This window comes from Leopardus geoffroyi, chromosome E1 (assembly GCF_018350155.1).
Source record: "Leopardus geoffroyi isolate Oge1 chromosome E1, O.geoffroyi_Oge1_pat1.0, whole genome shotgun sequence".
Taxonomy (NCBI): Eukaryota; Metazoa; Chordata; class Mammalia; order Carnivora; family Felidae; genus Leopardus; species Leopardus geoffroyi.
Window position 1 is genome coordinate 30918978 of NC_059330.1, and position 72089 is coordinate 30991066.

The 72089-nt window shown below is 43.1% G+C and overlaps 1 protein-coding gene across 4 annotated transcripts; it reads left to right on the top strand.

Moving 5' to 3' along the window:
- The first annotated feature begins 24087 nt into the window (after positions 1-24087).
- MMD (monocyte to macrophage differentiation associated) lies at positions 24088-50063 on the top strand. 4 transcript variants are annotated; one of them, XM_045488319.1, is made up of 9 exons: positions 24088-24475; positions 29127-29349; positions 30747-30905; positions 31857-31938; positions 35247-35407; positions 38399-38473; positions 40235-40336; positions 42166-42235; positions 48181-50063. In XM_045488319.1, the coding sequence occupies exons 2-9, from the start codon at positions 29195-29197 to the stop codon at positions 48379-48381; spliced, it is 1005 nt and encodes a 334-aa protein (XP_045344275.1). In that variant the 5' UTR covers positions 24088-24475; positions 29127-29194; the 3' UTR covers positions 48382-50063. The 4 variants fall into 4 exon arrangements, with proteins under 4 accessions (XP_045344275.1, XP_045344276.1, XP_045344277.1 ...); XM_045488320.1 differs by lacking the exon at positions 48181-50063 and adding an exon at positions 41361-41461; XM_045488321.1 differs by lacking the exon at positions 30747-30905.
- The last annotated feature ends 22026 nt before the right edge of the window (positions 50064-72089 follow it).

Sequence of the window (72089 nt, forward strand, 5' to 3'; positions counted from 1 at the left end):
CTCCCTCTGTTGCCATTTGCCACCTCCTCTTCTGCCTCAAAACTCCCTCTGCTTCTTTCTTTCTTTTTTTTTCTTCTCTGCTTCTTTCTTATAAAGATCATTGCGATTGCATTTGGAGCCGATCTGGAAAATCTAGGCTTAGCTCCTACTCTCAAGAGCCCTAACTTAATCATATCTTTTGCAATACATAGCAATATTCAATCTTTTACCACATAAAGTAAATATTCATAGTTTCTGGGGGTTAGGACATGGACATATTTGAGGTGGAGCATCATTAAGCCTGCAACAGCTATCAACTACCACCCCACCCAAAATACGCCCTCATGCTATTTTCAGATATTTGTTCTTTATCTCCAGAATCCCCATGCCAGCATGACTTTTTTCTTTCATTTCTCCTTCATGGAGCCCAGTAAAAGACTTTGCATAGGTGCGTAGTTTTTTTCTGAGGAGTATTGCTCCCAAATAGAAACTTCTGGAAACAGTGCAGTAAGAGTCTCCTGGGCGCTTCCCTTACAACTCAAAGATTGGAAAATCAGGTAGATATCAGCTGACTTGTAAAGCAGCAAAAAAAATGTTAAGGGTTTTAGTTCCTACTCTGTACCAATCTGTTTTATGACCCTGGCTAGGCAAGTCTCTCCAGCTGTCTGGGCATTGACTTTCTACAGACAGGGGCGTAGCACAATTGACTTCTAGAAACTCTTACTTCTAGGGGAGAAAAAGAAAATTGTGTTCCTCTAATCATCTCAGGTTCATTGGCCGGGGCCCTGCATATTAGAGTGGGAAAGACAGATTAAGAAGAGAAAACCATACAGAAGTTTTATTAGCACACGTGTATCACACATACACAGGGGAGTATTTGGTGATAAGTACCGTAAAGGGGTGCTTAGAATTTTGGCTTATATAGCAGTTAACAAAAGAACAATAAATTTGTAGTGAAGAGACAAGACTGAGGTTCAGAAGGAAAAGAACTTTGAGTTTTTATGGTGGTAAATTGTGGAAAGGTAAATATGTGGGAGACACTAAGGGGGAATAAGAGCTAGTTAGGAAAGTTTCTTATGTGGATTCCTCTGGTGCCACCTGGGAGCTGATAAGAGTCTCCAGAGTTGTCTCCAGTGGTTAAGAATCATCCTGTCCTTCCTAGTAGAGAAGGGAAGGCAGAAAGTTTTCCCTGTGTTTGGTTTTTCTTAATTTCCTCTAGCTCAAAATAAACCTTATGTCAGAGTGGCATATATTATTTTATTTCATTCTTTTTTTTAAATATAATTTATTGTCAAATTGGTTTCCATACAACAGCCAGCGCTCATCCCAACAAGTGCCCTCCTCAATGCCCATCACCCACTTTCCCCTCTCCCCCACCCCCCATCAACTCTCAGTTTGTTCTCAGTATTTAAGAGTTTCTTATAATTTGCCTCCTTCCTCTCTGTAACCACTGTCCCCCCCCTTCCCCGCCCATGGTCTTCTGTTAAGTTTCTCAAGATCCACATATGAGTGAAAACATATGGTATCTGTCTTTCTCTGACTGACTTATTTCACTCAGCATATCCAGTTCCATCCACGTTGCTGCAAATGGCCAGATTTCATTCTTTCTCATTGCTAAGTAGTATTCCTCAAAAAATTAAAAATAGAGCTACCCTATGACCCAGCAATAACACTGCTAGGAATCTACCCAAGGGATACAGGAGTGCTGATGCTCAGGGGCACATGTACCCCCATGTTTATAGCAGCACTTTCCACAATATCCAAATCATGGAAAGAGCCTAAATGTCCATCAACCGATGAATGGATAAAGAAGATGTGGTTTATATATACAGAGTGGCATATTTTGGAGTTGCATGCTCTGAATACCCTTCAAATTCAACATTAAATACATTCTTTCTCAGGATCCTTTGAAGCACATATTTCTTCTAAGTTACAAAGGAAAAGCATAGCCCTTTGCCCCCTCCCACTACAATTTGGAGGAACACATCTGCCCTAGATAGAAGTATTGAAGTGAGATAAAAATCTTCATTTTCCAGTCCTGATAGCCCAGATCTGAACACTTGAGGCTTTTGCAATAAGGAGGGTCAAGTTTCAAAGATTACTATCTCTGCAGCAAACTCCATTGCTGTTTTGGAAAAAGTTAACAAATCCTTCAGCTAACAAATGTTCTTAGGTTTAGCAACATATAGGGGTTGGATGACTGTTTCGGACTCCCACCCTCACCCTGTCCCCCTCCATCCTCCTCCCCACATCCCAGCAGATCCTAAAGAAACCCTCCTCCCGGTAAATCATTTAAATATCCAAGCTATCAATTGGAGACATTGTAACAGAGGACCAGAAAAGGCGCAAAGAAAGAAAAAAAAAACGACCCTGTCCTCTTCATCACACCCCTTTGCTTAAGTTCTAAAGGAAATATATGAACTTTAGTAACCAGGGGAAAGGAAGAATGTAATACTAACTGAGCACCTATTGTGTACCAGGCCTTTTCCTGGCTATCTTACCCTCACACCTACCCTGTGGAATTAGACCTGATCATCCTGTTTAAAAGATATAGACACAACAACAAGAAAGGGGGAAACAACCTAGGTGCCCATTGTCAGATGAATGGATAAACCAAATGTGGTATACACGCACACTGAAATATTACTGAAACTTAAAAAGGAATAAATTCCGATCCATGCTACAACATGGATGAAACATTTGGACAGGATCCTTAAGACATTATACTAAGTGAATGGAGTCAGACACAGAGGGATATTATATCATTCCACTCACATGAGGTACCTAGAATAGGCCGATTCATGGAGACAGGAGATAGAATAGAGAATATCAGGGGCTGGGAGGAAGGGAGAATAGGAGTTATTATTTAATGGGTCGAAACTTTCTGTTTGGGATGACAAACAAGTTCTGGAAATAAACAGTGGTATCGTGGCACACTGAATGCCACCAAACTATTCACTCAAAAATGGTTAAAATGGTAAAATTTATGCTATGTATATTTCACTACAATTTTAAAAAAGAACACGGAAACCATAGTTAACTGTCCCCAACCACACAGTTTGAGGCCAAGGTTTGAAACTCTGTCTGACATGTAATAAATTATCATGTGGAGAAAAAAATTCAGTAGATAATGGTAGGACTGATCTTCAGACAAAGCAGAAACTGCAACTGAATTACCAGTAGCCTTTCATGTCTCTTCCAAGCTAATTTCCTGACCTGTGGTTGTTTTTTTGGATGACAGCTGGGTGAGTGGAAAGAATGTTAACACATCACTCTTTGAATATTATCTAACCACATCCTCATTAAGTCTTCGCTGGGGGATGGCCTCCTCGTTGTGTCAGCTCCTAGTTCTACCTCTGTTTGAACTTTGTGAATAATTAAAGAATGAAAAGAAAAACAAATATGGCCCTGAAAGCCTTCAAATAATCGTCTCAAGGAGAGTAAATATGGTGATTCCCTTTAGCCACTGTTAGAGCATTTTGAGAAGTCACTAGACTGTAACTCTTAAGTTCATCTTTGTCTCCCAACCCAAGTATTTGACACAATATCTGGCCCAGAGAAATATGTTGAATTTTTTTTAATTAACTGAATGAAATTTTGAAATTTCAACCCCAAACCTGCCAGGAGACATTCCATAGGACCAGCCTAGATACTGGGTAATCCAAAGTCTCTAATGGGAATCAGTGATCTAAATAAATTCTTTGGTAGCGGTGGTGGTTGTATCCCTTCTACCACCATAGCAAACAGAGATTAAGTCTCCTTTCTAGTACATATCCTAGGCATGTTTATCAAAGGATAGCTGGAGAAGGTTTAAGTACTGTATCCTTTCCTGGTAACATTAATAGCTAATGTTGACAGCCTGACATGATGTGCCTACCTAAATAATGCAATATGGAATACCCAACATAACCTATGAAGACTTTTATTTTTGCCTAAAATATTTATCCTGGATCTAACGAAGTCTTTAGACTTAGTCTCCAATTTATGGGAAATATACAAGGCAGGGGAACAAGTTAAACAACACCACAAACAATTAAATAATGACAGAATGTAAGACATTCCTCAAGACAACTGGCCTTACTTTAAAACATTGGTGCCATAGAAAGTAAGATGGGGAAGGGGCTGCTGTTCTAGATTATGGGAGAGTAAAGAGATATAAAATCAAAATGCACGACATGAGCTCTCAATGGATTCTGGCTTAAAAAAAAAAAAAGCTATAAAATGGGCAATTAAAAACATCTGATTATGAACTGAAAATTAGTATCAGAGAATTACTGTTTATTTTCTTATGCGTGATTCTTCTTTTTAAGGCATGCATGCTGAAGTGACAGCTTGGAGCCTGGAGCCTGTTTCAGATTCAGTGTCTCCCTCTCTGCCCCTCTCCCACTCACACGTGCATATATGCTCTCTCTCTCTCAAAAATAAACATTAAATTTTTTCTTTAAATAAACATCAAAATTAGGGGAAAAAATAGGCAATGCTTATTAAGTGACTATTTTCCTCATCACTAAAATGAGAAGAATATTAGTACCTGTCTCATAGCGTTGTTATGGAGATTAAATGAGCTGTTAATATAAAGCTTTAGAACATTGCCTGAGGAAAACATTCAATTATACAGCACAGATCTCTCAAGGAAAGAACATGGGGCTGTTTCAAGGCCATTTCCCGACAGGGCTGCAGTGAAGTGTTTCAGTTACAATAAATGCCAAAAAAAAAAAAAAAAAAAAAAAAAAAAAAAAAAAAAAAGATAAGAGACAAGCTTGGAACAAAAACCCCCACCAGGAATTCCAGATTATTTAGTGCTTTCCTTTCCTGACCCAGGACACTCATGTCCTCCTTTTCTCATTACTTAAATATTCATTAATGCAGCTACCGATATTGCTTAAAGCACCATCTTTTAGGAAGTTGTGAAATAAAATGACCTCAACCCTGCCAGAATACTGTTTAGTTTCTAATGTAGGGGTCAGCTTGCTCAGGTCTGATAGCAGGAAACAGAAGCAGTCAAGTGAAGGCACAGCACCCTGGGCCGTTTTTCCCACCTCTCTGTGGAACAGCTGTGGGATCTGGGGACATAATTGTACCTCTCTGGGCCCTTCCCTTGTGAAATGGAGAGTGTGGCCACAGAAAGGATAAGGCCCTTTCCAAATGAGACTTGCTGTAACCAGAGCTTAGAAAAATCAGTTTCGCAACCAATCTGATTTTGTTCAATTGTGGAATTTTTTTTAAAGAAAGTTTCTCACGCTGGGTAAATTACTTCCCTTCTAAAGTTTTATGGTTCTATTTTAAAAGTGTCCTCTGTAGCCACTCCCTGACCTGTTTTCCATCCCATCAGTCCGTTTATCTGATAATGCCTTGCGAGCTGAGGCAGGAGATTCAAGGTTCAAACAGTGGGGTGTGGGGGGCATTTTAAATTGCCAAGTCTGTCCCTCTGGCCCAAAATGGTCTAGTATGCTTAGTTCAAGTCTCAACCTTCTTCCCTTCCTCAATTTCATGTCTCATGCATTATGTGAAACTTCAACTACCTACAGGTTAGAAGTAGTCAGATTGGTGGGTGGAACGTGTAAGAATTCTGCTACAATCTGTTCAGTCTCCAAAACTGTATCAGCCAAAGAGCTTAGCCATCTTCAAGTCAGAAAGAATGGCCAAGCCCAAGTCTTCCAAGTTCCAGGTGATGGGATTTTATTGTATTTTTAAATTTTTTTTTAACGTTTATTCATTTTTGAGAGACAGAGAGAGAGCTCAAGCAGGGTTGGAACAGAGAGAGAGGGAGACTTGAATCCAAAGCAGGATCCAGGCTCTGAGCTGTCAGCACAGAGCCTGGCCTGGGGCTCGAACTCACAAACCATGAGATCATTATCTGAGACAAAGTCCGATGCTTAACCGAATGAGTCACCCAGGCACCCCAGGTGATGGGATTTTATCTGGTAACTGAATTGTCGAAAATAGGCCCTGAGTTTGATTTCTACAAGTTTCATGCAGGTCTGTGACAACCCCCATATTGCAGGTGGAAACCTCAGAGCAAACTGCAATGTGGATGACCTTGCCAGAACCTGGCCAGGTGAAGGACATCAAGGCACGAAGCTAACTCCCACCCCACTGCCCACCCTCCACCCATCCCCGCTGCTACCAGTCCCACCCCCACCTCCCCCATGGAGTGGTTCTTCAGCATTTTCCCACTTAGGGAAAAGTTTATAGCAACAGTAACTTTGCATTGTGATTGATTTTTCACCTTTATTTCACACACTTTCAAAAAAACTTTGAAATGAAGGCATGTCAAACGTTTTGGGGGAAGGGATTTCAAATTACGGTGGCCAGTTGTCTGTCATTGCTTCTTAAAATACATAGTGGGTTCGTCCACTTCAAGATGTAGCACTAAACCCAAGAAGCCCTGCAGAGTGGGAGGACTCTCTTCACCACTCTACCCAGCAGGCTGTGGGAAACGGACCTTGCTCATTGCCAAGCGTGGGTGGGAACATAGAAAAGCCTTGTTCCATTTTGCTAGTGCCATCCTGGCTTAGAGTCTGGCCTCCCTGCCTTTGCCCAGGACACCAGTATTTCTAAATCAGGACCAAAGGCAACAAAGTATAAACTCTACATTCCATTCCTTCTGCAGGAAAGCACTGGGAAAGTTCCCTTCTAGAAAAGGGGAAGGTGGAGGAGTATGCGGGCAGCTGTCCTGGGAACATGTTTTCAGGGCAAATTCTATCTTCCCATGGAAAGAGACTTCAAAAGGGGACTGGTTAGAGTAATGTGTTGTGTCCCCAAATGCAGTCCAATGTACATTCTGCTACAAAACAATTCCATTTTTAGGGAAGGTTGGGGAAAATGCATATTAATAACTCTCCTGGAGATTCATGCTGTGCATTGGCATGTTAAAGCCTACTGTGAGGAAACTTATTTCTGTTTAATTATGCAAGATTTCCAAAAGCTATTTGACCATATAATCTTTTTAAAATCTTTTTTAAATGTTTATTTAGTTATTAAGTTTCCATGTAATTTTTTTACTTCTTCTTTGATTTCTTGGTTAACCCATTCATGGTTTAGTAGCATGCTATTTGTTTATTTGTTTTGAGAGAGAGAGAGAGAAAGAGAGAGAGACCATGCAAGCAGGGGAGGGACAGAGAGAGAGAGAGGGAGACTGAGAATCTGAAGCAGGCTCCACACTGCCAGAGCGGAAGCCTGACTTGGGGCTCAAACCCACGAACTGTGAGATCATGACCTGAGCTGTGGCTTAACTGACTAAGCCACCCGGATCCCTAAAATCTCTTTTATGTAACACCTATTACCATCTGTTCTGAGGAGTACGCTGGTTTCATGGGAAATTGTGAACTTTTGGGTCAGCAAATCTAGGTGGGAATCACTATCTACCATTTCCTTGCTGTGAGGCCCTGGGAAATTTGCTTGACTTCTCTGAGTCTCTGGTTTGCCACCTTCAAATATGGGCAAATAATTCCAACCTCACCACGGTACTGAGGATGAAATTAGCAAACTTATTGCTTGGCGCCTGATGGGAGCCCTGATGACACCTTATGGAATGGAGGGCTGTGAGGCACTTTCTAGATCCCCTTCTGGAATAAAGGAAAGACTTGCTTCCCCAGCTTCTGAGAAGGCTGCCGGAGACAGCTTCTCAGCTCTTTTCAGAAACTGTCTCAGGGGCACCTGGGTAGCTCAGTTGGTTAAGCGTCCAACTCTTGATTTCAGCTCAGGTCATGATCTCACAGTTTGTGAGTTCAAGTCCTACGTTGGGCTCTGTGCTGACAGTGAGAAGCTTGCTTGGGATTCTGTCCCTCTCCCTCTCTCTCTCTTCCCCTCCCCTTCTCTCTCTCTCTTTCTCTCTCTTTCTCTCAAAATAAATAAAAACATTAAAAAGAGAGAGAGAGAAAATGTCTTTGCTGAAGAGAAACATCTGTCCCAAAGACATGGCCCACCCCCTGGGAAGCTGTGGATTGGGGGGGGGGGGTGGTTAAAAGGACTGACTCTCTCACCCAGTTTTAGTCTGAAGGGCTATCTCAGATTCAGGGTTTCCCCATTGGGTTGGCTAAGGCCTCCCTTGAAACTTTATTGCAGCCTATCCTTTCCTTCTCTCCAATCCTACTTCCATTTCCTCCTCTCCCCTCCCTTCCCCTCCACCCTTCTTCCTTCTACAGGTGTTAATCCAAGAGCACTCCCTAGGAAACCTTCTTCACACAAATTTCCACCTCAGAGTCACCCTCCGGGGGTGACCCAGTCAGCACCACATGATTCCAACAGCTCGCCTTCCATCAGGACTTTGATGGCAGGAAAAAGAAACATGCATGCCACAGAGGGCCTCAGGACCCAGATTCATGCACCTAATTAAGTTCCTTAAAAGAAATGCCTTTCAGGCTGAGAGAATGTCCTTCCTATAAAGGACTCTGACAGGCTCCCTCAGGAAGCCAGGGGCAGATAGTAAATATTTTCGGGTTGGCAGGCCATACTGTTTCTGCCATAACTACTCAACTCTGCCACTGTAGCATGAGAGCAGTCACAGTACGTGAGACAAATGACCATGGCTGAATTCCAATAAAACTTTATTCACAGAAGCAGGCAGTGAGCTGGATGCGGTCATAGGCCATGCTTCGCCAACCGTTGCCCTAGACTCTTGCTATCCAATGCAAGCTGGATGCTAGGATCACTCACATCCCCTCGAATCCTGCTAGAACATGCTGAATCTCAGGCCCAGGCCCAGAACTTCTGGATCAGAAACTGTAATTTAGCGAGATGGTCAGCTGATTTATAATATGTACGAGTTTGAGTAGCAGCGCTATATGGTGTCCCCAGGGGCAAGGTCACAAATGAGTATCACCATGAGCTGGTTAGCTTCTCTCTGTTCCATAATTACAGAGGAAAGATTGGAACCTCGCCCATACCAGCCATCTTGCAAAAGTTTGCCCCCTAGAGGAGGCCCATGCGTCCCTTTACTGGGCAAACCAAGTAAGGTCTGACATTCCAACTGGAGGCCAGTGATTAATTTAATATGAAGGACACACATTTGTAAAAAGATATAATCTAGCTGATATATGGGGGGGGGGGGGGGGAGGAAGAAACCTTCTTATCTTTAAAGGAAGGTAGAGTGACCGTCAGACATGAGAGCTGATCTTCCTGACTCATGCATCCTGTTTTTCCAGTAGAGATTGCAATATCGCATTAGTCAAATGATTCTGTAACATCATTTAAATGACATAAAATGTCTGCTTGTGTCTGAGCATGATTCTGAGGGCGGACTTGTGCCAGCCCATCTGTTTCTCCGGAGAATATATCCAGAATTAATTCTATTAGAAACAACAGGCTTCTTTTGGCAGGATAGCCCTGGAAAACGGATATAAAAGGCCTGTGTGCTAGAAGAACTGTCCCCATAAGGGACATCACCAGCATAAAGGAAGATACATCGTATCGTCCCCTCCACCCGTGCCCTGACAAAAGCCCAGAGAGGCTTTCTTGGCGGGACTTAACCACTCTATCCTCTAAAGCAGTGGTTGGCAAACTTTGTCTGTAAAGGGCCGGATAGTAAATATTTCAGGCTTTGTCAGCTATAAGATCTCTGTTACTACCTTGACTCTGCCACTGTAGCACAAACACAGCCATAGATAATATGCAAATAAATGGGAGTGGTTTGTTTAATAAAACTTCATTCACAAAAGCAAGCAGAGAGCTGTATTCGACCTATAGATTTTAGCTGGCTGATCTAGAGTCTGGTCTAGACCAGCACTTCTCAAATTTGAATATGCATAGGAATCTCCAGGGTACTTTGCTAAAATGCAGAGTCTGATTCAATAGATTTTTAACCAGCTCCCACGTAATGATGATGCTAGTGATCTAGGACCATGCTCTGAGTAGCAAGGATTGAATTTAAACCAATAGTTCCCAACCTTGGAATTCTGGAGTCACCGGAGAGCTTTAAAATACTACTGCCTTGTTGCTATCCCCACACGCCAAAATCCTGATTTCATTGATGCAGGTTGTGGCTTAAGCATCAGGATTTTTAAAAGTTCCCCAGGTAATTTTGATATGTGGCTAAAATTAAGAATACTTCATAGCATGTGAATAAACTACTCAGCGGTTTCTTTGATAAACATTAAATTCACTACTCAAATTTCTAAAATGGCACACTTGTTCAGAGTGAAGTTATTCTTTGAGGAAAGAAAATATTTCTACCCAACAGGAATTACACTATTTCTTTTTTCTTTTTCTTTTTTTTTTTTAAAGTCCATTTATTTGAAGCACTTGGGTGGCTCAGTTGGTTAAGCGTCTGACTTCAGCTCAGGACCTGATCTCACGGTTCATGAGTTCTAGCCCCGCGTTGGGCTCTGTGCTGACAGCTCAGAGCCTGGAGCCTGCTTCAGATTCTGTCTTTCTCTCTCTCTCTCTGCCCCTCCCTACTCACACTCTGTCTTCTGTGTCTCAAAAGTAAATAAACATTAAAAAAAATTAAAGTTCACTTATTTATTCTGAGAGTGGGGGAGGGGCAGAGAGAGAAGGAGAGACAGAGCATCCCAAGCAGGCTCCACACTGTGGGTGCAGAGCCTGATGGGGGCTTGAACTCATGAATTGAAGACCATGACCTAAGCCGAAGTCAGACACTTAACCAACTGAGCCACCCATGCACCCCATGACACTATTTCTTATGTGTAAAGCAAACAAGTCCCCGAATTAGCTAGAGGATTAGATTTAGAGCCCAAACCAATAAATAAGCCTTATAGAGGGGATGAACCCCTTCCTCTGAAATTGGGGCAAGAAGGAAAACACAAGATTTTGTTAGGGTAGAGCCTAGAAGTCGGGGCATTCATGTCAACTGTTCTCTAGAGGGAGAGATATTCAACCAGCAAACACTTTCTGAGCACTTAGTGTGTCCCAGGGAAGGTCATCTACTGAGTGTGGGGAACAGTGTGGAGGACTTGAAGAAAGCCGTGGAAGTTCAGAGTAGTTTCTAAGAACACTAATAGAGAATGCAGAGCAGGGGGCAAACTTAGACTTCTCAGTGCTGTAATGGGCCAGTTATGGCTGGAGACATTTTTCAACAGAATGAAAGGAAGAATTTGCTGACAGTAAAACTGTCCAAAGTTGTCACTGGTTCCCATCAGAAAGGGTGAACTCCTAGCCACTGGATGACTTCAACCACTGGTGAAATCAGCACTTTCATCCACAAAACCTACATATCAAGAACAGTCGAGCAGGGTATTACTAGTAATTTTGGTATCAGCCGTTAAACTGCCAACCTTTGCAAACGAACAAGTTTAAAAATACGCTCTAGTCTTAGCTCGTCCACAGAATAATGTATCTCACACGTGAGCATTATCCCTCAAGTGTGGGGTGATGGGGAAAAAGGGCTGCAAGCTGCTTGAGACAGATGGCAACGTGGCTGGAGGAACCAAGAACTGAATTCAGGGAGGGGGTGTTGAACGGAGCAGTGGTTAAAAGTCCTTCTAACTCCTAAACTCAGTAATTCTAAAAAAATACCTGTGCTCTGTTTGTTTGTTTGTTTGTTTGTTTGTTTGTTTGTTTGTTCTGGTGAAGAAGGTGAAAGTTCCATGTGAGAGGGAGTATGAGAGACTACATAAATTATTCAGGGCTTGAAGTCCTTTGGGGAATTGCTCTCTGGTCTTTCAGGCAGGGATCGTCCCCCATATCCCAAGTCTGGGATAAGGCTGGGTCAAGGCTGCATTTTTTTATAACTCTATTTATTTATTTTGAGAGAGACAGACACAGTGTGAGTAGGGGAGGGACAGAGAGAGAGGTAGAGAGAATCCAGAGCAGGCTCTGCACAGCCAGCACAGAGCCTGACATGGGGCTCGATCCCACAAAGCCGTGAGGTCATGACCTGAGCCAAAACCAAGAGTCAGATGCTTAACTGACTGAGCCACCCAGGTGCCCCGGCTGCATTTTTGATCTCTCAGATGCAAAGAAAGGCCACACTTAAATATCTCAGCTGCCTCCATCTCATAGCTTCATGATTTTCAAAAGTGTCACCTCGTCCATAGCTTGCAATATACTGTGTTCCTTAAAGCCCAGAATTGTTCGAGCTAGACCAGGTGGTGCTGCAGAGGATTTCATAGGTAGCAGGAGGCAGGGTGACATGGCAGTAGGCCTAGGGTCGGGCACCGGCTTTACCATGTTCCACGTGGCAACCTGAGATAAATTGCTTTCTGTGCAGTGCCAGCCTCATCGTCAGCAAAAGGAGGACAATGATGTCTACTTCAGAGGGTTATTACGAGGACATAATACACATCAAGTGCTTAGATTAGCACCTGCCAAGTAAAAAGGTGAGTACTCAGGCTATGTTAGTTACTAGAGAATCCCTGCCCTCTAGGAGCTGGGGGAAAGATCCACTTACATGGACACACTTTAACAACACATTCAGCCATCAAAAGAAGAACATAAAACAAAACCCCAAATGGGCGGTGGGTATTTCATTACCTCTCTTTTACAGGTTCTACTGTTTATAAAGTTAAGAACCAACTCTTTAGCTTGGCATCAAAGTCTTTCACGATTTGACGCCAATGTTTCTACACATGTAACACATTCGTCTCATTAAGTCAGTAACTTACAATTCAACCAAACCAGACCACTAACTGTGTTCCCATCCCAATGGGCTCTGTATCTTCCCACCTCTGAAAATTTACTTCATAATATTAATTCAACCTGTATGTCATGTACATTTTTTTTTAAACAAGAACTTTTTAAAAAGAGTTTATTTATTTACAGGGTGCCTGGGTGGCTCAGTCAGTTAAGTGTCTGACTTCAGCTCAAATCATGATCTCACGGTTTGTGAGTTCAAGCCCTGAGTCAGGCTTTGTGCTGACAGCTGGGAGCCTAGAGCTGGCTTTGGATTCTGTGTCTCCCTCTCTCTCTCTGCCCCTCCCCCACTTGTGCTCTGTCTCTCTCTGTCTCTCTCTCTCTCTCTCTCTAAGTAAACATTAAAAAAAAATGCTTATTTATTTATTTTGAGAGAGAGAGAGACAGAGAGAGCAAGAGCCAGGGAGGGGCAGAGAGAGAGGGAGAGAGAATCCCAAGCAGGCTCCAAGCCACCAGCATGTAGCCCAACGCAGGGCTCGAACCCACAAACTGTAAGATCATGACCTGAGTGGAAATCAAGACTCAGATGCTTAATGGACTGAGCCACCCAGCTGCCCCAGTATTTCACATACTTTTTATTTGCCTTTGCTGGTCAGTATCCTCTCATCCTTCATCATCCAGGCCAGATACATTCTCCATAAAAGTAAAACCTTGGCAGACAGAATGTCTATCCCTCTCTGTGGTGTCTGAATGCTTTGTGCCTCCATTACTATATTGGTATAGAATTATTTTGTGAAGCCCACCAGATTTCAAGTGTCTGAAAAGACAGAAATTTCTTCTTATTCATCTTTAAATCCCATCCTCTGACCCACACCATTACCACCTTTGCAATATGTGCAGTGTAGGCCATGGTACCTTACATACTGCAGGCATTAGACAAAAATCATGGGAGTTATGTGAGTCTCCGGGATGTTGGAAAGCATATAAATGGACTGGAGATTGGGAAGAATTCCTCTCTAGCTCAAATGGGGCAATGAAAAGGAGATGGCTATAACCTAGGGCCTGTGAGCACTTTTTAACATTAGATATTTTATGTCTGAGAACAAATTCTTGCATACACTAAGTGCTAAGGGTTTTTCAGGTACTAGCCACACCCATCCCCCCCTTCTAAAACAACAGCCCCCCATTCACAGATCCTGATGAAATGGTTGATGAATCACTGGTGTTTGTTCTACCATAGTCCATCCTCCAGCCCGAGTTGATTGGATCAGGACAGCCAATTCACAGAAAGTCTGTGGCCTCAGGAGATAAGTTGAGCTCAGCCAATGGCTCTTTCCACTGAGAATTTCAAATTGGGACTTGGTAACACTCATCCAGGAGCTATAAACACCAGAGTTGTTATAATAATAACAACACTACTATATTTATTGAGCATGTACAATGTGTCATCACTAAGCTGATTGTGTTTAAGGACATTATCTTACTCCTCACAATATCCTATAAGGTTGAGGCAGTTATTAGCTCTATTTTACAGATGAGGAAACTGGAACCAGAGAAGTTAAGTGGAAAATCTGGAGTCGAACTCAAGCAACCTGTCTCTAGAGTCTGTGCCCTTCTTCTCTGTGTTGAAATGTTGGTTTCTCTAGGGCAGAGCCGGGCCAGATGAAAAGCCCTAAAGACACAGGGATGGTGCACCCCTTTGAAAGTCCCACACAAGCCAAGGAGTAAGCTGAGGAAGCCAGTCGATGGAGGAAAGCACAATAACAATAGGAGAAGCAAAGAGAGTTGCATAAATGAAACATCACTCAGCCACAGAAAGATCTCATTTCCCGTCAGCTGTAAAATTCCCAGGGGCTTGACAATATTGTGTTTCCTGCCCTAGGATTTCAAGAATCCAATGACTTCTTATGATAAATTGACCTTTGCATGAGCTGAATCAGGTGGGACTTCCTGTGCGATGAAAATAACCCTGTGCACTTGTTCAAAGTCCGTGTTACCATATTGAATATTCAGCAGGTGGACTCAGAGGTCACACTCATTGCACAGTCCCCCGCTCAGCTCAGCTGCAGCTCTTCAGACCCTCCTGCTCTTCAGACCCTCCTGCTCAGAAAGAATTCTCTACTCAGAGTCAGATTTAGTAAATAAAAATACAGGACACCAAGTTAAACTTGAATGTCAATTAACAACAGTTTTTTAGTTCTGCCACCTCATTAACTGTGTGACCTTGAACTGGTCCTTGATGTGTCTACACCTCAACAGCTTCCTGTATAAAAAAAAAAAAAAAAAAAAAAATGGGTGTGGGGGAGGGGATGGCCAATAACAAAACATTTGTCCTGCCTCCTACTTCCAGCCAAGAGTTGTGGCTGTGGCTTACCTAAGATAGAGTAGGTGAAAAGGCTGTGTAAATAGGGAGCATTTTTTTAAGCTTAGCATTCCTTAGGGCTTGCATGTAAACTATGGCTTTTATCAGTGGTGCTGTGCCAGTCAGTAAAGAAAAAGGCACTGTTATCACCATGGCATTTCCCTCACTCATGTCTCTGTTTACAAGGTCACGGGTATTGTCAGAAAAATACATTCTCTTTATTTCTCTCCCTGTTAAAAAACAAATCTCAACTGAGTAAATTTGAAGATCAAATTGGCTTTATTATTCATGAATCGGCCATCATCCCATCTAACAAATAGAAAGGAGTTCCACCAAGCTGTAGAAAAGGAAAGGCTTTTGAAGGTGGAAGGGGGACCAAAAAAGGAAATTATTAGCAAAGCACAAATTGTTTCAGGCACAGTGGCCTTTCAAGGGGGGGGGGGGGGGGAATGGAAAAGGTCTATTGGCAGGTTAACTCAATAGTGCTGAACAGGTAACCACGTCAACTGGTTAAAGGTTACCTTCCTGGAGGGTTGAAACTGCAGTTAGGTTAGGTATTAAGTCTTGGTTTGCAAGGTGGGGTTTAGCATAAATGACTCCATTTTGGGTGGGCTGTCTCCTTTTTAACATCATTAATGAGTCAGCTCTGGAAACACCAGTCTCTTTACAGTAAGACTGATCTCTTTTTCCACAGCTCTGTTTACTTCTCAGCAGAGACACTCTCCTGGGCTGACTCTTCCTTAGTCTTGGCTCTGAGTCTTCCCATGTTTCTTTGCTTTGCCAAACCTTATCTTCCCTGCCAGCATGGGCCTACATGGCCCCCTCCCTACCTCTCAACAAGGATTGTGATTCCTGTTCAGAGGACCCTTAACTAATTGCTTGGGGACAAACTGGCATGGCAACAAAGAGATGGGCCAGATGGATATTAGCTTGAGATTCCAGCCAACTATGTGACTCCCTGATACAGTTTAGTTTATAAGACAGAGGAGTTTTAAATTCAGTTTTTTGGGGGTTTTTTTTGGTAGATTTGTTTGTAAATGAACCATGTCTCTCCCTCATAAATATTACTTTGTGGGGTTTTCCCAACTTCAGAAAGGTTTAGTGTCTCATCAAAACCACAAAAGTCACTAGATCACAGTTTCCTACAAAGAAATTATGAGATAGTTGATGTTTTTTTGTTTTATTAAGTTATGGAGTGGGAAGGACCCTGGGAAGAAAAATTCCTGAGATAAAATACAGAATGCTGAGTTGAATTTGAATTTCAGGTAAATAATAAATGAACAACCAATACTGCATGGGACAAACTCATCCTAGAAAAATTATTTGTCAACTGAAATCCAAATTTAACTGGGCACCATGTATTATTATTTACTAAATCCAACATCCCTACCCAGTTTCCAGCTCTTATCACAGGTAACATTTAAATTCTCTGGTCCTCACAACCTTCCGTAAAATGAAAAGGCCAAACAAGATGAACACTAGAGTCTCCTGCCACTGAATAATTGTGTAATTCTATGACTCAAATACTAATGAACAACAAAATGTGATCTTGAGTGAGTTAGTTAATCTCTAGGAGGGTCAATTTCCTCATCTTCAAAATAAGGATGATAAAGCCCATGTCACAGAATTGTTAGATAGACACATGCAGCAGGCTCCTACCTGTGTCAAGGACAGACAGAGCCCAACATTAGTTGAAGTGGTGAAAACAGACTTTCTTCAGTAACTACTGACGGGTGGGGAAAGAGCTGAGCTCCATTCTGATGTGTACAGGGTGTTTATTTATTTTTTTAACTTTTTTTTTTCAATGTTTATTTATTTTTGGGACAGAGAGAGACAGAGCATGAACAGGGGAGGGGCAGAGAGAGAGGGAGACACAGAATCGGAAACAGGCTCCAGGCTCTGAGCCATCAGCCCAGAGCCTGACGCGGGGCTCGAACTCACGGACCGCGAGATCGTGACCTGGCTGAAGTCGGACGCTTAACCGACTGCGCCACCCAGGCGCCCCAATGTACAGGGTGTTTAAAGGGAGAATGAGCAGGGCACCCGGGTGGCTCAGTCGGTTAAGTGTCCAACTTCGGCTCAGATCATGATCTTACAGTTCATGGGTTCAAGCCCCACATCGGGCTCTGTGCTGACAGCTTAGAGCCTGTAGCCTGCTTTGGATTCTGTGTCTCCCTCTCTCTCTGCCTCTCCCCCACTTGCGCTATCTCTCTCTCAAAAATAAGTAAACATTAAAAAATAAATTTTAAAAAGGGAGAATGAGGAATGGGGGTGGGGCTGGGGAAACAATCAGGGCTCCAGTAGAGTCTGGAAGTGAAGAATTACAAAAGGTTGGTTAGTGTAAATGCAATGAAGCCAGCTGTGTCTGCAAGCTGGCAATTATTGAAGCCAGGATTATATCCTCCCATAGAGACTGGGAGAGGGAGGCCCTATCCTTCCTGATGATTGCATTTCAAAGGAATGGATTTCAGGTCCTAGAGAAAGACTCTCCTGAGTGTAGGAAGCACATATACATCTCAAAGGGATGGAGGAAGGATTTATAGAAAGGGAGGTCAGGGTTGTTGCAGGGTGTTGGCTAGAACAGTCAATTATTTTGACAGCTCAGAGTTTTTCCAGGTAGGAACTCAAAGGGGGACTGGGTAGTCCCAGGGATTAGGCCTTTGGGGCTGCTAGGAGTCTTTAGAGAGTTGATCAAGCCTCTAAATGCAGGGTTTTGGGATGGAGTCCTTATGTGCCTAGAGTTCTTTGCAATTCTCACCTTCCAAAGTGCCTGGCATAGGAACTTGTGCTTAACAAATGATCATTCATTTATTTATTCAAAATAACACAAGACCCTTCATAATCAAAATGTATGCAACCAGAATTCTTTTACAATTTACAAAGTCTGAGGATAAAAAAAAAAAAAAGGATTAGGAAACTTGCTTGAAAGTCTTAGGAATTGTTGGCAGTTTAAAATAAATTTTATTTTTTCAGGCGCCTGGGTGGCTCAGTCGGTTAAGCGTCCGACTTCGGCTCAGGTCATGATCTCACGGTTCATAGGCTTGAGCCCCACCTCTGGCTCTGTGCTACCAGCTCGGAGCCTGGAGCCTGCTTTGGATTCTGTGTCTCCCTCTCTTTCTGCCCCTCCCCTGCTCATGCTCTCTCTCAAAAATAAATAATAAAGATTAAAAAAAATTTTTTTAATCAGTTTTATTTTTTCATGAAGGTATCACTTAAGGCATGCCACCAGCGTTTTTATTGACATGGAGTTGGCGATCTACAGGCACGACCTACATACATTTAATTTATTCTAGAACTTGTACTGTATGTTAGCTCTCAGGTTGCCCTCCTTCATTTAGTCCCAAACAAAGATTTCTCAGTTTCTGAATAGGTCAGGGTACTATATTGACTTAATTATATCTGTATTGCAGCAGATCTGAGCTGGGTCTAGGGAAGAGTATATGTCCTATTTTTGTTTCTCTTTTGCTCATTAGATTTCTATTTTTAAATGGTACTGAATTGTGAGTTTAACGTAATGTTCACAGAAGCAGTCTTGGGTGAAACTTCATTCCTCTCTGAGTTTTCAGAGTTAGGCTTTCTACAAAGAGTCCTTCTATCCTTCTCAGATTCTCTCCTTTCTTTCCCCTCCCATTGGCATTGCCTCAGTTCTGTTCTTCATCACTTCTTGCCCGGATTATTCTAATCCTGTTTTAACTGGTCACTCTACTTCCAGCTTTACTCAGTGTCTGCTAGGGTAACCTGCATGTGACAGAAGCTCAGAATAAGAGTGGTATAAATGAGACAGAAATTCATCTCTCTTGCACTTAAAATTATTTTTTTTATTTTTTAGCGAGAGAGAGCAGGGAAGAGGGGTAGAGGGAGAGGAGAGGAGTAGAGAGGAGAGAGAAAGAGAGAGAGAGAGGGAGAGAAAATCTTAAGCAGACTCCGTGCTCAGCACTGAGCCTGATGCAGGGCTCCATCCCACGACCCTGGGATCATGACCTGAGCCAAAATCAAGAGTTGAGAGGCTCAATCGACTGAGCCACTAAGGTGTCCTTCTCTTAAAATTCTGACTGGCATGACAGGGCTGGACCTTAAAGCCATTAGTGCCCACGATCCTATCTCACTGCTCTGCTATGCCACATAATCCAAAGGCTTCTCTTTCGTGCCCACGCTTCGGCCTGTGGAGACAGGGAAATTGATAAGGGAATGGCAAAGTATGCCTTTTTTTGGTTTAAGTTTATTTATTTATTTTGAGAGAGACAGAGGCAGTGTGACCAGGGGAGGGGCAGAGAGAGAGGGAGACAGAAAACCCCAACCAGGCTCTGCACTTGGGCTAAAAATCACTAAACCATGAGATCATGACCTGAGCCGAAACCAAGAGCCGGATGCCCAACCGACTGAGCCACCCAGGCAACCCGGCAAAGTGTACCTTTAAAGGCGTAACCTGGAAGTCGCACTTCAGCTCGCATCCCATTGCCCAGAGCTTAGTCATGTGGCCCATACTTTGCTATAAGGCAAGCTAGAAAATGCAGTCTTTACTCTGGGCAGCCACGTGCCCAACTTATACACTGGAGTTTCTCTATTAGCACAGATAAAGTGGAGAAGGATAATCACATGGTAGTAGCTACACTTGTGGCGAGCGTAGCACGACAGACAGAGTTACTGGATCACTCTGTTGTATATCTGAAACAACGTAACATTGTGTGTCAACTGTACTGTGCAATAAAACAATATTTCCTGAAATGAATAACAAAATCTTTAAAGGAGAGCGAGAGCGAGTGACAGAGAGGGAGAGAGAGAGAAAGAGAGAGGAGAAAGATGTATGGTGGCACTGTCCAATATGGTAGCCACTAGCCATACATGGCTATTTAAATTTAAATAAATTGGGGCACCTGGGTGGCTCAGTCGGTTAAGGGTCCGACTTCAGCTCAGGTCAGGATCTCGCGGTCCGTGAGTTCGAGCCCCGCATCGGACTCTGGGCTGATGGCTCAGAGCCTGGAGCCTGCTTCTGATTCTGTGTCTCCCTCTCTCTCTCTCTGCCCCTCCCCCGTTCATTGTCTGTCTCTCTCTGTCTCAAAAATAAATAAACGTTAAAAAAAAATTTTTAAAATAAATAAATAAATTTAAATAAATTAAAATTAAACAAGAGTAAAAATGCAGTTCCTCAGATGCACCAGCTAAATTTCAAGTGCTCAACAGCATAAGTGGCTAACTGTTACTGTATGGGGGAGCAGACATAGGACACTTCTATCATTCAAAGTTCTCCTGGATAGAGCTGATATAGACAACCCATATTCTTATCCATCCCCCTCCCAAACAAATTTTATCAGGGGTTCTGTACTCCTTGCAGTATAAACTCCAAATCTCCTTGGCTTAACACATTAGCACTTTATTTAATCTGAACCCCTCTTACTCCTCCATATAGTGCTTTTGCATATGCTATGCTCTCTCTTCTTTGAATATCAACATCTATATTGCTTAGCTTAGTTACTCTTTCTCATCAAATCACTGGGTACTAAGTCCTAGTGTCGTCTCTTCTGAAAAGCCCCCCTCCCCCACCCAGCTTCAATATCATTAGAGACTTTTGTCATGTGCCCTTAAAGAATCATGAACAATACTCCATCATAGCACTTAACCACAATGAATAGTGATTTAAGATCAATTGTTTTTGTCTCCTACCACCTGGAGGTTCTTTGAGGCTAGGGCATTTCTTACTACTTTGTATCCAGCACCTCATTAGACTTTCAATAAATGTATGATAAATAAAAATAATAATTTATTTGTTATTTTCAAGTCCTTCCTTTTCTGTATCTTTTAAAGTAGATCTCCATGAAGACCCTTTGTTTTGCCCCACAGAGTGATGGTTGGTATTGCTAATGACAGAAGCCAAAAGAGAAAGACCTAATTTCTTGCAATGAGAAAACATAGTGACAGACCTTCTTGGGGTAGAGGGTTTTCCCCACTGGTATGGAAAAAAAATATGCTGGGTGGGAAAATGGGGTTGTTTGAGAGAAAAAGAAATGGCAGCTCCCATAAGACATAGGACATTGGAGAAATAGATGTTTAAGAGTGATACACACCATAATGCCCTTTTCCACATTCACCAAAACTTCAGTAACAGTTGCATTACTCGTCTGTGCTTTTAGAGAATCATCCAGGTTTGTGTTTCTTCCAAGTAGAAGAAATGCATACAGCAGGTGCAAGTGTTCGTCCAAGGAGGCCTAGTTGCATTTGGTTTACAAATAAATTAATGATGCTGGGCCCAGTGGACACGCTCCAGTAGCAGGTGAAATTTCAGGGCATCATCTTTCAGTGTGTGCAAGTTTAGAAACGTTTATGGGTTCTCACACCAGCATACTCTTAAACCCTGACTTCTTCACTTACACTTACAAAATTAAGTAACTCAGAAAGCCTCCCTAAACTTTCACTACTTTATAAAATAGATATGACATTTTGTCCCTTACACGATGGTTTTAAGGATAAAATGAGCCCCCCTACATGTAAAAATTCTAGGACCACGTTAGGCAACTCAACAGAAAGTTGAATCTGTGTGACTATTCTATACCCGCCTTCCATGTGGTCCAGTCTCTGAAGAAATCACTTTCAAATAAATACAACTGAACAGCTGAGATAATAAAACGGGGATTCTAAACTTTGCTTGTTGGAAAATATTAGAATTTAACCCATACTTGTAGCAGAGCTTCTCACAATCCCTGCCTGTTCCTCTCATGGCCCACAATTCTATGAACCTTCTCACTGAGCTAAATCCCTCCACACCTCACAAAACACCTTTACTAATATTCTGCAGATTGTGGATTGTTCCCTCACTCAGCTTCATTATGTAAATCAAGGTAGTTGGTCTACCTCAGTCCTTTCTCTCTCCTTTACATTTTAGTAACTGCTTTACTTGGTCATATTGGTGAAGAGACAGATTGAAAGCCACTCACAAAATAAGACTTGAAATCAGAAGTTCGGCAACCTTCCTGGGCATCTGATGAAATCACAGTCGTGAGCAGAGCTGCTATTTTCTGGTTGGATGATGGCAGCCAGAGGACTAGATTCCAGGTGCTTCCTAGTATGGTCAGCATCCTGTCCAGAAACTCTGCGCCCTTCAGCTAGCAGAGCAGGTGTTCTTCCAAGAGATTCCTCTGCAGCTGGTGCCTGGTGCATCACAAATTCTTTCTCCTAGGCACGGGCCATGCCCCTGCAAATGTGGGTCTGCCATTTTGCAGAAAGAACTGTATCTCTGAGCTCAACAAAAATGTCACATCCTGCTAGTGCACTTTCTTCCCCTCCCCAAACACTAATCTCTAAGTTGAATCTAATACCTCCTTTCTTCAAAAATATTTGGGATTTGTCCTCAGAAACAGATCCAAACGGACATGTCACTTTAAAAAATAATGTGGCAGGTGTTTACATAATTAATTCAAAGCTGTTTCTTGTGTTTTATTTTTATCTTTTCAAGATTGCCTTTACATTTGGGGATGGGTTTCACCAACAATGAGGCTGATTTAAATTTGTGACCATATTGTTTACACAAGCCACTTTCAGTTAATATTCCTGCATTTCTGTGGAAATGCAGAGAAATGACCCTGTAGGTCACGGAATTTTATTCTATTAGTTTAATCTGATTTTTATCTTGCTCATTTTTTCTCTTGGGCAAATACCATTCACATTGATGTTTCTAAACCTAGGTGGCCCCGCACAAATTTTCCCCATACTAACCACTTCTCATCTTTGTTCAAGCCATTCTCCCCTTATGAAAGGCTGTGCCAAATCATGCCCATCATCACATTCAAAATCCATCTCCGGACTTCCTTCTTTCCTGTACCCTTTCCCCAAGTTAGCCCCACCACATTCTCATAGCCTCTTTTCTCTGCACATTCCTAAGTAATTACTAGAATGTGACCTGAAATCATCTGTTGGTTCATTGTGTTTTTTTAAACCTTCTTAGAGTTATTTCATATTGTTATTTAGATCTATTTTTATTAGTTATTTCCTTTGTAATCTTCCCCACCCCAATCAATTTATTCAGCCTGGTGGCCAGACAGAACAGATGAGAAAACTTTTAATCCATCCTCATATATATCTCACTTGGTATAGAAAAAAAGTTTTGCTTGCTTGTTTGTTTGTTTGTTTGTTAAGACACATACTATTTAAAATCCTAGGGAGAGACAGTGTGGTGTACCAAAAGGATCTGAGGCTTTAATATTAGACAAAGATGGGTACAAATCCTAGATTTGCCTTTGGCAAGTTTCCAAAATTCTCAGTCTCCTTATCTGTGAAATGAGTAAGATAATGCCTATCTCCTGGAGTTCTTTTGGGAAATTAATGAAATCACCATGGAATGCACCTGTCCATTGGGAAATATTCAAGGAAAGGGAACTAGAATTCTGAGTGAAAGAATTTCAGGTTTTCAATGTTGCACTGCATGCAGAGTAAACACACCTAACAAGCTGGCCTAATAGCCCCTTGAGAGTCACCGGTTTGGGGTGTGGGAGGATGGGTGTGGACAGGCTACCTACCTAGAGGGGAGCACACCTAAATTCCAGGAGTGATAAGGGAAAGGATCAAGAGGTCACCCATCATTCACTTTCCTTTGAACGCCTCTTCCAGCAAGCCCTCTAGTTTTAGGTTTAGCGACAGGATCCTGATTCATGTCTACTGTATGGTCTGTTCGGAAACTGCCTAGATTTAAAAAAAGAAGAAGAGGAGGACGTCAATAAAAAGATCTCTGTAGAGGATATCCCCATCTGTGGTTCTCATTTAATCTCAGCGTTTCTTAGGGATACCAACCTTCTCACATGGCACACAAGGAAAGGTTTTTAACTCTGCCCTGGAGCCTCGCACAGTAGCAAGAGCTGGCTCTCAAAATGGTGAAGGAATAAATGAATGGAGCTATGGAGAAATGAATGGGGAAGAATGAATGAATGACACACAGCCAGGACTAGAACGCAGACAGAAGTCCTTGTTTGCTGCTATTTTCTTCACAGCAACTTTGAAGAGTCTTCGCCCATCCTCTCCTTCGCAATTTCTCCTCCTCTCCCCTCTGCCCCTTCGCTTTCCCTGGTCCACCTCGACCCCTTCCAGGAGAGCGCCGCCCTTCCAGCCCTCCTCCACTCCCCCTAAGCCCGCCCCTCCGCCGCGAGGCCCCGCCCCCAGCTGCTAGGCCCCGCCCCTCCGCCCGGACCCTGCGGGATGAATGGCAGGTTTGCCGCCGCGCCGCTCCGGGTGCTGATTGGCCGTCCGGCTCGGTGACGCGCTGGCGGCCGCGGGCGCACGCAGGCCGGCGGAGCGGGCAGGGGTGGAGCCGGGCTCCGGGGCGGGGCGCGGGTGCCCGGGGGTGGAGGAGCCGGGAGGCGGGAGGCGGGAGGCGCGGGGGCCGTTTAAGCGGCCTCCCTCCCGCCCCCAGCCGCCCGGTCTGGCCCCGACCCTGTCCCGACCCCCGGCCTGGCCCACTCCAGCCTGCCCCGCCGAGCGGTCCGCCGGGCACGCGGGCGGCCTCCGGAGCAGCCCAAGCCCATGAGGGCCGCGCGCCCTGCCGCCGGCGCAGACGAGACGGAGCTCCCGGCCCCCGAGGAGGAGCGGAGGATCAATGCGGTTCAAGAATCGATTCCAGCGGTGAGAGGGATGGCGCCCCTGCCCCGCCGGCCGTGCCGGCAGCGGGTCCCCGATCCCGCCTCGTCCGGCGTGGGTCCCGGCTCCTCACCTGGATCCATCCCCCCGCGGATCCCGCGCCTTGGCCGGGGACCAGCTCCCCGGGGATTCCCCGCCCTGCCGTCCCCGGGCGATCCCCTTCCTCCCAGCATCGGGATCTCGTGCCTGACCCGGGTTCCCGGACCCCGAACCCCGAGCCTGCCCTCCTCCCACGGGATCCCACTGCGCACCCGACTGCATCCTGCCGACCCCCATCCCGGCAAGTGCTCGTGCCTTGCTCTATGGACCCAAACCGCAGCCGCAGACGCCGACCCCGGTTCCGCCAACCCCGGCTGTGGCCTCCACCCCAAATCCCCAGCGTGGGGGGTTCCCGGGGCGCGCGGAACAGGGGTCGGGTAGCCGCTGCGCCCTGCAGTTTGATTTGTCGTAAACCGGGGTGCTGGGCGTTTTAGTGCTTTGTCTGTGATCGGTCCTAGCAACAGGGAAACTGAGGCATGCTCCACTGGGTTAGCCTTGCCCAGCCAGGTCCGGGCCTTGCTGGTTCTCTGAGCTTGCTGGCTTAGCGTCCAAGGGCGGTGCTGTGTTGGGCACTGCGAAGGGGCAAGTTAGCATTCGGGTGGTAAGAGCTGCTTTGAGGCGCCTGTGTTAGGAAACGAGGAGGAGGAACCGAGGAGGCGCCACCGGAAGGTTGGCCGGCAGCTCATTCACTGGAGGGCTGGTGGGAACGCCAGCCTAGGGAGGCACCGTGGCCTTAATCCCGACTCGGGTGTCTGCCATTTAGCCATGGATGGGGGCTGGCCCATGGTTCCGAGAGGAAGCTCTGGGCTTTTTTTCTAATTCTTCTTCGTTTAAGTGGGTGAAAGTTCATCTCCCCTGTGTTTCACTCTCCATCCTTTGTCTGAATCTGTCAGCCGTGGCCCCATTCCCAGACCTTCACTAGCAGGCAAGCTTGGTGTGCAGTAATGGGAATTTGAAAGAAGACAAGGAATGCATGAAATCCTCCAAGGAGGTTATTGTTGAGGTTTTAGACGTTGCCTTTTATTTCAGAATTTCAAACTGTACTTTTTTTTTTTCTTTCCAACCTCCTAATCTTCCCATGCCCACTCACCCATTATGCTTCTCTCATTCCTCCCCCCAGGCCCCAAAGGTAAAGGAGCCAAAAATGCATAGGAAGAGTTAGGGTGGGCTGTGCCATTAGAAGGGTGAATCAGTTTGAAGACTTGGATTAACTTCTGAATATTGCTCATCACTCAGGGTGTTGAATGCCTTGCAATATTCCCCGGGTGGGAACATGGTATCAGTGCTTCTAAAGGCAAAAAAGAACCATGATGTCTGGCTTTAGAAACTGAAGTCAGGAATGAAGATTGGAGGGGTCTTAAGGGAGAAAGGAACCTGCATTGAGACATGATTGGTAAAGCCCTGTGCATGTGGTTTGTTTGATTTGGTTTTACTTCTTTGCACATCTTGTGCTCTTCCTGTTTTCAGAGAACAGTGGAAATATTCTGTGAAATTACCCTTCCTTATTTGATTGAATTTGTCTTTCTTTCCTGTCCTTTGAATTCTCCTTTAGAAAGAAAAAAAAAAAGCCCCCCCTTTTTTTGCCCAAACATTAAAACAAATCTTCAGAAAAATGAAAAGAAAAAAAAAAAACACCTTCATTTAGGATCCCACTATCTCAGTTGGTTGAACTACTTTTTGCTGGATGCTAATTTATCCAGCCCTTATTATCAATGTAGTAATGTGATTTTGCACTCCACTTCTTTCATTTAAAAATGAAAACTAGAGGTATTTTCTTTTGGTGTGGCATAGACTTTGTAATTTTCTCAGTGACTGCACAATAGGAATGGATATTTAACATATATTTTTTGGATGGCATCTACACCTACCCTGATTTTCTCTGAAGATTGAATGATCACGTAATTGCTTGTTTTTCTATTACAGACTAGACTGGAAAGCCATTTCTAAGGATAAATTTGTACTTGGTTATGAAGCCTGCAAATACAAATTAATTTAAGAAAAATCCTGGTTTTTGTGGTCTACAACATTAAAATGTTGAGAGTGCTATTCATCACCCCTTAGAGCCTTGTTCATTATGTATCTTTTGAGCATTCAGAAAAGTTATAGGCAGGTAAGTTACAGAAAAACTGGAGGGAAGGATATACTGTCTTTGAATGCATGTGTCTGCTTCTCCAGATAGATTTATCAGTACTCCCTTGAAGAGCATTTGATTGCAGTAAAAACATTTCATTAGGCTGTAGTTTGTGGCTGTGCCTAAATTACAAGAAATGAACACCTTGCTGGTTTGTTCTTAATAGAAACTTGGTGGTCATTGTGGCTTTGGATAAACTTCTACGGTTCTGCCATTTCCACAGAAGAAGGCTGTAAGGAAGTATAGCCCACTGTGCTAAGCGGAGGGTTTTATGCTTGCATGGCTTCTCAAAAAGTTTAGGATATGAAAAGTGCCACTGGGACACAGAGCATATCTTCCACATTTGAGTCTCACTCCACACCCTCCCCCCCACCCAGAGTCATTTTCTCCCTATGGCAGCATCCCTGACTGATCAGAATAGCTGCTAACATTTATTGAGTACTTACTTGTGCCAGGCAGTGGCTGGGTATTTGCATATTACTCGTCTCCTTCTCAACTCTAACCCTGGAAGATAAATGTTATACCCATTTAATGGAAGAGCAAACCGAGCTAGAGAGTAAAAGGGAACTTGCCAAAATCACATGGCTGGGAAAGGGCAGACCCATTTATTTCAATTCAGTGTTTTGTCCCTCTCCAGCACCCACCTCTGCCGGTTCGCCTGTTTCTGTCTCCCTGCCCACACCACAGCATCCATGTGTAAAGCGCTGAGGCTGAGGGTCCACAGAGCCTCTACTGTATTGTGTTGGTATATATACCCCTTTCTCCAGCCTTGCTACTGAAAATCCAAGAAGGATGCTCCTTTCCCCAGCCCCAGCCTTGTGATCTGATAACGTGGTAAAGTACCTGATTCGTGAGCATTAGGATGTTTTCCAGGACAGCCTGTTGCCTTTTTTTTTAATTTAATTTAATTTTTTATTTTTAAATATGTTCTTAGAACACTGAATTACAGGCATGGAGTAGTCTTCTTATATATATGCCTCTCTCTTATTCAATAATTAAACTAAATGCCTTCCACCACTATCATCACCTCTGGCAGTGGACACTATTCCTGAACACCACACCACGCTCACTCAAACTGGCTAATAATAAGGTGCTGTGTGTCGGGGTTGGCTCACGTTGCTCCATCAAGTGATGTTGAAAGAGCCCTTGGAACGTCCGTGGTCTTTGCCTTTTCATGAGACTTAAGGTTCTTTTGGCCCTAAGACTGCCTATTTCTCTTTATTACGTACAGAACCCGTTGGATCCCCAGGGAAACTAATTGACAAGGGGATACCTCTCAATTAAGACAAAATAGTTAAGCGACAGCCAGAATTTCTATTTATTCACTCAACACTTATTAAGTTCCAATAGTAAGCCGGGCATTGTGCTTGGGATTGGAAAGAAATGGTAAACAAGAAGGGCTTCGTGGAATTCACATTACCATGGGGAAAGATGAAATAAAAAATACAAAAGTGGGGAAAAAAAGCCCAATTTTTACTAATTCTGGTAAGGGCCCTGGTGGGGTGGGGAGGGCTGAAATGATACTTTAGGTAGGATGGTCAGGAAAACCTCTGAGGAGCTGACACTTGAGCTGAGCTTGACAGGTGAGGAAGGTTGAACCTTCTGGAGAAGAACGTTAGAGGCAGAAATAAACAGCAAACACAAACGCCCTGAGCCAGACAAGACCTTGGTGTTTTAAGGAGCAGAGAGGAGGTGGTGTAGCTGGAGGGTGGAAAGTGGGAGGAAGGTGGCACCCTGAGGCTGCAGCAGTGGTGGGGCCCAGGCCACCAAAGGCAGGTTTTAAGCTTGAGTTGGGGTGTGTGCTATGATCTGGTTTTCATAGACTATTGTGGCTGCCAAATGAAGAAGACAGTATGCGGGGGGACAAGTAGGGAGACTGATGAAGAGATTTGTGTTTTATAGATCAGAGAGGTCGATGTCTTGATGTAAGGTGGGGTCTGTGGAACTGTCTAGAGTAGGCTGATCTGGAATATACTTGGAAGTGGTATTGACAACACTTGTATTTGGAGAATGGGGAACACCTAGGAATCAAAGACAGCTTCTGGGATTTGACCTTGGGCCTCAGAGATCTACAGATGAGATGTGGATCTAGTCTCTCAGAAGGCCCAGTGCTTTGGGCTATCTGTTCTTTCTCTCCAGAGTTTTGAAGTTTTGTCACCTTTCTCCCTGAGTAAGGGAGAAGCAAGAGAGAGTGTTGAAAGACAGGAGATGAGTGAACAAACGTGACTAAAAACTTTATAGAAGTGTGGTTCCCACACCCAGGATTAAATCGCCTTCCCTCAAACCCAATAAAACACTCTGGAAACTCTTCTAGGGTTACTCCGCCTGAAGTAGAGGCAGCTTCCATAAATGGGCACTGTTTTCCATAGCACTTGAGGACCTTTCTCATTCTTTTTGGAGGAAGAGAATAGAATAGGTTCCTTGTGTGGGCGTTGATTTGCATTTTACTTCTGCCTTTCCATTTAGGTCTTAGGAGCGATTTCTTCAGGAGGCTATGTTGGAGGCTTGATTGTACCCCAGCAGACCAGAGACAAATGGACAAATTGCACTGTCAGTTTCCCAGCAGAACATGTTGTGCCATGGTTTTCACTGAGCCCCAGACAGTGATGGGCTCCTCGCAGACTTGCTCTTCGCTGGTCTTAGAAGCAAAGCTGGCTCTGTCCATGAGAGACTACCTGAAGTCACATGGGTGGGATATTTTTCTCTACAACTTATGAGTTTATTTTTACCCTGAGTGATTCCGGGTGGGCAGGGACTAAGCTGTCATAAACATGGCCACCCAGCTTCTTTGCTTTTAGGAGAAAATGTGAAAGTCTATCCCTGTTGCTGTGTAATGGCTTGACTATTTTTAGATTGGGCTGCCAGAGATATAAATTGCTATTTTAGTCCTCAGCCTGGTGGTGGGTAGACAAACCCTACTGACTGCACCCTAAACAGAACACTCTCAATCTACCCTCCACCATCTTGTTCTTTACCCTTTAAAATTACTAATAGGGGGGCGCCCGGGTGGCTCAGTCCGTTAAGCATCAGACTCTGGATTTCAGCGCAGGTCATGATCTCATGGTTCATGGGATTGAGCCCCATGTCCATGCTGACAACATGGAGCCTGCTTGGGATTCTCGCTCCCTCTTGCCCCTCCCCCACTCTCACAGGTGCTCTCTCAAAATAAATATTGAAAAAAAAAATATATATATATAAAATTCCTAATAGGTTATGCGACTTATAGCTCTGTTATGTCTCGGGGTAATGATGAGGTAGATCCTTGAATGCTTGGGACACTTTGAAAGCATTCTTCCCAAGAGTGCAATTATTTTCCCCTTTACTAATAACAGCTCTGTAGCAACACTCTTGCCCCTTAGGAAATTAGTAAAATTATTTAAAGGATTATCAGGGGAGAAAAAGATTTATTTATGTATGTGCGAGAATGTCTTGGATAAAATCTGAAGCTGTTAACTGCACGTTTCTGTTAAACAGTTTTCAGACCATCTGGCGAATTCCATTCAATCCGTACATATTCTGCACACGAGTTAGATAACTAACTCATTGGTGGTGCAAGTGAAATATCTTCACTGTCCCAAATTCATTCCCCAGTGGATTTTCCATCTGAACTCTCTATATTGGGTTAACAGGAACTGCTGTCTTCTTTTTTATTTATTTGCTCTAAGGATAACAGGCCCTTTTAATTCAGGGAGAAAATGCTAGTCTTTTGTTCCTAAGCCAGGCACTGATTAGGATGCCTTGACCATGTGCTTCAGCCAATTTTTGGCATCCTGGCTCTGCCGTTTGGTTCAGCCTGGTACCATTTTTTCATCATGGCGATTAATAAGGTGTGACTAGTCAGAACTCATTAGTGGCAAATAACAAAATCTCCCCCCTCCCCCATCTTAAACTAGCTGAAGCAAAAGGATAATTTATAGTGCAAAGGCTGTTGACATCTTGCAGGCTCCAAGCCCAGGAATGCAGTGGCGCCTCTGAGACCTGCGTGCTGTTGGGGTTCTTTTACCTCTGTTGGTTTCTCTGCATCTGCTTCTTTCAGGCAGCCGCTTTTTTTATCTGCCTGAACTTACATCTCCCCTTTTCCAACAGAACAGACAGAATAAACCAGCATCCCTCAGAAAACATGGCACGGGTGTGGGTTGGATTTGGGGAGAGCCTCACCTACACACTGAAGTGGAAGAATGCTTCATGGTTTTCACTGTGCACTTGTTTCCACAGAGTTGCCCCAAAGGGAAGTGTGGAATATGGGTATGTGTCTATATGTATAACAGATATTGGTATTTAGATACATACACATATTTGTGTGTATATGTTTGTTTTTTTTAAGTTTATTTACTTGGGGTGGGGAGGGGGGTGGCAGAGAGAGGAAGAAAGAGAATCCCAAGCAGGTTCCGCATTTTCAGCGAGGAGCCTGATGCGGGGCTCGGACTACGAACCATAAAATCATGAGCTGAGCTGAAGTCCAACACTTAACTGACTGAGCCACCCAGGCGCCCCAAGTATATCTGAATTGTATAGCCAGAGTATCAGGTAGTAGTCATATATTTGGATTTGGAAGCAAACTTTTAATTCAGGAAGAATGCAGGTAAAAACATATCTCTTGTTTAGGCAGCCTAGACGCAGCCCAGCATCATTTATTTAAGCTCTCTGTGCTGGCACAGGTAATACAATATAGGGAAACCAGTTGGATGGGCCTGCTAATTGTGGAATGTAGGATGTAAGGATCGACATGTATAAAGGTTTATGCATTTTGAGAGAGAAAATTGAAGCCTTGTATTGTGTCCCTTTTCATCGAATGGCAGCTACAGGCATTTAAAGTTTAGAAAAATTCCCTTGTTTTTTTCCCCTAAGATTTAAGATTTGGTTGTGCCTTTTTTTTCTTTGTAATTTTTTTTAGCATGGGGGTGGGGTATGAGTTGAAGGGGGTGGATAGGATTTCTATTTGCTTTTGGTTGGTAGAAGGTTTTTCTTTTGACTAAACTGAAAGAATACTTAATCCAGTGAACTAAGGCATTTGCTTTCAGATCATGGTTGTTGGCTCAGTTTACACCTGTTTGGTGGCTTTGTTTTTGTTCCCGTAACTAGGTATTTCCAGCAGTCCCCCCTGCAATTAGAATGGACCAAACAATATTGGCAGCCTTCCCCATTGTTCTTCACACGCTTTGAGCTTTTTCACGTGATGTCTTTTTGTTTGGACAGGTTCATGAACCACCGGGCCCCAGCCAATGGCCGCTACAAACCAACCTGTTATGAACATGCTGCTAACTGTTACACGCATGCAGTGAGTATGCGTTGTCTGCCTTTTGCATCCTTCCCAAAGGGCCCCGGTGGGAGGGCGGGCTATTATCTTTAGTCCCCTCAGCCCAGTTAGTTGGATGTGCCTACCTCTGTGACCTTCGCTCTCAGGATATCAGTGCTGGGTCATGTTACCAGAAACTGTGAACATGTCGAACGCTTTGAGTGCTCTGATCTACAGTCAGCAATGTCGGTCCTAAACTGACTTTCTCTGACAAGATCTTCCTTAAAAGAGCAATAGTAGTAAGTACTCTAGTTATGGGGAAACCAAAGAAAACTAATTTATGAGGACTGTCACCTCTGAAATGAAGTGAATCACCCTTTCAAGACGATCAACTGTGTTCGTGTGGCCAGGAGAGTTGACGGTTTTGATGAAAAGGGTGCTTTTTCTTACTAAATGATCCCTTGAAACAGGTAGGCACACCGTCCCAACCTCTGCAGTGCCCATATTATTTCACATCTTGAAGGAAAAGCTGATTTGATCCCTAAATTCTTAGTGAACTTTTTTTTTCCTTAAAAAGCAAAACATGCTCATTATAAAAAACTTATAAAATATTGAAGAATGTATAAGAAAAACAAAACTACCCAGACATAAATTAACACTTTGGTACATTTCTTCTACTTGCGTGCTGTGTTCAGGAACATGTATTTTCATGGTTTTCCTGTTAATGTATTATTGACATTTTCTTGTGTCATTGTGAATTTCCTTTTATCTATGGCTTCATTATTCCCTTTGAAAGTTGCATTTACTGAGACTTTTGAAGGAAAGATTGTGGCTGCATAGTCTGAAGATACGAAATAGAGAAGGAGGCCAATTTAATCCTTTCATGACCAGTGTTTAGAATAGGCTAATGTAATTATTTTAGACAACGTTAGTACAATATATAGGTTACATACATATGTCTTAAGAATTAAATTTGCCTGAATTCCAGTTGTGCCTTTTCATGTCTTTAATCTTCCCCAAAGAATAGTTCTAGTATTTTCTGTAACAAAACAACGATGCCAAATAACCCCCAAATAAACTTTGTGGTTTCCAGTGGACTCCTTTATAATCTAATAGAACAACACCATTTGGTCATTCCTTAGCATAAATCAAAGTTTGTAAAGCATTGGTTTTATGTACTGTAATGATGGAATTCACATATTACTTAATACTGAGACATCATCCTCATTTATCACTGGATGTCCTTGTGCCTTAGGTGCTAAAAAGACTTTTATTTAAATCATTAATATGCTTGAATCTAGCTAATGAGAAAAATTACTAGCTGACATGCTTGCCCTGGATTCTGTAGAAGAGCTTCAATAATGAAATTTGGAGTAACCTCTCTAGTGGACAGTCTCCTTAGACCCATGGCTTAGATTCTGGGGACAGGAAAGATTCAGTGGAATTCTCTAGACTTGATGTGACCCCTGTCTTCACTTTAGTTTTACACTTATGTAAAGTGAGCTTTCACCAGAGGGTCAAAATGTTTAGAGTACCAACTTGGACTAAAGAATGCACACCTAATTTGATTGTCTCCCAAACCTGCAGGATATCCAGCTTTTATTCTTGACCATATGTTCGATGAATTTAACAGCTAAAAGTAAATTATTACTTCTGAAGATAATTGCCCATAGACCCATAAGAAAAAGTTGTGTGCTTGTATGTGTGTATGTAAATCTAGGGCAAGATTAGGTGGCCTGTTCCTTCACTCATTGCTTCAATATATATCCATTATTTTTTTCTATTTACCAATTACAAAACACTGATGAAAGTTACAGGTATAGTGCCTTGATAATTTCCATACCACTGATCAATAAAAGTAATCAACGAAGTGTTTTTTACTTAGCATTATATCGAGCACTTAAACTACTTAAATATCATAGTTTGGCTATAGAGATGCACAGTTCACCTCTAGGAATATTATTTGCTAGAGACGGACCAGATTGGTCCCTCGTGTCTTCTGGGTATGTCATAAGTTAAGGAATACTTGTAAAAAACAAAGTTAGGGAAAAACTGACAAAACCTCCATGTTAATTTTTTAGAAGAGAAATGTCACCTTATTAAACTTTCCTAAACTGTATCCCTAATTTTTGAATTACAGAGAGCAGTAACATTTCTTCCATCATCATCATTTCATTTAAAGAGAGGGTATTTTAACATGAAAAAGTAGAAAGGACATAATCTCAGAATAAATGAAGTTCTGTCTTATGAAGAACTTACCTTATTGTCTTTGATTTTTCTCATACTGTCTGGGCCAGTGAAAACTTCAGCATTTGAATATTTAGTGCTGATCTTATCTAGGGGATAGGATATTTTTGTTGGAAGAGGGCAAAAGTAGGTGATGGGGGTGTGGAGAGAAGATTGCTAAATTTTGCATTCTTTGCCAGGTACGTGTACTCTAATATCTAATAAAGTAGTTTATTTTTTCCTGAGGATGTGTGTTAATATAAAATGTTTGCTCCTCTTCAATTTTACTGAGAACCTACAACGTCTCTAAAAAGATGGAGTCTTTAAAAGAAAAAAATTCACTCGTCATACTCATACTCCTACGACAGACATTGAAATCGGTGTCCATGTGGAGTGTAAACTATGGTACAGGAAACAAAAGTCCCTGTAAGGTTCTGGTTTCTTAAAATTACTCGAGTAGATGACAGGAGAGTAGATTACCCTTGCTTACTTGAAAGGTGCTATTAAAAATGAAATAACCCAAAAATGCTTTCACTTTGCAGTAGTTCCCAAATTGGTGGAATGATCCAAACTAAAAATCGGGACATATGACTTGCACAGTTGATGTGTGTGTGTGTGTGTGTGTGTGTGTGTGTGTGTGTGTGTGGTGTGCGCATTAGGATACTTACTGACTCGATTCATTGGCTTAACCCTTTGCTGAAATATTGAGATGTCAGTAGTTCATGGGGGAAATAGGAAAGAACATTTAAAAGCAAGACCTCCCTGGGAAATCTGGGTATATGCTTGGCATTTGAATATTTGAAGTACCTACTCAAAATCACATTAGACAATAGGATGAAATCTGTTCTTCTGTGATGAAATCAGGATAAAGAACATCTGCTTTGCAACAACTGAGTAATGTCACATCTTTTATTGCTGACTTCAGTACCTGCTGGTGGGCACGGTTCCTGGGCCCTGAGCAGCCATAGCTGACAACTCAGTGTGGCTCTGGTGAGGATTATCCAGGAGAGGCAAATGTTTAAAATTATCTTTCTAAAATTGTCCCTGCTAAACCTGTGTATTTTTAACAAAGGTTTCAATTTAGGAAAACCCAGGATATTTACTTTTCTTTGCCTTTCCCTCAGTTCCTCATTGTTCCGGCCATTGTGGGCAGTGCCCTCCTCCATCGGCTGTCTGACGACTGCTGGGAAAAGATAACTGCATGGATTTATGGAATGGGCCTCTGTGCCCTCTTCATTGTTTCCACAGTATTTCACATTGTATCATGGAAAAAGAGCCACTTAAGGTACCGTGGATAGCACGCTATTTCAACAGATCAGAATAGTTGACTCAGGTTAGCCTCCCGTACTGGCATGTTTCGTCAGGTTGAAGCAGTAGAGGAGCTAGATGTCTTCTTGCCTTGTATTCAGGAAATTTCCTATGGATTAGACAGACTCTGAGGACCCGCATATGTATCTAAGAAAGCTGGCCTTTCTCAGAAGCCGCCGACAAAACCGCACTGTTTCCCCAGGACTTACAATGTGGAATCCTGAGACCTCTTAATGTTGTCAGGTGCGCCAAGGATGCCCTAAGAGCGCAGCAGCTGTGGGGTAGTGACAGAGTACAGTGAACTTGGAGTCAGCCCAGCCCTGCCACTTACCCTTTCGGAAGTCCCCTGACCCCACGGAACCTCTGTGTCTTCATTACTAAAATGAGACTAACAATGCCCGACTCGCAGGGTTCTGTGATAGGTGAATGAGACCGTGCATGCCAAAATCATCTGAAAATTGCAAATGACCAGGACTTTGTAATATAAGGAGATTTGCTACAGTTTGGGTTTATTGTCTTGCAAAGTTCAGCTTCCAGAATTGGGCGCTGTGTATCTGTTCAAACAGAGTTCACAGATTTTGCTACAATTAGCTGTCAGGTACTTTCCAAACCATACCAAGCCTGTTAGCCTCCCATCGAGGACATAAAAGCATTCCTCCTCTGGGTGAAGGATTAATTTGGGGGAATACAAAAGATGCAGCACACCATTCAGTTGCTTATGGAATAGATTCTGTACAACCCCAAAGCACAACACTTCTCAGAAAAGGAGTATTCCGAGCAAACTTAGAGTGCTTTAAAATAATAGAATATAGCTTTCGGTTTTACAGAATGTCCAAAGAAAAAAATCTCAAACATTCAGACAATCCAGTATTTAAGAACAGGGTTTGAGGTTCGTGAGATGATTACTGGTCTCCTTATGTGTGGAGTCATAGTTTCATAGCAGGAAGGATTCTTAGGGGTCATTAATCCAGACCCCTTAATTTTCACCAAGGCACACTGAGGCTTAGAAGTGGTCTACCTTGCCCAGGTCAGTGACCCCCAGCAGTGTCTGATCATCCCAGGACCTCTGACTCCCAGTCCTGAGGAGTTTTTCACCACACCCTTCTCAGTACTCCTTACAGTTACCAGCCGGCCACCTTTGCCTAGAAGGTGGCAGTTCCTTGGGCCAAAAGTGAAACCACAGCATCGGATCATGAGGGCTTGCTGAGGCATACTCACGAGAGAGCCCCAAAAGTACCCGTCTCTCCAGCACACACTGTCACAGAGATCAGAGGCCAGAGCACTTCGTTATTGTCCTGGCACAACCCAGTGCCTGTGGTTGTCTCAGCTGACTTGGCTTTGATGTCTAGACTTCTGAATCAATAAAGAGTTGTAGATGCATACTTGAGTATTCAGGGCTCTCTCCCAGGGGCCAGAGAAGAAGGTGTAACAGAAACCAGGCTCTCTTGAACCTTGAAATAGCACTGCTAGAATCATGAGCCACGTGTGGATTTTTGCTCTGTCTTAATTTTTTTATAGATCCAAATATAGCCTTAATTTATAAAGGCAAGGGAATGAGCATTTATTGAGTACCTACTATGTGCTAGGTACTATGCTAATGAACACAATTAGCATAGTACCTAGCACATAGTAGGTACTCAATAAATGCTCATTTAATGTGATCTCATTTAATGCATTTAATAGCACATAGTAGGTACTCAATAAATGCTCATTTAAATGTGATCTCATTTAATGCTCACACACACTCTATGATAGAAATGTTGTTATGTCTATTTTCCCTGTGTGGAGAGTAAGGGTCAGAGAAGCCGGTCATGGATCTTGAATAACATTACAGGTCTGACTTTACCTTCTGTAACAAGAGCCTAATAATCTAGAGAGCAGAATCAGAAAGGCCTCAGAACTCGCTAGGAATCACAATCATCCAAAGAGTTAAAAAAATAAAATATAATAAGATTCTTCTCTTCCCTCCATCCTCTACCCCATGTTCTAGCCCTTTTATACATTACAATCTTCTGGACTGGAGTTTGTGACTATTTTATAAGCTCCCCAGGTGATGGTGATACGCAGTCAAGTTTGAGAAGCATTAATGTAGTGTAAGCCTTTGAGACCTGTGACCTAAATTATTTTGCTTTCACTAACATGACTAACGCTAACCGTGACTAAAACATCCTCAACTTGCTTTGGTCGACATTGTGTGTGTGTGGTGAGGCAAAATGTAACAGTAGCACTCCACCAAATCACAGCTCTCACCACTTGGACATGAAAATGGATTCAAGACGATGCAGTGCATTCATTCACACTTTTAAATCACTTCAGTAAAGGGCAGGTTCTGTCTAATCCATTTGGGGACTAGACCTCAGTGAGCCAGATCTTTGTACACTTCCCGAATTTTCAGTTTTGGAAGGAGGAACTCATTTAGAAATCCAGGTGGCTACCTGCTTGCAGCAAATATGCCTCTTAATTTTTTGTTTATTTGTTTTTGTTTTTGTCATTGTTGTTCCTAAGTTTCTGAATTTCCTTTATTACAACTTATCATCTACATTAAGCTATTTGAAGTGAAACATTCTTTGAAGGTATTCTAAAAAGGCATGAAAAACTACTTCACATCCTGCACTATGACAGGGGTTGAGGGGTGGTCTGCCCTCGAGGAGTTTTCTTGAGAGTTACATAGGCTCTAAAAGAAATGGAAAACCTCAGAAAAGACAGGTTTTGTTTGTTTGTTTTTTAACCACTTTGGAGTTCCTGATTACTCTATCTCATATATGGTGAGTATCGCATGTGCAAGCTTAAGAGTAATGTAAAGCTTTTACTTGTGGCTTCATAATATTAAAAATACCTTTGAAAGCCAAGTTATAACTGCCCCAAGGAACTAGAACAGGAATGGAAATTACAACATGGTGGAGTGATAACCCATGCTGCCAGTCTGAAACTTTTCTGAAAACTTGCTAACTTGTTTTTCCCCCACTAGGACAGTGGAACATTGTTTTCACATGTGTGATAGAATGGTTATTTATTTCTTCATTGCTGCTTCTTACGCTCCATGGTAAGATACCTTCTTTCTATTTTTGAAGGTAGCGTTTTGGGGATAGAATTTCTGTCCCCCTTCCCTCCCTTCCTCGGGTCCCTGCCCCAGCCCCCATGCATATGCCCCCCCTCCCCACCCCCTGCCAGTACACATGCATACATGCTTTTTTAAATTTTTTATTTACTTGGGTCAGATTGCAGATTTTAAGGGGAGAATGTTACTGCTGTTCAGAATACATACCTGGCACTGGGTTATTCAAGAGGAAGCGCTAAGAACTTGTTCGTAGGTAGCATTCTGTCTTTTGAAATATGTCACCCTTGCTTTCCACATTCTTTTTCTGCTTTTGCTGCTGTTCATAATACTTGGACATCTAATTGTTTAAGTGGAAATGCTGTAAATACGTGTGAGGAAAACAAGCTCGCTTTTGAAATTTACCGTTTTCAATTCACTTCACAGCACGGTAGCTACTATATATGGAGTACATGTCTTACTTCTTTAGCTTATATGAGTAGAAGAACTAAACAAATTAGCTGCTTAAAATATCTAGTATTCTGGCGCAGTGGGTGGAGCGTGTGACTTTTGACCTCAGGGCTGTGAGTTTAAGCCCCACACTGGGCATACAGATTCTTTTTTTAAAAATGATATATTAAAAAAAAAAAAATACCTAGTATTCTCTTCATTTTTATTTATTTATTTTTTTTTTTTTATCTTTCTGCTCTTTTGGTACAGATCAGGTAGAATCTGTTGTTGCCTTGAAACCTAAATTAAAGGAACATTCGATTCCCTCTACGAAGACATGATCCAGTTTTAAACACTCAGAAATTCATGTTGTGCCATGAATGGCTAGAGTCCCTAGAAATAACAGGCCTCTACATTCTGACTTATGCAGCATCCATCATTAAAAAGAAACCTAATTGTCTGTTGGAGTAAAAAGTGTGTTCCCTCTCTAATACTTGTCACTAAATTATAGGTCTGTATCATATTGGAGCGAGAACAGTTACAGGCTTTGGGGAAGTGCTCCCCAATTTAAGTAAATAAAATTTTTTAAAGTTGGCTGAGGAATCAAATATTACAGTAAGGAACTTGTTTTCATGTAGTTTTCAATAGGCAGGTGGTGCCTTTTCCATCTGGAAATAATCGTTTTGTAGTCGTAGCCAATCAGAATAACGTTTGGTTTTCTTCTCATGTCCATTCTTAATATGAAATGAGTACAAATGAATTTGCAGCATCTTAAAACTCAAGCTTTACAAGAGTCCACAGTTAAAATTCTGACAAAATATCTTTCATAACATACGTTGGGCTAATTCATGTTCTCTCTTGGCCGAGAGATTGGTAATGCAGATACTTGGTCTGTGTGTATTAGGTATCTGCTGTGGGTATGTGATCCTGGCTCAGGATTTTGTTCAGGGTTCTCATTAAGCTCTGTAAGCGGTCCGCTTGCAGATATATTATCAGAATTAAGCTAATCTGACAGCAGTCTGCCTTATAAGGCAAGTCAGGCATCACAGGTGTGATGGGACTCACTTCATACCTCCTTTTAGCTGGTTCTATTTTTAAACCACATTGGGACAATTCGAAGTCTTAAAGGTCAACTGACAATTTTATCTTTATTAATTTTGCCCAAACTGCCTAAATACTTCCGTGGCATGTTGAATGCCTTTTCCTCCTGGTTCTATGCTAGCACTCGCTCCCCCAGTTTTCAGGCCTAGAGGAAAACACGGGTCCTGTGAATTCCCTTCATTTATCACTGTTCTTTGTTGTCATGTTTACATTTTTTAGGTTAAATCTCCGTGAACTTGGACCCCTGGCATCTCATATGCGTTGGTTTATCTGGCTCATGGCAGCTGGAGGAACCATTTATGTATTTCTCTACCATGAAAAGTAAGAGAACGTAATTTATATTTGATAGTTTAAAAATTAACTGCCTAAATTTTATCGACATTACAACATAATTTGCTTTATATTTGCACTTCAAAATAGTAGAAATACATAAATAGAATATATATTGCTTTTAACAAATCTTTGAAACCATTTGGTATTCGTTGTTGGTAGACAGATTGCTGTGGAAAGAACTGAATGGCACACATGTGACAGGAAGCAGTTGAGGGACAATCCTCAGGTGACTGGCCTTATCAGCGAACTTAGCCTTATTCTCTGTAATCTACGCTTAGCCCATGAGAAAAGTAATTGCTTCTCAAGCTTTCTATGAAGATTGAAGATAACAGATAAGAACAACACTTATCTAGACAGGAACCCAGAAGATGTTCCAAACTAAGCTTCCCTGAGAAAGGGGATATTTGGAGAGGCATTCTAATCACAGGGCACATTTTTTAACCCATTATTCATTGCCCATAGTCAGAAATGTGAAGCAATATAAAAAGGAAAGCCTATTGAGATTTAGCATGATGGCTCTAGAGGAGACCTTCAAAGTCATCTATTCCTGCCTCATGGTTAAGAAAAAAAAAATGAGAACATTTAGGATGTGCATCAAATTAGCGATTCATGTAGAATTAGGACCCAAGTGTCCTAGTTCTTGTTCCATGGCTCTTTTCATTACTTCAGATGCCTGAATTTGAGAAACCCACAAGCATGAAATCATTGTCTTTGAATACAGTTTATTAGCTTACCTGTTGTTGTTGGCAGAATGGCTCTCAGAATTGAACATGTGTTTATCACAAAGTATTAAGTTATTTTCTCTTTTCAGAAGAAAATGGTAGTTTTCACTAACTTCTGACTTTGAAATTCACTTAAATGCATTTTTTGCTACAATTAGCAATTCTGAGTGGTGTTATGTAGTGTATATAAATCCAAGAGCACAGTTTGCTTCTTGGGCCCGAACCCCTAACTTACATCCTTGGATAAAATAGAAAGTAGAGTAAAACAACTATCTTTTCTCCTATTCCAGGCTTCCTAATGTAAAGCAAACCCACAAACCCATTCTTTCCCAGGTCCCTGATAAGGTTACTTCATGGTGGACTCTTGAGTATAAAACATGGAGAATGAGATGTGAGTCACCTATGGCCATTCGGTTGGGCAGATATTAGGGAGTGCCTAAAGTGCCAGGCACTGTAGTAGGCTTTGCACATCCAAACATAAATGAAATTTGGCCCCTGCCTCCAGGGAACGTAGAGCCTCCTTTGATTAGGCTGAAATGCAAGTTAAATTTCAGTGGAGTATATTTCTTAGTGTTTTCGGACATTCTGTAGCCTCATGGGATGAGCCTTACAAGTTGGGAGTTTGTGCAGATGAAAAATAAAGAGACCGAAAACTACATGCTCTTCATTCCTTAGGGCTCCTCCTCCTCCGCCACTGATAAGCCTGGCCCCATATGGCATCCCTGTCCTGTCCATCATGATAATTTCAGCTTCTTGTAGCTGTGGATTGGGGCAGTAATGAGGGCAAACACTGGGAGATTGGAAGCGGGAAAATGCATGGTGGATTGGATGCAACAGTAACTCCTTTTGGCAGAAAACATTTTCCAAGTTGCTAATGGAGTTTGATGCCATTTCAGTCCTGAGAGGAATGCTAGTTCACTGTCACTCAACTATAGTGTTTTAACTAGAGCCCTAATGGTCTACTGGGAAAATATGGTTCATTGGGATAGTTGAAGACTTTGCATTTCTCTTTCAAAAGAAAAAAGGGAAAGCTGGTATGGGACTGGACTAGGTATTATAGGAATACATAAAATGAACTGCCTTTCTATCCTGCAGGTATAAGGTGGTTGAGCTCTTTTTCTATCTCACAATGGGGTTTTCTCCAGCTTTGGTGGTGACATCAATGGTAAGAAATGGCTTCATAATTTTAGTTATTTCACCTAATTTCCTTTTTAATTGCTGGGATTCTTCGTGTGTGTATAGATATGATATGTAGTTTTTCTTTCTGAAATTATGACGTGTCCATTAACTAGAGACTCCAAAGAAAAAGTATGTAAATAGCAAAGCGCCAACAATCTGTTTTAGCTACTGTTTGGAGTTTGGAGAAGTTCTCCACTGAAGTGTGTTTCTTTCCATATGGTAATCTTCTGTATGTGTTTCTTTGGATAACCTCATGGGTTATGTTATCTTTTGGATAACCATAACCATAACCCATGAGGTTATGGGTGGAGGGGTATTTCTGCCCAAAATGGTGTCTTAACCCTAAATCCACAGAAGAGGGTAAATTTTTTTATGTCTTAAAATGAAAAAACTATAAATTACTGACTTTTTAAATCCTAAGAATTAGAGGGACCAGAAGAGCTCAGTTGTGTGAACATTTTATTTAATATTTCCCCAAAGTCTTCACTTTTACTTTTCTTTCACTTGGTTTTAAGTCAAATTATTTCTCTTTCTTAGAAAAGTGCTTTTTTATTTTAACTTTGCTTGAAAGTTTCTTTTATTTTTTTTTTTTTAATATTTATTTTTGAGAGAGAGAGAGAGTACGAGCAGGGGAGGGCAGAGAGAGAGGGAGACACAGAATCCGAAGCGGGCTCCAGGCTCTGAGCTGTCACCACAGAGCCTGACGCAGGACTCAAACCCATGAACCATGAGGTCATGACCTGAGCCGAAGTTGGATGCTTAACCAACTAAGCTGCCCTAGCGGCCCTATCTGTTAATTTTTTTTTTTTAAGTTTATTTATTTATTTTGAGAGAGAGAGACAGCTCGAGTCTGGGAGGGGAAGAGAGAAAGAATTCCAAGCATGGTCCACATTGTCAGTGCAGAGCCCGATGCAGGGCTCAAACTCATGAACTATGAGATCGTGACCCAAGCTGAAATCAAGAGCAGATCTTAACTGACTGAACCACCTGGGCACCCCTCTGTCAATTTGAAAGAAAAACAGCATTATGGCCTTGTGATCCCATCCAACTGGTTACTTTGTGCCATTAGCCTAGTACCATCAGCTCCAGTATCCTACGCTCTACACTGTTTGGCATTAGCCACTATGTTGTTAATTAAGGAACTCACACTGTGTCCAGTTTGAATTCTTTTCTCAGTCTATAGAGGTCAGAAGACTTGTATCTACCATTTCACTCCTGAGCTCATGGGCATAATATAAGAATGTACATAGCTCCTGCCCTGGTCACCAAAATACCTGTTAAAGGTTTAGGAGTTACAGGTTTGCTTGCTGTTTTCAGTAATATGTCTTATGAGAATGTCACAAGTTGTGTTTCTTTAGGATTAAAGAGCTTTATGGTAGCTTTAATAATTACCTAGCATTAGAAATCCATATAGTTTAGTTGGTAAAGGTAACAGGGAGTAGTGAGGGGAAGGAGATGAATAATGGAAATGAGAAGATCTGCCTTGCAGGCCATCTCATTGGAGGGCAAATCAGGACACCCAAAACAGTTTAAGCAAGGTCTGTATGTGTAGGTTACTAATCACTAGAGTAGGACATCAAATAAATTCCCTCTGGCTACCATAAGAGCAGGTTTCTCCAGTATTTTTACTAGCCTAAATCTTGGCATTTTCACAAGTTGTACAGTAGTCAGTGACTAATGTTTATGATAGTCAAACAGGATAATCCTCGCATTTCCCCTATAGACCTTAGCACCAAGCAGGAAACTACAATTCATGTTCAATAAGAAACTATCATGAAGTTTTTATGTCTTTGGGGAAAGTGTAGGCTGCTGTGGGAGCACATGAGCCAAGCACCAGAGGAAATGGTGTTCAAGCTGATTCATAAAGACAAAAAGGGCCTAGAGATAGTAAGGATGATACAAGTGGAATAGGAAAGAATATAGCATGAAGGGAGCCCTGAGAGGAGAAAGCACTAACACCTTTGAAGAATTGAAAATAGTTCATTGTTTGGAACATGAGGGTGTGCACCTGTTTGAGTGTGCCTCTGGGCATGAGGTAGGTAAGTATGCAGGTAGCACAAGTCTTGTGATAAAGCTGGAGAGCTAGACAGAGACCAGATCAAAAAGAAACTCATAAGCCATATGAACTAACAACAGTAAGACTGGACACTCTAAGCTTTGGTTCTGGTCAGAACCAAATGACTTATTCTTATGCCATAAAGAATGATATAAAACTGGAAAAAGTAGATGAAACAACTGTTTCTTGGTATTGGACTGCAGACACAGGACTGTATTCCTTGAGGGAACAGAAACCAAAACATGAGCTTCAAATTCGCCCCAGTTTTCTCCCTGGGGACACTTTCCAAACTGCGACAAAAGAAAGGGGAGCCAGAAAGCAGCAGTCAGCGTGGAAGAAACAGAAATCAGCATTTCAGCTACTGAGCCTGCTGCAGTTTTGGGGTAGGATCCTGGAAAGGAGGGAGCTTCACAGAGAGGCATCTCCAGAAATCTACAAAGGGGTTTCCCTGAATCCTTGCCCAGATACTAAGCTGGATTTGCACAGGGCAAGACTCTGCATGCCCAGGTCAAGAGTACCTATTGAGATTCCAGAGGTGCCTGGTGCTGGAAGATATCAGGGTCCAACCAGCCAGAGTGGCCATGCTGAACAACTCAGGTGTTCAACCGAACCTAGAAAGGTGACTTTCATGTCTTAGGAGAACTGCTCTAGGTCTAGAGTGAGGACTGCCCTGGAATTGCCACAACAAATATACCTGATCCTCTGTACATAAACTGCCTACAGAACAAAACTCAACATTCCTAAAAGGAAGACCACAGAATCTGTACTCCAACAGCTTGCGTCCATTTATTCAAACAAATATTACTAGATAAGAAGCAAGAAAAGGTGACACCACACACCTAAGGAAAAACAAGTCAATAGAAACAGATCCAAAGAGGACAGAGATGTTGAAATTTACATACAAGGACTTCCAAACATAATGAGTAAACAAATGAAGAATCTCAGAAAAGATATGGAACTATAAAAAAGGAACCAAGTGGAAATTCTAGATTTGAAAATGATATGTTAAGAAAAAAATTCATTGGAGGGTTTAACAACAGATTAGATACTGCAAAAGAAGAGATCCATGAACTTGAAAATGCACAGACATGCTACAGGCTAGGGGAAAATACAGCAGTTGCTTTCTCTATATGTATCTGGTAAAAGACATGTATATGAAATATATAAAACACTCCAAATGAGTAATAGTCAGTCCTATAAAAATGAGTAAAACACTTGAACAGGCACTTCACAAAGAAATGTACTCAAGTATCCAGTAGGCCCTTGAAAAAGTGCCCAACATCATTAGTCATCCTGGAAATGAAAATTAAAACCTCAGTGTGCTACCAGAATATATCCCGTAGAACTGTTAAAATCAAAAAGACTGACAACACCAAATTCTAGCAAAGATGTGAAATAACTGGAGCCCTAATTCATTGTTCCGGGGAGTATAAAATGGTATAACTATTTGGAAAATTGTTTAGCAGTTTATTATAAAATTAAGCATAAACTTATGACTCAACAGGTACTACCCATCAGAAATGAAAACATATACAGAAAGACCTCCATAAGCCCCAGATGGGAAGAATTGATAAACAAATTATAATAAATAAATCAAGGGAATGCTAAGTGATAAAAAGGAAGGAATGATTGATATACATAAGCACATGCAGGAATCTCACAAATACAAAAAAACAGACATAAAAATATACATACATTATAATTCCATTTATGTGAAGTTCTAGAACAGATTTGGTCTGTGTTAATGCAGTAAGAATAATGGTTACCTTGGTGAAAGAGATTGTCCAGGATTGGGAGGGGGTGTTGGGGTAGTTATCTATCTTGATAGGAGTATGGGTTAGATAGGTGTATGCATTTACCAAAACCCATGGTGTTCATGTAGTATTTATGCATTACACCCTGTAAATTAATCATCAATCAAAAAAATGACCCATCCCTCCCACCCACCCACCCCACCCCCCAAAAGAATATAAGCTCAGGAACCAGACTGCCTTGATTCAAACCCCATTCTGACACTTAAAAACTATGTGGCCTTGAGCAAATTATGAAACCTCTCTGTTTTCTCATCTGTAAAGTTGGGATAATAGTACCTAATTTAGGGTTGTGAAGATTAACTGAGTAAATATATGGAAATGCTTCAAACAGTGCCTGCTGTAACAAAGTAATGACATGGGTCATGATGAAAATGTGTTTTAGGATTAACTATGGTCTGGTTCTTTGAAAGTTGATAAATTAAATGTGGTGTCTTAGGGAGCTATCTTTAACAGAATGTATGTCAGAACCAACCTGTATACTTGGCTTGGTCTCATGCTTATTGTTTTAGCAGAAAGAAAAGAAGAGTGGTTGGTATCTTTTGGGCAGTGACCAGCTCTATGATTTTGTTCAGGCTACTTCACTCCTCTGGTTTTGCTCTCTTCATCTCTAAAATGAGGAGGTTGTGTTATGTTAGATGAGTGGCTTTTACTGTTTAGGAATTATATGCCTCCTTAAAAATGTGATGAATACTTTCTAGAAAAAAAATGCCCCTAATGCACATACCAGAGGATTTTGTATAATTAATGGATATTAATTGCTTTGTAACTTTTAGGAAATGATAAATGTGTGGTATTGGAATTTTTTTGTTTTTTGTTTGTTCTGATAAAAATCAATCTGGCTGACTTTCCATCTTACCAAGGTTAATGAAAAATCTGGAATCAGTCGACTTGGGTTGGCTCCTTCCCCATCTTTTGATCCTACAAAAACCAGGGGGCCTATGTGAACTTTGAAGAAAGGACTGATCCTCATCTGTGGCCCTGGGTCCTCATGCCTGGTTCTTGGCTCATGGTTGTCCATTGCTGCCACTGTCTAGGCACATGGGGCCTCTTCACGTTGGTGGCTGCATTAGAGCTTTCCCACGCTCCCTGCTGGACTTGGCTGCAGTCCAAGGCTCCAGGGCTCACAAGGTTGCAGTCATCAGTGCCCAGGCCTCTGGGACACCCACACACCTGTCCCTTTCCAGGGCCTCGCCACAATCTGGCTTAGGTTTCCACCACCTTGCAGAACCTGAGACTTTTCTATTCCTAGTCCTCAGGAATCCAGGAGACTGACTTGTTTCGTCAATCCACCCCCCCTCCCCCACCTCCACCAAACCCTGCCTCTGTTCTCTTTCCCTCATTCACACAGACCAGTTTAATTTTGAAGATGGGCTGAGGTCTTGGAAAACCAAGAGCAACCTAAAAATTCTCTTTTTTATGTTAAAGCACAAAACTTCCTGCTAAGCTAAGAAACGCCCAGGCTCACAGACAAAAGGGCCTGGCAACATGTAGAAGGTTAGGAAGTATGTTATCCTTACACGCTCTCTGATCTCCGAGGTCACATGTAGCTCTGATTTCCTGTGTCAGCCATAAGGAAGCTGTAAGCTCACATAAGCAGGGGGGAGTCTCAGAAAAGGAATCGGTGTGGTCCAGCGTTTGAGGAGGATAAGGGAAGTGAAACCCCGGGCCCAGATGTAAATTCTAAATGGAGTGGTGTGGCCGTGCCTTAGTAGGGAAGAAAGCTCTTAAAGGAGAAGATGAAAGCCAAGGATTCTACTTTATTAAAATGAATTCCCGTGTCTGGATATGATTGTAATCTGCTTCAACATGCTGTAGATGAGTAGAGTGTGGGTCCCGTAACCCGACTGCTTGCTCCGGTCCAAGATGGTCAGCCCCAGGGTAAATCCAGGTTGATGGATGAGAGGCTTTTAAGTTAAGTTCATGATTACGGACCGGGATTCAGCCTGTGCAGCTACTTCATTGTCTAGAAAATCAGCAGGCTCAGGGGGAATTGCAATTATCTCTTTAGTTTGTCACATCGAGTAACATCAAAACCTCTTTCTCTTTTTCCTCTGTTGACAGAATAACACTGATGGACTTCACGAACTTGCCTGTGGGGGCTTAATTTATTGCCTGGGAGTTGTGTTCTTCAAGAGTGATGGCATCATTCCATTTGCCCATGCCATCTGGCACCTGTTTGTGGCCACGGCAGCTGCGGTACATTACTATGCCATTTGGAAATACCTTTATCGCAGTCCTACAGACTTTATGCGACATTTATGACCAATCTGTACTAGGTCTCGAAACCAGTATTATTTCAATTATGGCACTTGGGAGTGGGGTAAGAGCCGAAGGTTGCACAGAGGGAAAAAGACAAACAAAGACAACTGCACTGACTTCCTTTATATCTTTTGAATATAATTACTGTGAAAGTATAAAAGCTGTGTTCTGGAATTTCCCTCTTCACAGCAGATAAATAAGGTAGTGAATTAATTATTCATTCCATTCCACTATCATGAAGGACTCTGGATAGACTTGGCCAACTGATGTTTACAAAACAGAATTTTGTATTTTAATTTTACAGATTTTACTACATGATTTTTCTAAATTACTAGGTCAGGTTGTAAAAGTCAGTGCAATAACAAAGCTTCCTTTTTAAGAGAAAATTGTTTCTATCACTTTCCCATTAGCTGTGTGAAGAATCATGGACAGAACTTACACTACTTTTACCATGTTTCATCTTGGCATAACATGGTTATTTTTTAAATAGAAAGTTTCGTTTTTTGTAAATTTTTAAAGAATATTTCATCGAAGCGCATCTCTGCGGTTCCTCATTCATGTGAATTTTTGCAGCAAGCTGTCAACATTCCACAAATGAACAAACATTATACCTCTTCTGATAGTTTTATTAAGCATAGAGAAATTGCCAATTTTTAAAAACTGCGGTTTTCCAAACTTTTCTGCCAACCTCTGACTCTGAATTCCATGCTGCTTTGGGCCATATACTTGACCTCGTTTGGTTTACCAGTGATAGAAAAGTATTTTGATATCATTAACTTTTTCAAAGGCTCAACTTTTTCTCTATGCCTTTGCTATGTGTTCTTCAGGGTCCCTTTCAACAGTGGATGAGCATTCATGTCTGTGTTATGACGGTATTATTGGAGGGGCCATCCACGCGAGACTCCTGAGGAGTGTTATGAATTACAGTGAATAGTGTGGTACTGCCTGCTTGGTGCCCGTCAGTGAAGTCACTGTCACTTAGCTTACTATTATCAGTTTGGTACTCATTTTCAATTGTGGAACTAGATGCACAAATTCACATTCCTATCTTTCCCCTGCATCTCCTGATTTACTTTTTTTCTTTTCTGTAGCAAAATATCTAAAAGCATTGTTTGACAGATAGAAACCCATGCATCTGTAGTTCATGGGTTATGTCCTAGCTCGGTGGAGTGGTATTTAATATATCATTTTTGGTTTTTGCCCTCAGTGTCTTATATTAAGATTAACCTTAGTTGCTTTGTTTATTAATCTCCTGTTGGTGTTTTAATAAATGAAATAACCTTGCCTTTAGATTGGTGCTGGTATTGACTGTTTGCAAGTACTGGGTTTGATCAGTGGAATAGTTGGTTTGATGAAACATTTAGGCTTACTCATTGAAGTTTTGCACTGATGCGGCTTCAAAAGAGGGTTTATTTTGGGTGTGCATATGTAGAACTCTCTCATTTGGGAAGAACTGGTATTTGCTGGTGAATTCTTAAACAGGCAAGGCGCCCAGTGATAACACCAACCAGACCACCCCTACCTGCATGATTCTGACCATCCTGATGCCTGTGGTTTTGTGTGTATTCTGTTTTTAATATATTAACTTTTGTGAATTTAAAGTCTGCTCAAAAGTAACACTGTCAAAACCACTAAAATGTATGTAAAAAATTGTGCTGTAGACTAGAATAAACTTGTTACTTGGATTTGTTCCACTGTCTCTGAATTAGATGACTGTGGAGATGATAATGCATTTTTGAGAGCTTGAGCTCATCTAGCGTTGTAATCTGTATACTCGCCTTTTTTCTTTTTCTTTTGAAAAGTCAGGATGAAAAGAGAAACAAATGTGCCCTGTCCTCTAGAACTTTCTAGCCCACTTTTTAATCATTGAAATGCCAGAGCCAGCTCAAACATTAAAATCAGCACGTTTCACTTTAAAATATGCTAAAGATTGTAAATTTTATAAATGATGTACCTTTACGAAGAGAAGTCTTTTGGTTTAGCTTATGGAATACATTGCAAGGCTGAGGTTACACACTTTTGTATAAGCAACCAAACCTACATCATGTCGCAAACAAGTGTGTGAATGTCCGAGTTCACTCCCTTTTCCACAGTGCAGCGTCAGAGAGGTTCGACTCCTTCCTCCCGAGTCAGGGAGCTGGGACAGGCACACAGGTCCCTCTGGTTCCAAAGCCTCCTACTCACCATACACCACTGCATTTTCAAAGCCAGCAAAAACAAACCAGTCAAGAAACTTGAACTGAAAATTCATCTGCAATGGCCATGGGAAAGAAAACACTATTCATGCAGTTTAGAGCCTCAGTAGACCCTCAGGCAACCCTCCATCAAACCTAATCTTGAAGACCAAGTATCTTGAAACATTATTATTCCCTATAATTCTGTCCCCTAGTCCCACCAGGGTAACCTCATCTGTTTCTAGAGCATCCGCCCACTCCTGTGCTCTCTACCTTCCTGATCAGTATCCTCAGCCTAAAATTATTTTCTGAAGACCAGACCTCTCTCATCAACTGCCCAGATGGCCCCTCGGCACGTTTCACTCTGCCTGTCCCAAACTGAATTCGTTATCTTTCCTTATCCGCCCACCGCCAAGCCCATTTCTCTGACGTTCCCTATCTTAGTTCATGGCATGGCTAGAGCCACGCGTCCATCCTTGATTCGTGTCACCCTCAGATCCAGCCAGCCAGCCAGAGCTGTCACCTCTGCCTCGGTCACCACTCCCTGATCTGCTTCCTTACCGCTCCCCCCCACCCCTTCCTGCTGCAAGAAGCTACCAAGCCCTAGTGAGCTGCCCTCAGACTGCTGAGACCACCTCAACGTACCACTACTACCCATGTACCCTTGCCACTGACTCCGTCCCTTGAACAAGCACAGCCTCTTACACTGCAGGTGGCATTATCTTCCCAAAATAGAATCTAAGCACGGCTCTCTCCTGCTTTAAAACTTCCACTGACCCTTAGCCTGTAAGACTTGGGTCCACCCCCTAAGCATGGTGTCTTCACATGCTGACTCCTTCCTGATCCTCTCTCTCAGACTAAAGCCCACAAGACACCAGCCCCACCACCTTCCCCCTCAACAACATGCCCTCTTGGTGCTTTTGCACTGCCCTTGTAGCTGCTGTTCCTCTGCCCAGGATGCCTTTATCCCAGCCTTTCTCCTACCCTGGCAAACATTTCCTCGTTCCCAGCCACCATCAGATGCCTTCCTCTATGGCTGCACAGCACTGATATGGTGGCCTCTGTCGTGTTGCGTTGGGGCTGAGTTTGCTCCTTCTTGTCCTGGGGCTGGGCTCCCTCAAGGCAGGAGCCGAGTCTCATCCACCTCTGCTCCACTTGTGGCCTAGCACTGGGCTTACCAGAAGGGTGCAGTGAGCAAAAGGAGAGAGGGAGGGGCGGGTTAGAGGAGAAAGACCGACGATGAAGTGTGTTTAGGACAGACCTGGTTTGGACCAAGTACCTCATGTCCATCATGAACACTGTAGCAGGCTCTCACTGACTCCCTGGAGATAACTATTTCTAGGTCCCTTGGCCTGAGTGGCCTCCCTGACCAAGGGTCAGCTAGAATGTCCATAGCAAACGCAGAAAAGTTGATGAGAAATTGTCACGGAAAATATTAGATAGTGTGTCCGAAATAAGGGAACAACTCCAACCTTATTTACTGAAGCTTCCAGAGAACCAACTATCACCGATTTATAAGCCTGGAAAATTATTTTACTACCTACTTCCCTTAGGTCCTCTTTTTCTGAAAGTATTGATAAAATAAAAAAAAAAATAGCACTCAGTTCCTTAAGCCTTAGTGTAAATTGCCCTCAAAAAGCAGCAACTTTACATAACTTTTAAATATTATTTCATATATTTTTACTCTGAAAATACATAAAACACTTGGGAAAACAGAGCACGGAAAAATTTTAAATTACCCAGAGTTCACTCATCCTAATACATTTTCATGTGTTTCCTATAAATCTCCCTTCCCCCAATTTATAGGACTTGGTTTTTGTTCTATATGATTGTAAACATGCCATATATGTAATTTTGTATGCTGCTCTTTTCTCCACTTACTTTATCATAAACACTTAAAAAGTATTCTTATATAGCTTTCATAGCCGGCATTTTTTTTTAATATATGAAATTATTGTCGAATTGGTTTCCATACAACACCCAGTGCTCATCCCAAAAGATGCCCTCCTCAATACCCATCACCCACCCTCCCCTCCCTCCCACCCCCCATCAACCCTCAGTTTGTTCTCAATTTTTAAGAGTCTCTTATGCTTTGTCATAGCCAGCATTTTCAAAGGCTCTTTTTTTTCTGGACTGGATATGCAGTCTATTTTGCTTAATCATTGACTTAATTTTGGATTTTTATTTTTTACTTTATTATTTTTTAAATGTTTTATTATCCATTTTTGAGAGAGAGAGAGGGAGAGCGTGAGTGGGGGAGGGGCAGAAAGAGAGGGAGACACAGAATCCGAAGCAGCTTCCAGGCTCTGAGCTGTCAGCACAGAGACCAACGCGGGGCTGGAACCCACAAACCACTAGATCATGACCTGAGCCGAAGTCGGATGCTTAACCGACTGAGTCACCACCTAGGCACCTCAATTTTGGATTTTTAGATTGTTCCCAGTTTTTATTATAAACAGTACTGCAGTGGCTGCAGTGCATAGCTTTGTGATTGGGTGTGTAAGGTAATAATAATAAACAACTGAGGGCTTCCCATATATTGGGGATTGTGCTCGTTTGCATGGATTATCTCATTTAACCTTTATAAAAATCCTTATGGGTAGATAATTTTATTATCCCCATTTTACAGATGAGGAAACAAACACAGATGAATGAGTTTCCTTGTCCAAGGCAAGTGGCAGAACTGGACTGAACCCAAGAAGCCTGGCGTCTGTTTTCATTCTCAGGAGTGCAAGTCCTGTTAAAGGTTTCCTAATGGGTCTACCCAAGGGAAGACCTCTTACAAATAAAACTCATTCCAAACCTCCACATTTTTACTGGGTGTCTCTGGGTTATGTCTACTCTTCTCCTATGCCAATTAGGTGAAGAGTGGAAGAGGACTATCCCCAAACGAAACTGACCACAAAGAGGCTGGTTCACCTCCCTCCTTGGGAAGCCAAATAAAGTCTCCCAAGAGGGCCCAAGGAATGTTTTTAGTTTAACGGGGTTAGAATTACTGCATTCATGCCTTTCTGCTGCTCTTGCTATTTTAAATAGACAGTGCCAACATGTTCTTACGTTCTGTGCCATTACCACCTACATCTCTGCAATGTATCCGTGATGTTATTTTCCCAAGAAACAGGGCTACTGTGCACTCGAGCCGCTTTGCAAGGCGAGTTAAGCTATTCTCATCAGGAGCCTGTTCACCTCCCATTTTGCTCCGCAGCTCATTATCCCGCACACTTGCACTGCAGTCAGAAGGCTTAAGCTCAGACCGGCTGGGCTTAAGAGGGCCTTGGGGAAATATGCTTTGGAGCCTTACCTCATCTGCTTGGAGGGATCACAGGCCTTCTTGCCGTTCTGCTCCAGGCCAATCTCCGTATGCCCAATCAAACGTGTCCATCGCTGAAAAGGTCAGGAAAATGTATTCATCAAGAGGATGTGGTTCTCTTAAAATCACGAGTGTTTTCTGAAGCCCATCTGTGAGCTGTGCGCTGAGTTGGCGTGGACTCATCAGCCAGCCTGTGACAGATTGGGTGAGCTGAGGCAAGTTACAGATTACCCTCGAGCCTCAGTTCCTATCTGCAAAAGGGGTATAGCACTTCCCTCATAGTGCAGTCATAAGGATTGAATAATCTACCAGAAGTGTCTGGTTTATGCATTCTGGCGTATGATTGGCACTGGATAAATGCTAGCTTTCTTCCCATATGGCCAAGCTTTAAAAGTTATGGTTATAGCCCACCTGCAGAGATTTTTCATGCAAAATCAACCTGAAGGAAGAGTTTCATTGCACTCAAAAAACAATAAAAATAATAAAATAAAAAATCCTGTGATCTTTTAGCTCTTAAAAGTGGTCCTGGGTTGGGGTACCTGGGTGGCTCAGTTGGTAGAGCATCCGACTTCAACTCAGGTCATGATCTCACAGTTTGTGAGTTTGAGCCCCACATTAGGCTCACTGCTTTCTGCACAGAGCCTGCTTTGAATCCTTTGTCCCCTGCGCCCTCTCCCTCAAAAATAAAAATAAAAATAAAAACTGGTCCTGGGTCAAGCTATAGCCAAGGCTATAAGGAGGCATGTGGTCACTCCCGGCTTTCTAATGATTTTATGCCCTTTGTAGCAAATGTTCCTCAAATATTCCCTATTTCTTGAGACAGGAGCTGAGCACTACATGGAAAATGAGAGAAAAGGAGGAAGCTGGGCAGTTCTTCTTTTGTGCCCAGATGGGAACGTGCATACTCCACTGTCAGACCAAAGTTTAGTTCATTGGACCCACTCTCTTTGGACAGCAGTTTGGTCACCATCTGCTTTTCTGAGAGTATGCCTCTTGGGAGACTCACCCACCAGACCCACCCATCAAAGCTCATTAAAGAGTTATTTCTAACTGCAGTGCTATCACGTCTTCTCCATTCTTGGTGATATTTTAGAGTCCTTTAGTCACACATTCATTCAACAGATATTCTGGGAGTATCAGGTATGTGCCAGGGACCTGGTCTAGACATTGGGGATGCTATAATGCAAAACCAAACAAACAAAACAAAACAAAAATCTTGCCTGTTGCTGTGATTTTCTGCCCCTCCTCTCTTAATCTGGATTTGAGGCCTCGTAGATTTTTCTGGATCTGGTTTTGGGCACCATCCAGATGCCCATAGCCAGTGTGTACAGACAAGGAGAAAGTGACGATGATCAAGCTAGCCATTCACCTGGGGTGCCCTTGTGCGAAAGTCTGCGGGGCTGAGTTCGGATTCCCTGGCTGATTCAGCTCTTGCCTTGGAGAACATTGAAGAAACTCATTATTTAAAGGAACCCTGTGGTAAACTCTGCCCTCAAATGTATACTCTGCCAGCCTGAATGACAGCCCTCCGTTCAGCAGCATGTGTGTTAAACATGTCAGGTTCCTTTGAAGCAGAGTTTACCTGGCCTCCCAGGCGGGGAATGATGACTGAGAAATCGCTGTTCCAGCCAAGATGTTTTCCTTCCCTGTTTACAGCGTCTGGGATGCCTATAGCCCCTTGGTCATTCACCGCAGTCCTGCCGTGAGTCACACACGTGTTAGTGGCCAGGGCTACAGTACTGAGTAAAGTAAGTCTCTGCCCTCCAGGCTCCTACAGTCTTCTGGGGAGAAGGACAGACTGGGAACAAATTAGCAATTATAATGCAACATAATTACAGTGTTTGTATTGGATGCTATTATTGGAGGAGGAAGTGATTAACTCTCCCCAGGGGAGTCCTTCTTAGGCAGTATCTCAGCTGAGACTTGAAGGGTGAGGGAGGAATTACAGAGAGGGGAGAAGTGAGGGGGCAGTGGGTGGACACAGGGTAGGGGAAAGACAACATTCCAAGCATAGGAAGGAGCATGTGCAGGGGCATGTGGCAGGGGGAGGCCGAACTGGTTCAGGAACAGCAGGAGGTGCCCTTGGGAAATGCTGCAAAGGATGTGTGGAAGAGGAGATAATAGCTATTCAGTGCCCACTGAGGGTCCCTTATATAGGAGTCTGCATGTATATATATATGGAAGATGATCCCGTATGCATGTGAATTTTTCTGCAGCAAACTGAATCCCGGATGGGCTTCTTTGTCCCAGTATTTCTGGGCTTCCGTTTCCTTTGTTCCACCCCTCAGAGCCACGTAACACCATCGAATTCTTACGGAAGGCAAATCCCTGCAGTCCTGTATTAAAATTGAAATAACACATGGTAAAGTACATTATGAATTGGTTGGGCAGATCATCCGTCATTGGGGATTATTATCCTTTCCTGTTGACGTAGGTGATCAAGATCTGAGGGTATTTGTGGAGACCTTCATCTGGGCATCCAGTTCATTCAGCAAAGAATGAGCCCATCCTACGTGCCAGATGCTGGTCCAGTTGTTAGGGATACAGCAGTGAACAAAACGGATATACGTCCCTGCCTCGTGGGACTGACATGGTTGCGGGGGGGGGGGGGGGGGGGAGGGGTTGGGAAACAGACTATAAATAAAATGTCTAAGTAAAACATCTCGTAATGTTTTAATAAGTGCTATGGAGAAAAAAGGCAGGGGAGATACTGAGCAGGGGTGGGGATGTGAGCTCATAAATAGGGCACTTGGGGAAGGCTGCACAGAGGAGGAGGAGGTGTGGCTAAGGACCTTGGCCACAGAGACACCTGCTGGCAAAGGCATTCCAGCAGAGGCCACAGTAAATGCCTGGCACAGAGGCACGACTTGAGTATTTTGAGTGAGCAGAGAACAGCCTTGGCTAAGAGGACACAGGGGTAACAAAGACGCTCTCCTTCAACCAAACTTGAGTTAGGCTCCTTGAATCCTCTTTCTGGCCAGTCCCTGACCTTGAGCTCTGTCCTTGGCCCACTTAGTTCAAGTTTAGCAAGTATCCTGCTGTGTCAGCTCAGCGAAAATCCCCTACTCTCAGTAGTGAATGAAATCCCTCATTTACCAACATTGATATCTTACAACCTTGGCGTGCCTTCAGTAAGACTCTTCCTAGATCTGGCCCAAGTTTCTCTTCTTTGCTCATCAGCTTTAGGAGCTGGAGCCTGTCAGAGATGAAGACTGGCCCTCCACAGATGGGAAGCACAGTGTGTTCACAGACTCCTCACCGATGTGTTTTGGGGGTTGTGACCTGGCAACCAGTGGAGAGGAAAGAGAGGAGCAAGTGATTTGGCTGTGCTGAGCCTTGATTTCGTCATTTTGAAAGGGAGGATTGTGCTCTCAGCCTCAAAGGGCTATGACGAGGTTACTTGCATAAAGTACCTAACACAGGACCTGCCAGTCGATCAGTGCTGAATTCTGTTCCCAACTATCCTTCATCAGAGGTGCTCTGAAGACTGTGCAAGAGCCCTTGGCTAGGAATTAGGGCAAAGGGGTGCAGGCGGATTGCTCTCCTCCTCAGCTCGGTTCATCCTGTATGAATGGCGGCCCTGCTCCCAACTGGGATTCTTGTTCAGGCACATTTGCTGCCAATCGCTGGCTCTACCAACCAGGTCTTCCCTGGCCCCGTGTGGGGCCTGTCTTGTTCTTATCCTCTCTGAGGAACTTGGCTAGCACTGTCTGTTCTCCCTTCTTCTATCTCCCCAGCCCTGGCCTCCCTAACATTGCTGTGCCTTGGTTTCCACCCCACACCTCCCCAAATTTCTGGTCTGAGTCTTCCCCCCCCCCCGGCCCCTCCCCCTCTACCGGTCCCTAAATATTGGTTCCTCCAGGGTTTTCCTCAGCCCTCTAATCCTCAGTGGCCTCACCCACATGCATAGTGAGGATCTTTAGCCTCACACTCTCCTGTCTCCCAAGTTCTTAAACCCATTTGCCCACCGGCTATTTTCACATGGATGTCCCACACCCACCTCAAAGTCAGTGTCATCCACACCACCCACCCCAGCACATCCCATTCCATCCACCCCACCCACCTCATCCCACCTGCCCTACCCTACCCACCTCACCCCGTCCCATCCTATCCCATCTATCCCACCCACCCTACCCCATCCACTTCATCCACCTCCCCAACCACCCCATCCCATCCACCTCGCTCATTCCATCTCACATACCTCTCATCTAGTCTCTACATTTCTACCTGAGGGCTCTTTCTAAAATGAGAATCTGGTCTGATTCTCTAATATCATTCCTCTTCTTCAGGATAAGCCTAGTGCTGGATCTGGTACCTACTTACCTGTGTGGACTCACCTCTCCCCACTCCCAGGTAGCCTCCAGCCAATCAAGAGGCTTGCTATTCCTCAAATATGCCACTGCTTCATCATGCCTCCATGCCTCTGTACATGCTGTTCCCTCTTCCTGGATGCCCTCCCTGCCTTCACCTTCCACCATCCACATTGAACATCCCTGTTTATCCCTCAAGTCCAAATTCAAGTGTTACCTCTTCCTGGAAGTCTTTTCTGACTCTGCTGGGCTTAGAAAGGGCTCCTCCTTCACATTCTCCTCAGGAATTCCACTGTGATAGTTATTAATCCTACTGCATTGTGCTCATCTGATCCGTACAACAACCATCAAGTAAAGGCAGGTTACTAATCCCTGTACTGTTGATCCTTGGGAGGTTCTTGACACGTAGGACCTACTTAGAACATGCTTATTGAATAAGTGAATGAATGCATGATTAAATAGAGACTTGATGGTCAATGACATCCTTTTGTTAAAAGGACATCAGTAGTGCTGAGAAGACAAGAAACTGGAGACCAGGCTGTCAGATGTGTCCTGATGTCTTCACAAGTGACAGCAGAGAGAAAACCTTAAGCCAGGCTCAACTCTAGATAACCTCCCTCCCACCACCCAGAGTCTGTCTGGGCCACCTCCCTCTTCCATCTTGTAAAGTTCAGCTTGAGCAAAACAAAATTAAGAGAGTAAAACTTTTTTTTTTAAATTGCAATGCTGAATTAAAAGGACCCACACTCCTTGAGATCACCTGCTCTCTGAGATCGTGCTTCACCCCTTAGCATGGATGATCAAGGACTGACCCCATCCCTTTCTTACAATACTGTTCCCTGAAGCAATCAGAGCCAACTGATAACACCTTCTGGTGGGATGAAAGCTATGTCAAACCAGCCAGACCAACCAGGAGGCATCCTGGAGAAGCAGAAGGAGCACAGGTTCAAAAGACCCAAGGTCCCATGCCGGCCGGGATCCAGCCAGGATTACTAACGTCCTTCCAGCTTTAATTCCTGGGCAGCAGACAGCCCTGGACTATAGCCACTCCCACAAACCCAGGTGATTCTGAGAAATGCTGTAATCAGAACATCTTCCAGCTTGAGACATTCCTCTTTGGAAGTGTTCTAAGTGCCTTCATGGCCATCACCTCACCTTCTTTTGCAGTTTTTTTGGGAGGCCATTTGGTGGCAAATGTTCTAATTCCTCTGTTACAGTTGGAGAAAGTGAACCTCCTAGGCACACAGTGAATTGTAGATCAAGCCAGGACACGCACCCGGACAAAAATAACTTCCGAACGGCCACTCTACTAAGCCTTCTACGAAACATCATCTGCTCTTTATTTAAGTCTGGGGGGAAATTAAATTTGGGAAAAAAGAATAGAAGCATAATTAAAGGATCTGGCAAGAGAATATAAAACCCAGAGGGAACAACTCATTCCTTTGTGCCTTTTTTTTTTTTTTTTAGCTGCTTGAGCACACACATGATTTTTCTTATTCCTTATTCCCAAATGTTCTTTTTTTTCCTCTTCTTTCTTTCTTTCTTTCTTTCTTTCAGTCAAATCTTAAAGCACTGAAGCCCAAACCCTTGAGCACCTGACTTCGTTGGGGCCTGACCTTCCCTTGATTTTCTCTGCCAGGGCCTGACCAAACAACTTGACTCTATTCTTATGTTTTTAAACTTTTTATTATGAGAAATTTCATGTTTACACAGAAGGAGCTGTGTAACTGTGAATTAGACAGCAACTCCACTCTACACAGAAAGACACATAATGCAAGGCAGAAAAACCTAAGCCTAAGATGAATTTCCATCTCAGGAAATTGTTACCTATCCTTCTTCAACTGCACTGAAATAGGATGAACTCAGGACTCGAAAGAGAGTATCTGCACCCAGCTTTCCCTCTCCGGAACCGTGTGGCTTTTGGAAAATCACACTGAGGGCTGGTGTCTTCACTTGCAAAATAGGAATGATCCAACTAACCCCCCAGGATGGCTGTGACAATGAAGTGAGATCATGTCTGCAAATGTGTTTTGTAATTTATGAAATGCTCTGAAAATGTGAGGAGTTCTTATTACTATTTCACAGGGCCCTTGGAGCACGGCCATGCACAGCGTGGTTAGCACGCTCAGGAATGTCGACAGAAGGCCCGCGTGACAGGAGTTCTGCCATACCCACCCTCTGTTCACACTTGGTCCTGAACCTTCATCTTATGTCATTTTGCTCTTCACCCACTGGATTACCAACTTTGCTACCCACCACTCATTTCCCTCCTTTCCCTGAGGACAATGTGTCCACCAGTCTTATCTTCCCATCTTTTCCCAGGCTGTTCGACTCACCTCCTATTTTTTCCACCCGGACTATATCAACTTGGGCTGCCTTTGTTTAGAAAGGCGTTACTCCGCAGGGCACCTGTGGTCCTCTTTTTCTAGTGAAGTCCTGATTGGTAGCACTCCTCCACCCCCTACACCCCACCCCAGCAATCAGGACTCAGGCAAGAATCAGCATGGGCTTAGGAAGGAGGACAGAGAAGAAACCCCTTGCAGCAGACTCAGCGTCTTTCCTGTAGGTCAACAAGGAGGGGCCTGCTCTCTTAGAAGGGACCAAAGGTGAACAAGATGAAACCCATGACCTTACGGAGCCAGGGGGAGTGGGGGAGCTGACTATAAATGAGTAAATATACAAATAAGTAAAATTAAAAATAAATAATATTTCAAGATGAAAAGGAAGTCATACATAGTTAGGGACTGGCAAGGCAGTGGAGGTAGGAGTGTCTGATTAAGATAGGGTAGTCAAGGTCATGGGTAGTGGCTCTAGTTTTGTAAGTGCCCTCCCACCCCACCTTACTGTGAACAAGGAAGCTAAGAACTCCGCTTGCTGCTGGCAGTCATCCCATACCCTGAGGGGAGCCAGTTCTAGGATAAAGCCATCACTGTAGACAACAGAACAGAAAAAGGAGAAAATTGCATCCTTAATGCTATAGTTAAGCCACTGTACTCTTGAACCCTAAAGTCTACCTGACTCTGGACCTTCCAGTTAGGTAAGCCAACAACTCATTCAGACCATTTTGATTTGGGTTTCAATGCGCAAAAACCAAGGGTGTTGTAACTGATACATGCCTCTTGTGGGTTATAATCCCCACCCCAGGCAACTTATCCATCCAGCCACATGCAGCTCTTCCCAGGAAGACTCTGAAAAACTGAAGTGTCTCCATCTTCTTATATTTCCAGGGACACCATTACCCAGGTGAGGCACGTGTTAATGTGCCTAACATAGTAATGATACTTGAAAAATGCCTATTGAACTGAAGTGAGTGGTTAAGCCAGAGCACGGTTTAAAAGAAGAAAAGACACAGGCCGTCCTAGTCTCCCAAAAGACAAGGACATTCCAAAATAAAACTTCACAGCCCTTTCTAGGTCACAGAAAGCTTTCGCATACCTTATATCATTTAACCTTGTACTACCCCAGGGATCATCATTTTATGGATGAAGGAATACAAACTGAGAAGGATCAAGTCAGGGGCATGGCAATTAGGTGATACTCAAAGGTATTTTGACCCCCGTTCTCTCACTGATTCCTGGATTCTGAAAATTAACTGGATGATATGGTAGACATTCAAGTTCCAGGTAAACCAGAAGAATTACCAAAGTGTAATATATGGGCTTCTTGACCTTGGAAATCAAAGGTTCTGGAGATGCTGGCATGGAAAATGTGTTTGTCCAGACTTGCCAGACACTGGAGGAGCCACATATTTGTGACAGGAATACGAGGACCCTTTTCTGTGTTACTTCAACCAAGGTTGGCTGTAAACGCTACAGTTTTGTGGGAGAGCAGGGCAAAATCTTGTATAGCTCTTTCCTCCCATCCTTTCCCTTATCATGCTGGCAATAAATTTATTGTGCTTTTTTTCACTGTACAATGAATATTATTTTTAAAAATTTATCCCACTTTTTAAATGTCTATTTATTTAAAATAGAGAGAGTGGGGAGTAGGGGCAGAAAGAGAGGGAGACAGAGACTCCCAAGCAGGCTCTGTGTTGTCAGTGCAGAGCCCCAGGTGGGGCTTGAACTCCCAAACCGTGAGATCATGACCTGAGCCAAAATCAAGAGTTGAAAGCTTGACTGAGCTATGTAGACACCCCTGAAATTCACTTCACTTCTAATTAGCTTAAAAAAATTTTTTTACTGTTAATTTATTTTTTGAGAGAGAGAGAGAGACAGAGCGTGAGCAGGGGAGGGTCAGAGAGAGAGGGAGACACAGAATCTGAAGCAGGCTCCAGGCTCTGAGCTGTCAGCACACAGCCCGACACCGGGCTCGAAAACACGAAGCATAGGATCGCGACCTGGGCCGAAGTCGGACGCTTAACTGAGCCACCCAGGCTCTCCAACTTTTAATTAACTTTTAACTTCGGAATAATTTAATTTACAGAAAAGTTGTGACAACAGTAGGGAGTTCCCCTATAACTCCACATCCAGTTTCCTCCATTAACATCTTACATTAAGGAGATATACGAGGCGCAGTCAACCCAAATTGATGTTATTAACTAATGTCAATACTTTATTTAGATTTCCTTAGCTTGTATCTAATTTCCTTTATTCGTCCAGGATCACATCCAAACTACAGTAAGTCATGTTGTTTCCTTAGCCTCCTCTTGCCTGTGACCGTTTCTCAGACTTCCTTGTTTTTGATAACCTTGACAGTTTTGAGGTGTACTAGTCAGGTATTATGTCAAACGTTCCTCAACAAGGATTCATCTGATGATTTCTCATAGTGAGACTGAGGTTACAGGTTTGGCGACGAATAGTCACAGAGGTCAAGGGCCATTCTCATTACATCCTACCAAGGGTACATACTGTCAACCTGACTTATCACTGTTGATGTTGACCTGGATCACCTGGCTGAGGTCAAGTTTCTTCACCGTAGAGTTACTCTTTTTTCTCTCCATACTATGTTCTTAGGAAGGAAGTCACTATGCACAGCTCACACTTAAGGAGTGGAGAGTTATGCTGTACCTCCTTCAGAGCAGAATATCTAAATAAAAGATCTGGGTTCTTCTTCAGAGATATCTGGCTGTTCTCCCACGTTTATTTATTTATTCAGTCATTTATTTATATCAGTATAGACTCATGGATATTTATTTTATACTTTGGGTTTAAATACTATTTGATTAATTTTGTTGCTGAGAATGTTCTAGCTCTGGCTGGTGGCGGCTCTTTCCATTGGCTGATGGCACTTTTAACCCAAACATATGTTCTGGTGTCTTTTTACGTAAGAGCACAAAGAATCAGAAGAACTAAATTTCCCCTCCTCTCCCCTACCGCCCCCCTCCTCCCTCATCTCTACCATCAATTTCTGTGTCACTTTGGTCAAATCTCAACTTGTCTTTTTCTTCGCCTCAACAGTGAAGTTAACACCACCTGCTTCCCTTCGCCTCTGCTGTGACTGTGAAGCCAGAATAAATGATAAGAAAGGACTCTCAAAAATTTAAAACAAAACAAAGCAAAACATGCAAATACCTCATTTTAAATCTCTGCCTCCCGTCCCCACTCACATCTGTAGAGCTTCACAGTTCAAGAACTCAATAAATATTCTCTGAGTGAAGGCATGGATGGATACGTGAGTGTAAGAATGCATACACGCGTCCTGAGTTGTGACAGCAGATAAGCAAGGGAAAAGAGAGGACACAGCCTGGGTTTGCCAAGAAAACATATGATCTCCAACTCAGCTCATTTCAGAGCAAGTTCACAGACTTGTCAGGTGGGCTTATGATGTGCAAACCCTGGCTTCGGAGAAGCAGGGATGCATGACACAGAATATCCCATCAGGGGATTTATAGTCTAGCAGGGATCCAGACATACAAACAACTATTCACAGAGGATGTGAGATCTCTCATGGGTATCAAAAATGCATCCCTATTTTGTTATTTTCTGTAACTTGACTTAATCTCTCCATCCTCCTGGACCTCTCCTTACTGAATCCTCAGTCAAGCCAATTCCAGGATGTCAATTCCATGTTTTCTTCTCCTTCCGGGGACTTCCAAGGGCTGTGTCTCCGTTCAAGGTCTCGTGTGCTGGGTGGGCATTAGAGGTGGGGGTGGCACTGAATACCTGGGTGTCACCTATCACCCGTGAGCCCAACTCTTCCTGATCCCCAGCTGTGGTTATCTGTGGAGTGGCTGCCTGCCCATCAGCTTCCTCATGTCGCAGACGCCGTCCACATCTACCTGCTGGCTATCTGTCACCATCTGCCTTGGAGACAGAGGGAAGTCTGGAATTCTCCCACACTGCTTTGGAGCCTAGAAGACTGCCAGTGGCTGTTTCAGATGCCCTTTGCTCTCAGCCTCTCGCATAATCATCTCTATCTTCTGCCCTCAGACCACAAGGGTATGACAAACACCTTCCTTGGTCCCAGACAGGAATCAGGGAAGGGTTCCTCTCCTCTTGCATACTCTCACTTACCTGGGAACACTGTCATCCTACCCCCTTTGAAGCTGGCTCCGGGGAGGGCCCCTTCCCAGTGCACTCAGCCTCTGCTTTCATTTGAACCTGCTGAGGTCCTTCCTCTTGGGAGATGGATGTGGGCAGAGGGGAGCCCGGCTCAGCAAGTACTCCATTAGATCTTTACAGCTCATACCTGGACTGCAATGTCAATCTTAAGACCCAATAGCTTTACAATGTTGTTCTTGCTTCTCAGTTCCACCTGACTCCAGAGACCTTGTCTCTAGCAGCCTGTATGAAGAAAGATCACAAGAGGATAAGAGAGGACTTGGAGGGGAAAAAAGCCAGATGAAGTAGTTGAGGGACATACCAGAACCAGTGGAGAGGGTAAAACAGCATCTTCTCCATCTAGGAATGTAATGTGATGAAGAAAGCAGGACGGGGGCAGCCTACCCTCACCATCAGGCACCTCATCCATGCACTTACTTCCCTCTTCTTATGCCTCTTTAGGCAGTGTAGACTCTTGCCTAAAGGAGGTGATTCCTCTTTTGGTCTGTGTTGGTGACCTTCTGAGATTAAATGAGAATAAGCCCTTAGGTTTGCCTAAGTCGTCACAGTTTGCCAAGCATGTTACATCACTTAGTGCATCCAGTTAGCACATCCCTGTGAAGAGGGCGGCTACTGTCACCCCTCCCCTTTACAGATGAGAAAACCAAGGTTCAGAAAGGTTAAGGGACCCAGCCTGAGCAAACCAGAGAATTATAGCAGTCCCCAGAACTTACAGTCTTATTTCTAAATCCTTTGTGAGGCGTGTAAAGGTGTGCATCATCACGTTTGGAGAAGGAAGAAATGGGAAGGCAGAAAGCCCATCTCACTCCTAGAGCTTTGGGGAAATCGCTATGATGTGACAGTTACAACAAAACATCCAATTCTTCAGTGTTAGTAAACCACTGCCCTGCAGGGCCACAGAGGGGAGTGTGTCACAGAGAAAAGGGTGCAAATTTTGGGATATTAACTATTTGTTAACCCAACATACATTTTTAAGTGTCTATTAGCATTGGATGGTGTTCTAAATGCTAGGGATATAAAAAATGAATAACACAAGATTTTATTTTATTTTTTATATTATGTTATTTATTATTTTTAGTTTATCCTCTAGTAATGAGAGACTTGTGAACAAGTAAGTGAAATACAATCTTATGTGAGATTTAATTTACACAGAGTTTGATTCCATTTAAAGAGGGATTAATCAGTCCTGGGACGCAGAGGTGGGACGCTTAACAATTGAGCATTGTATTGGGCTGGATCTAAAAAATAGGTGGGTTTTGACACATGAATGGGGGGACAGAGTGATTGAGGAAGAGGAGGAGTCATGGGAAAAGGCCCAAGGTGTGAAATGACATGGAATATCTTAGGAGATGCACTTCTGTGTAACGGAATCATTATGTGCAACAAGGGACAAAGATAGGACATACTGATGAAGTCAGAGAGAAGTTAGTTCACGGGGAGCCTAGGAAGCCATACCAAGTAGATCAAATTTTGTCCTCTAAACCCCACTGACCAATACGGTTGCTACTAGCCACATGGGATTATAGAGCATTTGAAATGTGGCTAGTGTAACTGAGCAGTTTAATCTTTAATTTTAATTTATTTAAATTTAAAAATGGATTCAATCCGGTTACTGGAAAACTTTTAAGTATGTTTGGAACAACTTGGATAAGCACATGTGTGCTTTCAACTCCATTGTAAATTGCATGAAATCTAAATATAAGTCAAGTCTCTCCACTGAAAATTTAACATCTGGAATTGAGATACATAAGCATAAAAATATACACCAGATTTCAAAGATTTGGCATGCAAAAGGAATATAAAATATCTTGTTAATGGCTCTTATATTAAGTACAGGTTGCAATAATATTTTTGATATATTGGGTTCTGTAACAGTGCTCAAATTAATTTTTAATTTTGCTTTTTTTTTTTTTACTTTAAAATTTTTCTAGTAGCCACACAAAAAGATTACATATGTGACCCATATTATATTTCTAGTAGACAGTGCTGCGTAAGCATTGGGGGAACACTGGAGAATTTTATGTAGGGTAGAGACGTGATCAGATTTGCATTTAGAGGGAACATTCTGGTAGGAAAGGGGAGGGTAACATGGAGGGAACTAAGGGTGGAGAAAGGTAGACTGGTTAGGAAATGATCACAATAAAAGCTTCAGGAGTGGAGTAATCAAAGATACTACAGAAGGTCAGTTTAGCAGGCATGTTAAAACACAGTTTAGTGGGTCCTACCTACAAAGAGACTGAACTAAGGAGAGGTCTAAGTATTTTTATTTCTAACTAGTTTCCAGATGTTGTTACTGTTGCTGGTGATCTAGAGATCTTACCCTGAGAACCTCTCCTCTACAGGACTTGGCCACCAATAGGATATGTGAAGAGAGGGAGACAGAAAAGTCCGTGAAGACTTGCAGGTTCCTGTTATAGCTGTCTGGGTGGGCATGGACTAGAAGAGGAGAAGCTTACTTGGGACAAAATGGGATGGGTTTCATTTGGGGTCTATTGAGTTAGTGGTCCCTTAGGAACCGCAAGGAGGAGATCTCTCATGGGTAGTTGGATATGTATAGATCTGGAACTCAGGAAAGAGATTGAGTTGTAATTAAAGATTTGAAGTCATCAGAAGTGAGTTGGCAGGTAAAGCCGTAAGCATGAGTGAGATTGCCCAGAGAGGCATGGACGCACCCAAGGGCAGATTCCTATAGTTGAAGTTATGTTTTGATCAAAGTCATCAGTGTTCAAGAAAAATAAGATAGGCATCAATATACACTTGTCATTTTTTACTGTATGTTCTTGTGTTTGATCACAGTGACCTAGGCTTAGGTAACAAATTCATAGGGCTTTAAAATCTGCCTTAAGGTTCCAATCAAAGGTCAGCTATGCTCCACCGCTAACATGATAGAAGTTAAAGAAAACCTTTTATTTATGAATTTGATCATTAATAAAATAGGCTTGGCTGAGCAGCAGAACCTTCTTAAGCTTCAGGGTTTTTCACCTATAAAATTGGGATACCGATACCCCTCCCAAAGAGTTTCTGGGGGAAGGGGACAACATGTGTTAAGCACAGTACCTGGCTGACACTCAGGAGCATCTCAGTATGGTTAATTATCATCCTCGCTGCGAGACCACCTTCCAGGTGAGGCAACTTCACTAACTAAACCTTATTGGATAGAGGGCCACAGAGGACCCATCTCACACAGAATCCCACTTAATGCAAAGAAAGTCATTTAGAGTCAACAGTACCATTAATAATAATTTCATATTGTAATGATTGCAATTTTAAAGGTCAGAGGGAAAGAAAACCAATTCTTTAGAGAATGTGTGTTGTCCATTGTTACACTGTGTTTTTATAAAACAATGAACCGGAAGGAAAGTAGCCTTCATATGCACTGGGCAGGCTGGATATATTATCCCATTTAACATATCATGTACTATCTTTATTATTTATTTTTTTTTTTAATGAGAGAGAGTGGGGAAAGGGCAGAGAGGCGGGGACAGCGGATCCAAAATGGACTCTGCGCTGGCAGCAGGGAGCCCCATGCTGGGCTTGAACCCACGAATTGTGAGATCAGGACCTGAGCCAATGTTGGACGCTGAACTGACTGAGCCACCCTGACGCCCTCACTGTAATACCTTTAATCGTCCAGTGAATGGCTCCACGTGTTTCTTAGCACCAGGAAGATGAGCTGGGTCCTTGTACCAACACATTGCTGAGGGAATCAAAAGCTGGGTCACTGCAGGTGGCTCATTGTCATTATTCAGAGCAGCAGATGGCCACTCCCAGTCTGACTTGTCTGATGGGCAGGCCAGACCTGTATAGACAAGTGCAGCCTTTCTTTCGGTTATTTAAACCATATTCTCCATCACCCTCTTCTGTTCTCATTTTCTTTGGGAGCCGCAACACCTCCTTTGATTTGCCTGCTGCTTTCCCTCACACAAAACCCTTGGTCTGAGAGAGAGAGAGAGAGAGAGAGTGATCCTCACATTACCTTTAATCTGAATATCATTTTCAGCATCTTAACCAGAGAGCCTTGTCTAGTCCAGCTGCTTTGATGGAGATGTGGTCTGTCAAGAAGTAAAATAGAGCTTGTGGGGCTTGGTTGACATCTCTCCAAGCCCTCCTGTACTTTTCTTTCCAGAGAATTCTCACCTCTCCCAGGTCCTGGTGTGCTAATGAAATAGATATTCTGTTTTGTTTCTGCTGGGCACCGACTGAGGTCCAAATGCATTCCCTAATGCTTTGTTTTCCAGCGGGGCTGAACAGAAAGCCACAAACCACCGAGGGCCCAAGACATCTAAATGGACAGGGGAAGCCATTTAAAATGCTAGAAAAATAAAATAAAATTGGAGGCTGGTGGGATTCTCTGTCGTTATTTTACTGAAAAGATTATTTTATACACATATAGATGTATGTCATTATAGGGGCGCCTGGGTGGCGCAGTCGGTTAAGCGTCCGACTTCAGCCAGGTCACGATCTCGAGGTCCGTGAGTTCGAGCCCCGCGTCGGGCTCTGGGCTGATGGCTCAGAGCCTGGAGCCTGTTTCCGATTCTGTGTCTCCCTCTCTCTCTGCCCCTCCCCCATTCATGCTCTGTCTCTCTCTGTCCCAAAAATAAATAAACGTTGAGAAAAAAAATTTAAAGATGTATGTCATTATATTATAGCAAGCTATTTGCCAATCAGCAATGCTAGTCCTGTTTTTTATTAATTTAATTTAATTTTATTTTATTTTTGAGAGAGACAGAGTGCAAGGGGGGAGGTGTAGAAAGAGATAGGGAGACACAGAATCCAAAGCAGGCTCCAAGCTCTGAGCTGTCGGCACAGAGCCTGACGCAGGGCTCGAACTCACAGACCGTGAGATCATGGCCTGAGCCGAAGTCGGACGCTTAACCAAGTGAGCCACCCAGGTGCCCCTGTTGTTTTTTTTTTTTTTTTTTTTAATAAAAATGTATCTATACATCCCCTCATCTAACCCTGTATTTCTTCCCTCCCTCCTAACCTCTGCTCGTCTGCCACCAAGAACTTCCACTAAGTGATCAGCAAACTCATCTATATCTTCAAACACGTCAACTATTTTCAACACCCACTTGCCTTAGTTGAAGCCCAAGGTGACTGTGTGCCCTCTTACTCTCTCAAAGCTCAGGATCCAGAGGAAGGATGATGTTCCTCCTTGTTTGCCATAGCTACATCCAGACAATTATTTCCTTCCCTCTTATGAAAAAAAAAAAAAATTAACCTAGAGACACCTGGGTGCCTCAGTCAATTGCCCCTCCCTCACACACACACACTCTCTCTCTCTCAAAAATAAATAAACATTAAAAAAATTTTAAGGGGCACCTGGGTGGCGCAGTCGGTTAAGCGTCCGACTTCAGCCAGGTCACGATCTCGCGGTCCGTGAGTTCGAGCCCCGCATCAGGCTCTGGGCTGATGGCTCGGAGCCTGGAGCCTGTTTCCGATTCTGTGTCTCCCTCTCTCTGCCCCTCCCCCGTTCATGCTCTGTCTCTCTCTGTCCCAAAAAAAAATAAATAAAAACGTTGAAAAAAAAATTTTTTTAATAAAAAAAAAAAATTTTAAAAAACGAAACCCAAAGACACAATCACATAACAATGTAGCTCCTTTGAAGCTCATGCTACCCTACATTACTTCCCTCCCCTCTTCCTTAGTTGTCAGTTGCTCTCCTTCACTGAAGACTGTAGGACCCAAATCACAGTCACTGTCTCTTGCGGTCAATGTCATTGAGCTTATAAACTTGTATATGCAGGTCGGCTGCTCACCCAGCACCTTGCACATCTACTCATTGACCTTCTCAACTGTCCCTCAACCCACATGCCCAAGATCCTGCCCCAGACATTGTCAAATATCTGCACCCCTTCCAAAAATCATGAGTTTGCAAATCCAATTTCTAGACCTCCTGCCTATTAGGCCAACCACTTTTTTTTTTCTTTTTTTCATTTGCTCTCTCTTGACATCACTTACATCTTTATGACTTCAATTTCATGATTTATCAGCATTATCACTCCCCTGCTGCTATCTTTCTTGGTTTCACCCTTTTTTCTTTTCATCAAACTCACCTTTCAAGCCAAAGTTTCTATACCAGTGCTTCCAGGAACGGCTAGAGGAAACCACAATATGGAGCATACTGTTGTCGCTCTAAATGAATAACTCACTTCAAGTGGGCACACTGGGGTGCCTCGGATTCCTTCCCTCTCTCTCTGTGTGTGTCTCTGGTAAGCTTGATCTCCTATCCTCTTCCCAAATTTCCTATTCTTATCTTTCACTTCATGGTTAAAGTAAAAGCTATCATATGGTAGTGCTGCTGCCTTTCCTTGACCGACTCTGTCCACGTGCTTACGTCTGCATCAATCTTTTCTTCCACTCCTAGTTCAATGGAGCAAGTGTCCTGTCCTCTGAAAGGCCAGTCTCTTCATGTGCATCTGGTCATCTCTCTTCCCAAGGCAATACCGCTTCTGCACGCCAGTAACCGCCCCTTCTTAATCAGGTCCACTCCATCCACACACAAACACGGTGCAAAAATTTTCATCTTAAAAACTTGACAAACTAGCAAAACTTCTCCAATGATCCCACATCCCTGTGGAGCTCCACGCTGTTCTCTTGATTCCTCATGACGCTTACTTCCGACAAACTATCTTCACTGCTCTACACGTTTGCACTTCACTCTTGCTCCCATTCTGATCTGGTGTCTCCCCCTTACCACTCCAAAATGGCTCCTCTCAAAGTTCCTGGGGACTTCTGTCCTCATCCTGCTCTGATGGCTCCTGAGGGATACAGTGTAGCCCACCCTTCCCGACTCCCAGAGTTGACTGTGATCCAAGGAGAGTTCTTGGCTTCTCCTTTCCTTGGTTTTCCCTATGAAACTGCTGGCCATTCTGCCATTTTGTTTGTATCATGTAGATGGATGCCAGCCTCCTTCTGCTTTCCACAAAGATGTCATTACTTTCAACGATGCACTTAGTCATGGAGTTTTCCATTCTTTATTCCAAAAAAAAAAAAAAAGGATCAGTCCCCTAAGTCAAAGCTGTGGAGCTTTTCCTCCTTAGGACCTGCTTTTCCTGCTAGGCACAACCCGTCTACTACTGCACCGGAGCTGGGTCAGAGACCCTCTTTTCTCAGGATGACATCCTGCTCTGTGATTCAGTACTAGGAGAAAGGGATGTGGAAACCCTTGGTCTTCTCGACTTGCCCTTCCCAGCATGGGATTTCTTCTCTGCAAGGGAGCTGGGGTGTAGGCAAGCAGGGCCCCAGTACCCAAGACTGACCATGCCTTGGAGAACTTCCACCCTACCAATGGATGCCAGATAAGGAAAAGGAGACCCAGTCCTCCTGGTGTGCCTACCTGGAATAGAACTTCCACAAAATGGAGCTGGGAGCTGAGAAACACCAGCATCCTGCCCCTTCAGAAGTCAAACTA

What these genes read in the sequence shown, in the direction of transcription:
- MMD (XM_045488319.1), top strand. Translation starts at nt 29,195, where the DNA reads ATGGACAAATTGCACTGTCAGTTTCCCAGCAGAACATGTTGTGCCATG. An exon ending in GACTACCTGAAGTCACATGG is followed by an intron (nt 29,350 to 30,746) that starts GTGGGATATTTT and finishes CTTTTCCAACAG; the next exon opens with AACAGACAGAATAAACCAGC. An exon ending in CTAACTGTTACACGCATGCA is followed by an intron (nt 31,939 to 35,246) that starts GTGAGTATGCGT and finishes CCTTTCCCTCAG; the next exon opens with TTCCTCATTGTTCCGGCCAT.